The sequence below is a fragment of the Loxodonta africana genome, chromosome 9 (genome assembly GCF_030014295.1).
Source record: "Loxodonta africana isolate mLoxAfr1 chromosome 9, mLoxAfr1.hap2, whole genome shotgun sequence".
NCBI lineage: Eukaryota > Metazoa > Chordata > Mammalia > Proboscidea > Elephantidae > Loxodonta > Loxodonta africana.
Window position 1 is genome coordinate 53,360,872 of NC_087350.1, and position 72,089 is coordinate 53,432,960.

At 39.4% G+C, this 72,089-nt stretch overlaps 1 protein-coding gene and 1 pseudogene across 1 annotated transcript in view; both read right to left on the reverse strand.

Moving 5' to 3' along the window:
* LOC100668520 (olfactory receptor 1J21-like) overlaps positions 1 to 6,618 on the reverse strand; it is a 24,686-nt gene extending 18,068 nt beyond the window's left edge. Inside the window, exon 1 of the mRNA XM_003407471.3 lies at positions 4,608 to 6,618. Coding sequence (XP_003407519.3) covers positions 4,608 to 5,164 — 557 coding nt within the window. The 5' untranslated portion in view covers positions 5,165 to 6,618. The remainder of the gene's footprint in view (positions 1 to 4,607) is intronic.
* A 13,675-nt stretch (positions 6,619 to 20,293) lies between these two features.
* On the reverse strand, positions 20,294 to 47,764 carry LOC135232445 (olfactory receptor 1J21-like; annotated as a pseudogene).
* Between the last annotated feature and the right edge of the window lie 24,325 nt (positions 47,765 to 72,089).

The window sequence follows — 72,089 nt, forward strand, 5'->3', positions numbered from 1 at the left end:
AGATAGCCTTGAAGAAACTATTGGTGGAATTACGGACGTTAGACAATTCTGGTGTGGATTCAGAAGGAAACGAGAAGAGCTGTTACATAGGAGATGGCACAGATGGCAAGAGGCAGCAGCAGAGAAAAAGCAGTAGTGGAGAAAGGGCAGCAGGGAAGAAAGCACAGCAGTGGAGAAAGTGCAGCAGCAGAGAAACAGCAGCAGCAAAGAAAGGGCAGCAGCAGAGAAAGGGGCAACAACAGAGAAAAGGCAGCAGCAGGAAAATGGCAGCAGGAGAACCAGAAGACAGCACGAGACAGTACTGGGGCCAATCCACAGAGCAAGAAAGCTGAATGCCTTTGCACAGGAGACTTCAGGGAGGAATGGGGTGCCCTAGAGTACTTACTGGTGGAGCTAGGCTTGCCCATCCACAGGGCAAGAAAGCTGAGTGCCTTCCAGCCAAGATTTACTGGTTGAGTGGGGTGCCTCCAGGCACTTATTGGTGGAGCTAAAGAGCTTTGGAACATTTCCCCCAGCATGGCAGCCACACGTGGAAAGGCACAAGAGGCCAGGGAACCAGGAAACAGAAGCTGAAGAGACAAGGAACACAGGAAGTGAGCTGCCTCAGTCTCAAAGGGTAGGGCCATGAACTCTGGGGTCTCAAAGGGTGAAGTCACCACTGAGATGGACTAGGAGTATGGGGCCACCTAAAGCCAAGAGAGCAGAGTTTCTGTCCCAGTGGGCCTTGAAGGCAGAGTTGAAGCTCAGGGCTGAGGGTCCTCCACCCAAAATCCAGAGGGTGTGGCCAAAACCCAGATTCTGGAGGGCTGGGCCATTTCCCAGATGGTCTCAAAGAGCAGAAGATTATTTTCAAGCCTTGAGAGCTAATGTAATGTGTTCTACTGACTTGTTTGGTACCTGTTTCCAGTTTTCCCATTTATAATGGAAATGTCTAGCTTGTGCCTGTTCCACCATTGTACTTTGGAAGCAAAAAACTTACATTCTAGACTTCACAGATAAAGAGGAATTTTTGGATTTTGGACTTGGGTTGATTTAAGACTTTTATTATGATATGATGGGTGAATGTGTTTCACATGTGGCAAAGACATGAATTTTGGGGGGCCAAAGTGTGGAATGTCATGGATTGAACTATATCCCCCTAAAATATGTGTCAACTTAGCTAGTCTGTAATTCCCAGTATTGTGTGATTGTTCACCATTTTGTCATCTGATGTGATTTTCCTATGTGTTATAAATTCTACCTCTATGAAGTTAGTGAGGCAAGATTAGAGGCAGTTATGTTTATCGGCAGGACTCAATTTACAAGTTTAAGTTGCATCTTAAGTCAAACTCCTTTGAGATATAAAAGAGAAAAGCCAGCAGAGCGGCATGGGGACTTCATGCCGCCAAGAAAGCAGCACCAGGAGCAGAGCACCACTTTTGGACCTAGAGTCACTGTACCTAGACCAGGAGAAGATTTATAACAAGGACATTCCCCCAGAGCCAACAGAAATAGAAAGCCTTCCCTGGAGCTGGCACCCAGAATTTGGACTTCTAGCCAACTAGACTGTGAGAGAATAAATTTCTCTTTGTTAAAGCCATCCACTTATGGATTTATGTTATAGCAGCACTAGTTAACTAAGACAATAACACAAACAAATGCATGGTCACACACATACAACAATGTACACAAACTATTAAACAGATAATGTAAAACACACACACACGAAGGTACACACAGTTGAGTATGATATTCAGAATTCTCTGATCTCTGGAGTCTTCAGTGACCTCAGACACCGTCTTCCCAGTTGTTACCTAATTCTCCAGAAGACACCAGAAACAGAGATAGAAGGAAGATCTTATGACAAGAAGAACTTTGCAGCTATTCAGGTCTCATTAACTGCTCCAAAGCACAGTGGGCAAGGAAAAACAAATCAAGGACAGTACACAGAGAATTAGCCCAAATCACTTGATGAATCAAAGAGCCAACACAGGCTAATAGGCCAAGTTCCTGCTCACTCTGGGAGAGGAACCTGGGAAGGGGCCAGAGAAACTAAGCCATAGGAGTTACAGGGGAAGGTGTCTCTGATGTCAGTGATATTTTAGATTCCCCTCTGCTTAATCATGGTTCCAGTTGGCAAGCATGAGGGCCTATGGTCAACTCTAGCATCTAAGGTAAGACAGCACAGGGTTCAGCCCATTCCTATGCATAGAATGACTAGAAAGGGTCAACACTGTCTCCTGCAGGCACCCCACATTATCCTCACTGGAATCAAACAGAACACAAATTTCACTGCATCCTTACATTTTGCCTACCTCGCCACCACCATGGGAAGAACTGTGCCATGTTCAGGAGATAGTAGAGTGGAGAGATTGAGTCTGTAGACTGGATGAAGACATTGTTTTTACTGTTGTTAGTTGCCATCCAGTCAATTTTGAAAATATACATTAGAAATTATTACATACTTCTGTAGCAGTCCCCTCCCCATCCACAAAAATAGAAATAGCTGCCTGCTATGCTAATGTCATAGGTAAAGTCAACAAAAGGCAAAACATCATCAGCCCCCTTTTCCTCATGCATTAGAGTGGGGGGACAACTTCTCTGAGGCGTGGCCTGGATCACCAGTTATCTTACAAGAGATAAAAGTTGAGATAATCAAACAGAAAGAGAGGGACCTATTATCACCAAGTAGGAAGCACCAGGAGAGGAGAACGTCCTTTTGACCTGGGGTTCCAGCATTGAGAAACTCCTAGACCAAGGGGAGATTGATGACAAGGACCTTCTCCCAGAACCTACAGAGACAGAAACCATTCCTGTAGAGCTGGTGCTCTGAATTCATACTTCTAGCCTTCTAAACTGTGAGAGAATAAAATTCTGTTTGTTAAAGACATCCACTTGTGGTATTTCTGTTATAGCAACACTAGATAACAAAGACAAGTGGCTAGTGCAAGAATGCTAGCAATTTAAAATAATGTCTCTGTGTCAACAGGACTTAGCAAACAGCCCATGTCATGGCACATAACAGTGCCCCAAAATTCAAGAATTATGTCATTCTCTCTTTAAAACAGCAAACCAACTCGACAGACTTCATAAGATATGTTCCCATATCTTTCAAAGTGCTCTATTTATTGTATAAGGCTGTGCTTCCACTCCCACCAATACAGCAAACCAATTTTTCTCAAGTGAGAATCTTAGTAATTGTGATACTTCTGCACTCCATAGTTATCAACATCCCACCTAACACCAGCAATATGCTCCATTGCTCCTTGGACAAAAAGTGATCCTAAACCAGAATCCTATCCTGAGTGTCTTCTTAGGCCCATTTCTGTACTTACGGTCATAGGTTGGGTTCCCTGAGAAGATCCTGAGGAAAGTATTAGAATACAAGTAGTTTACTAGGAAGGCAATTCCAGGAAGAAACAGTAGGAGAGTGGGGATCTGAGACATGGAAAGGTAGGTAATCAATACAGTGCATGGTAAGAGTAAATTACCACTGAGGGAAATTGGGATTCAAAGCTCTGACAAACAATTCTCTTAGAACATGCCTCAGAGTTGTCTCACCCATTGTGTGAGATAACTGGTATTCATTTCCACCAGCTCCCACCTGTCTTTGACTAAGATATTCTTCTAGAGCCACTAAACCTTTATTCCATATGGCCTTTCTGAAAAAAAAAAAAAATTTTTTTTTTTTTTGCCCCTGTTCTCAGAGGAAGCCATATAGTTCTCAGGCAGAGTCACAGGTGTTCTTAGTGAGAAGTCATCACAACGGATAAAGATTGTGAATGCTGCAGGAATATGAGAAATGTATCAGTTAACTTTGTGAAAGAAATCAACCCAAAACATAGTGGCTTAAAACAATCGTTTCATTTGCCCACAATTCTATGGTTCAGGCCTGCAGTACTACGCCGAGATGAATTGTCTGGGGGTGGATTATCTAGAAAGTCTAACTAACACCTGAGGGCTTCTCTGAATGTGGCCAGGATAGTTAGGACACCTGGAGCCTCTCTTCCTAAGGTCTTTCATTCTTCATTAGATTAACGTATGTTTCCTCACATGAAGGTCTTAGGGCATCAATAGCAAGAAAGAGCAAGCCATCAGGCACAGTGCTTTTCAAGTCTCTATATTTATTTTTGCCAATATCTTACAGAACAAAACAAGTCACACACCAGCCTGGATTCAGTGTACATTATGGTGAAAACTTTTCTCTACTGAGTATCTTTCCTAGAGCTCCTTTCATGGCCTGATTTCTCAGGCTGTAGATAACAGGATTTAGCATGGGAGTGACCAAAGTGTAAAATACAGCCACAATGACATCCTTGCCGTTGGAATCACTGGATGAGGGGAAAATGTACAATCCAATAATTGCCCCATAGTACAGAGACACAACAGAGAGGTGGGAGCCACAAGTGGACAAGGCTTTGCAGATCCCCTTGGTGGAGGGAACTCTCAGGATTGTGGACCCAATGTGGCCATAAGAGACCAGGATGCATATGAATGGAAGGGTAATGAACACTGTCCCTACAGTAAGAATAACCAGCTCATTTGTTGTGGTGTCCGAGCTGGAAAGCTTAAGTAAGGTAGAGAGGTCACAGAAGAAGTGGAGGAGAATATTGTCTCCACAGAAGTACAAACGGGCCAGGAGCAAGGTGTGCAATAGAGCACTGGCAAAGGATAAGACCCAGGACACAAATACTAGCATGAAACACAGGCTCCGACTCATGATGGTGGTATAGTGGAGGGGGTGACAAATAGCCACATACCTGTCATAGGCCATTGAAGTGAGAAGGAAGCTGTCGATATCAAAAAAGAAGATGGAAAAATAGACCTGAGAAATGCACCCAGCATATGAGATAGATTGACTTTGTGTCTGCATGTTCAACAACATCTTTGGTGCTGTGACTGATGAGAAAGAGATGTCAGTGAGGGCCAAGTGGCTGAGGAAGAAGTACATGGGGGTGTGGAGGCAAGAGTCCAGTCTGATAAGCAGAACAATGAATAGGTTCCCCAACATGGTGGTGAGGTACATGACCAGGAACAGGACGAAGAACATGCCCTGCTGCTCCGGCCTGATGGGGAGCCCTAGGAGGAGGAATTCAGACACACTGCTCTGATTATCCCTCTTCATCCAGTTCTCTTCTGCTGTAGATGAAAAGACATGTGGAAATGTGAAAGAATAAGAAATCATTCTGATGTCAAATAATTAGAAGATATTTTTGAACTAATCAGTATGTGAAACTTTATCTAATATCTCATGCACTTTTCACAGGTAGCAGAGTAGTAATGAAGCCCTAGTGACACAGTGGTTAAGAGCTTGACTGCTAACTAAAAGGTTGGCAGTTTGAACCCACCAGCCCCTCCCTGGAAACCTTATGGGGCTGTTCTACTCTGTCCTACGGGGTCTCTATGAATCAGAATTGACTTGACAGCAATGGGTTTGGTTTTTACTTTTTGGTTTGGGGAGTAGAAATGGTCTGATCTCAGTTTATGATGTGTCCATCTAGAAAACAACAAAACCCTTTTGGGGGAACCATGAAATATCAGAATGATTTATTGGATCAGACCACATTTAAACTTGAGAAGTTCATCAGTTTATAACAGAAATCTGAGATTAAGAAACTAAGGTGCAAGGCTAGGTCAGTAATCAGTTTTTAGAAAGACTATTACAGGCCCTCCAATTGCTCTGTTGCTCTCTTGTGATCCTACCTACTCGTCTCACACAGTATTTGGCTAATGTTTGGATCCCGTGAGTTGAATCAAGATAAGAAACCAAGTGGGGTCTCTGAATTTCACAGAAATTAGAATTGGGATACTTGCTGAGAAACATCATAAGTAACTAGCCAAGGTAAGGTCATTAAGGACTGGAATCTAGCTCAATAACAAAAGATCTGGTGACATACCTTGTATGTCAGTCCTTCCTTCTACAAAATTCCTTCCCATTCCTCAATTTCAATCCACCATCATTGTCTCTAAAGGAGTTTTTGAAAGGAAAGAGTAAAGACCAGTTTTTCTCCCACGTTCTGGCCTGAATTATTTCCTCAATTCAAACCAGATCATTTTCATTCAAGTTTCACAGCATAAAAGATACTGATTTTTCCAGTCACATCCCTTAACTGTCCAAGAAGAAGCGCTTTGTAATTGCTTGTCTAAGTCAGTTTACCAATAGCACCTTCTCATTTTAAATTGATCATAACCTAGCTTTATGATACTGACACATACCTGATATTTTTCTCATTTAGAACTCGTGTTCAGATTAGTTAGTCTTAGTCCAGTCCTTATAAACACTGACACAATAATGAGAATAAAGAATTATGATGACTATGTCTACTGTGGAGCCCTGGTGGTGCAGCGGTTAAGTGTTTGGCTGCTCACCAAAAGGTCGGCAGTATGAACGCACCAGCCACTCTTGAAAACCCTGTGCGACCGTTCTCTTTCCTACAGGGTCGCTGTGAGTTGAAATCAACTTGAGAGCAATGGGTACAGGTGTCTACTACAAAACAGAACTCATGTAATATATAAAGACTCCTAATAGATATCAAGGTCTTTCACTTTGAGGGGCTGACGGGTGCCTCATTAAAGAACCCACCGTTCACGTTGGGTATTAACCAATGAATCCAGTAAATACAAATTCTCCTAGCTTGACTAAACCATAAAAACCAAACCAGGAGCTATCAAGCTGATTGTGACTCATTGTGGCCCCATGTGTTTCAGAGTAGAATTGCATGCCATAAAAGCTTCAATGACTATAATCTTTTGGAAGCAGATTGCCAGGCTTTGTTTTGTGGCACATATGGGTGGATTTGAACTGCCAATCTTTTGATTAATAGTCAAACTCTTAACCATTTGTGCCACTCACTGACTCTCCAACTTTACTACATGGTATCTAAAACCCCTGTGTTCTTCTGTCTGCTGAGTTTTTTAAATACTGTTAAGAAGACATTGTTACCTGAGAAAAATTATACATTCAGTTTTACTGAACATTACTATGTTAGTCATAATCATAAATATATCATTACAAGAGTGCTAATTAGCTATCTGATTGACATTTTGGTTGTTTGTAAAGTTTTTTATTCCAGCAATAAACAATAAATAACATGGCTCCTATGTCATTTTGCACATGAACAAATATATCAATCATTTCTTAAATGGAATTGTAAGGTATGTGTATTTATCATTTTAATAGATATTGTTAAACCAAAAGAAGCTAAGGTTGTGAGAAAGACTTTTGTGATGGGTTCTGTAAAATAAGTTCTACATAATAAGAAAGAGCGTGTCATATGAAAAAAAGATTCTAGAAAAAGGCAGTTTATGTAAGCATAAGAACTTGAAAGAGGAAAGAGCTAAGGCATTTGAGGAACAGAGAAAATGCAGGAGTATAGTGAGCAACGGAAGGATAGGAGGTTAGAGAATTATCTAGGAGGCAGGTTACGACGTCATGATTTAAAAATTTTAAATATCTTGCTGACTCTTAGGTGGAGAAGAGAGTATAGTAAGTCAAGAGTGTCACCAGAAATCTTACTAGAAGGCGATTGCAGTAGTTCAGTTACAAATTGATGGCTGTGTATACCTGGACTGTGGCAGGAATGATGAAGGTAATTGGGGAGATTTGGAATAAAATTTGAAGAAAAAAAAAAAACAGAACTCAATGGGGAATTAAAAGCAAATGAGAGGTGATACGTATTTACCCCATTTTCTAAAAATTTGGATAAATGATCAGTTCCAGATAATTACTCTATGTGGAGCTGTCTTTTTTTCTCTTGTGAGGAGGAATAGAATCATGATAGCAATCACAAGCACCGACTTAACACCCGCACATGTAAACACACACAAACGTAGATAATCATATGACTGAATAAATTCTACTCCTGCTCTTAGGTGATGAACACAGATACTTTTAGCTACAAGGCATGGGATGGTTCTTTCATTTCTCTCAAGAAGACCCAGAATCAGGTAAAACATGTGGAGCCTCTAAGAGTCTCAAAGACACATTGAGAAGAGTTATCCCTCCATAACCAAACAAGGTAGATGATTCAGACACTCTTGTTCACAGATCCTGAGCAATGGGCGTGGAATCTAACTTTATAAACCACGGAGAGGACCCCAGAGGGAAGGACCCTCAACCTCAAAATTAGAAACAAACAACAAATAATCACTAAAATTTCCCTTAGCTTCTTTTGGGGGAAGAACCATTTGTTGATTGCAGGTAATGAGATAGTTCACCCTGGGGAAATAACGATATAGCAACAAATATCTACTAGGAACTTAGTGATTCACAAAGCTTTTTGCCCTCTCAGTTTCCCCTGGGGAAATGTGATTAAAGGAGCCCATAATAAACCAAATTGGAGGTTGCAACCCAAGTCTCTTGCCTCTGAGCCCCATGTTATTTCAAAAACTCCACCTTTGTACCAACATTTGCCGTTGTCATTTTTTTTTTCATTTTTGCCATTATAGTGGGTTTGCAATGGTATCTCATTTGGTTTTACTGTATTTTGCATATCTGTGTTGACAAAGGGTACTGTGCACTTATTCATTTACTTATTGACCCTATCTTCTCTTGCAAAATGTTTATTCAAGTCTTTTGTTACTGAGTTGTTTACCTTTCCTATTATTGAGTTGTAGGAGATCTTCATACATTCTTGACACAAGTCCTTTGTTAGATATAGATATATGAAATATTTTCTGTGGCTTGCCTATTTATTTTCTTGAAGGTGTCATTTGATAGACATAGTTTTTAATTTTGATGAAGTCTAACTCTTCATTTTTTTCTTTTACGTCTCATGTTTTCTATGTTCTCACTAAGATATCTTTGCTTCTCCAGCATCTCAAAGATGTTCTTTTTTATTTTCTTCAAGTAGTTTTGCTGTTTTGGCTCTTACATTTCAATCAATCTGCACTTTTTTTATCTGGCTGCTTTTGCTCAATAAAAGGTTAGTGATATTTATCACTGTTGCTTAAGATAATTTCTAATTTTTCTTTTCATTTCTTCTTTAACCTGTAAGCTAAAGTTCTTTTATGTTGTTTTCAATTTTTTAGTTTATTTTCCAAAAATCCTTCTGTTATTGATTTCTAACTTAATTTCATTGTGGTCAGAACACATAGTAAGTATGATTGCAATACTTTTAAATTCACTGAGACTTGTTTTGTGGCCCAAAATATAGTCAGTCATGGTAAATATTAAAAACTCAGTTTTTTTCTAGGGGGAGGGGTTAAGAATAGTCTATAATATCAGTTAAGTTCATTCATTGGTTGTTGTTATTAGTTGCCATCCAGTTAGCTCCAAAGCATAGTGAGATTATGTATAGTATAATGAAACATTGCCTGGTCATTTCACAGGGTCTCTAACTCTTCAATGTCCTTATTGATTTTCTGCCCACTTCCTATATCAATTATGGGAAGAGGCTTGTGAAATGATTCAACTATAATTGTGGACTTGTCTTTTTCGCCTCTGTCCATTTTTATTTCACTTATTTTGAAGCAATTGTTATCAGGTATACAAAAATTTAGAATTCTTAGGTCCTCTGAATGTCTTGAACCTTTTATCATTAAGAATGACTTTATTCTGTGTAATATTATTTGCTCTGGAATCTACTTTTTCATATTAATATAGCCACTTCAGTTTGCTTTTAATTAGTGTTAGCATAGTACCTTGTTTCCAACCTCTTACTTTTAACCCGTTAGTTATAATTGTCTTAATGCCTTTATCTGCCCAAATTATCATCTGCATCATTTCTGGGTCAGTCTCCACTGACTGATTTTTCTCCTTATTCTGGGGTGTATTTTCCTGCCTTTTCCCACCCCTGGTAATATTTAACTGTGTGGTTGACATTGTGGATTTTAACTTGTTGATTGTTGGATATTTTTGTATTCCTACAAATAGTGTTAGCTTTGTTCTGAGATGCAGTTATGTTACTTGGCAAAGTTTAATCATTTCAGGTCTTGTTTCTAAGCTCTGTTAGGTGGGACCAGAGCTGCATTGAGTCAAGGCTCAATTTTACCCCACTACTGAGGCAAGGTATTTCTTAATGCTGTAGCCCATGCCTCCCAAATTCCAAAGATTTCCACTTTCACTGTTGAGAGAAAGCACTGTCCTGGCCACATGTGAGCCCTCAGAACCACTCATTTTATAATTCAAAATTTTTCATATTAACCTTTGTTTTATGATTTTGTGATGTTATCTTTGAAAGTGTTTCTTAATGCTCAAACAAGCTCACTCTGAAGTGGTTTAAATATAAACTTCATAGCAGATAAAGACAATCACTGTAGCACTCTGGCGGATTCATATTTTCCACTTTATGTACTAGGGTCTTAGAGGGTAAGAAGATTATAGTAAAAGGCAGTAAGATTGAACTCTTTTAATCTTAGGGTGACTAATCCAGCTAGCCAGGCAATATCTAAACAACATAAAGGGTAAAGTACATCCTCTGCTGCTCTTACCAGATGAGGAGTCCCAGGAGGAGGAATTTGGACATATCACTCTGATTCTTCCTTTTCATGCCTGTCTTTTGTGCTTTGGGTGAAGAGGATTGAAAATATAAGGCACCGAGAAATGGGAATTATCATTAACAGGTGTCTGTTGTAACCTTTATCCTGGGGAATGAGTGAATTTACAGAAAAACATCATTATTGTCCAGATATTTTTTCTTTTTGAATCTTCAGAATGTTTCAGTCTAGCAACAGAGAAACATAAGAGTCTAAGCACCGAACAGATCTTTTCCTGGGAAAGCTACTTATTCAACTGTGGGCCAGAGCTGAGCTACCACTGAGATATAGAAGTAAATGACAAATGGGAGGCAGAGTCAAGATGGAATAGACAGATGCTTCCAGCAAGCCCTCTTACAACAAAGCCCAGAAAAAAACAAGTGAAACGAGTATATGTAAGACAAGCTAGGAGCCATGAACATCAAATGCAAGCTTAGAAAACAAATTGAGGGGCAGGAAAAGGAAGAGATGGTTCAGAAGTGGAGAGGAGTTACCGAACCTGAATCACGGGAAGCCCTCAGGCACCACTCCTGGGAGCAGCAGCAGCAGGCTGGCACTGGAGTTTGGCCGCAGTTTCCTCAGGGAAAAGCAGCCAGTCACACAGCCTACTCACACCTTCAGAACCAGAGAAGAATGGTGCTCTCAGCAAAAGCTAAGTACTTGCGTATATTTTACCATGCCACCCCCTGCCCCCTGCTCCCAAGCCAGCTTCAGCGGCTGATTTCCCTGGGCCTGAGATAGGCCCTGTTGAGCACGTAGAGCCATCCTCTCAGCCTTGGAGAAGGAATAAATTTGCAATTGGGGGAAAAGATAATTTGCCAGCTCCACTAATGGGGAAGCTCAGGACAGAAGTGGGTCCTGTCCAGGCATAAACGGTCTGTGGACTTTGAGTACCTTTCCTCTCTGCATGGACCTGTGTGGACCTATTTCAGGAGAATAGGCCCTTGTTGGCAGACTCCAACCATTTCAGCTGTGCGGTGGAGAGATGGGTGTTTGATGTTTGACATTGCTTTGTGTGTTAAACAGGGTCCTCACCTACCCACATCAGGGGCCTTAGGAAGGTGGCTCCACTCAGGTCACACAGCTACCTGCGACAGGGGTCCAAGGATAACTGGTACCTCCCAGTCCTTATAACCAAAAACATTGGGTGACATGGTCCATCTGCAGAACCCACCCACCAGTAGGCTCTAGGGATCAGGGACACACTTTCCTCAGAGACACCTGGGGGACGATTCTCAGCCCTCTACCTTGTTCAGAGTGTGACCCCCTGCTGCAACCAGATACCAGTACCTATACCAATCACCCCTGTCCCTCTAAGACTGTAGGACAGAGCCTGTACCACACACTTGATAATCAGTTACCTGGACACCTGAGCTGAATTCATACAAGAAAAGTGAATAGACTCCTAAACTGATATACCCGATAACAGCTCTTGCCATCTGGGGACAGGATGTCAGAGCTCCAAAGGTGAAAATAATCAGACTAGCTCACTCAAGCAACCCATTTGGGCATATCAAAACAAAACAAAGCAAGAAGCTACAACACAGTAAGCAAACATTAAATAAACTAATACAATAACTTATAGACGGCTTGGAGACAACAGTCAATATCAAGTCACATAAAGAAACACACCGTGATCACCTCCACAAGTCCTCAAAACCAAGAATCAAGGGATCTTCTAGATGAAAGTGCCTTCCTGGAATTACCAGAGGCAGAATACGAAAGATTAATACACAGAACCCCTCAAGACATCAGGAAGGAAATGAAGCAATATGCAGAACAAGCCAAGAAACACACAGATAAAGCAATTGAAGAAATTAAAAAGATTATTCAGGAACATAATGAAAAATTTAATAAGCTGGAAAAATCCATAGACAGACAGCAATCAAAAATTCAGAAGATTAACAATAAAATTACAGAAGTAGACAAATCAAGAGAAAGTCAGAGGAGCAGATTTGAGCAAATGGAAAGCAGAATTTCTGAACTTGAAAATAAAGCCCTTGACACTAATGTATTTGAAGAAAAATCAAATAAAAGAAGGAAGAAACCTTAAGAATCATGTGGGACTCTATCAAGAGAAATAACCTACAGTGATTGGAGTGCCAGAACAGGGAGGGAAAACAGAAAATAGAGAGAATTGTTGAAGATTTGTTGGCAAAAAGCTTGCCTGATGTCATGAAAGATGAGAAGATATTGATCCAAGATCCTTATCAAACACCATATAAGGTAGATCTTAAAAGAAAGTCGGAAAGACATATTATAATCAAACTTGCCAAAACCAAAGATAAAGAGAGTTTTAAGAGCAGCTAGGAATAAATGAAAAGTCACCTACAAAGGAGAGCCAATAAGAATAAGCTCAGATTACTCATCAGAAACCATGCAGGCAAGAAGGCAATGAGATGACTTATATAAAAAATAGAAGGAAAAAAAATTGCCAGCCAAGAATCTTATATCCAGCAAAACTGTCTTTCAAATATGACGGTGAAATTAGAACATTTCCAGATAAACAGAAGTTAAAAACCAAGCCGAAACTACAAGAAATACTAAAGGCAGTTCATTGGTTAGAAAATCAAAAATATCAGGTATCAACCCAAGACCAGAACACTGGGCAGAGCAATCAGAAGTCAACCCAGACAGGGAAATCACAAAAATACATCAAGATAAAAAAAATGCTCAAAACAGGGAAGCAGTGATGTTGTTACGCAAAAGAAGATAACGTTAAAACAATAAAGAGGTAGTCATAGATTTTCCATATGGAGAGGAAGACAAGGCGATACAAAGAAATAAAAGTTAGGTTTAAATTTAGAAAAATAGGGGTAAATAATGAGGTAACCACAAAGGAGACAATCTATCCTATACATCAAAATAAAATACAAGAAAAAAAATAAAGACTCAGCAGAAACAAAATCAACAACAACAAATATGAAGAAAGGACAATGTAAAGATAATCTACTCAGCACATAAAGTTAAGTAGGAAAAAGAAACTGTCAACGACACAGAAAATAAGACATCAAAATGATAGCACTAAATTCATACCTATCCATAATTACACTGAATGTAAATGGACTAAATGCACCTATAAAGAGACAGAGAGTGGCAGAATGGATTTAAAAACACAATCCGTCTATATGCTGCCACACCTTAGGCTTAGAGACACAAACAAACTAAAACTCAAAGGATAGAAAAAATATATCAAGCAAACAACAATCAAAAAAGAGTAGGAGTGGCAATATTAATTTCTGATAAATAGACTTTAAAGTTAAATCCATCATAAAGGATAAGGAAGGACACTATATAATCATTAAAGGGACAATATACCAGGAAGATATAACCACATGAAATATTTATGCACCCAATGACAGGGCTGCAAGATACATAAAACGAACTCTATCAGCATTGAGAAGTGAGATAGACAGCTCCACAATTATACTAGGAAACTTCAATACACCCCTTTCGGTGAAGGACAGGACATCCACAAAGAAGCTCAATAAAGACACGGATGATCTAAATGCCACAATCAACCAGCTTGACTTTACAGACATATACAGAACACTCCACAAAACAGCTACAAGTATACTTTCTTTTCTAGTGCACATAGAACATTCTGTAGAATAGACCAAGCCTTAGCAGAATTCAAAACATCAAAATATTACAAAGCATCTTTTCTGACTATAAAGCCATAAAAGTGGAAATCAATAACAGGAAAAGCAGGGAAGCTTGGAAACTGAACAATACCCTGCTCAAAAAAGAATGGAGTATAGAAGATATTAAGGATGGAATAAAGAAATTCATTGAATCCAATGAGAATGAAAACACTTCCTATCAGAACCTTTGGGACACAGTGAAAGCAGTGCTCAGAGGTCAATTTGTATCAGTAAAAGCACTCATACAAAAAGAAGAAAAAGCCAAAATCAAAGAATTATCCCTACAACTTGAACAAATAGAAAGAGAACAACAAAAGAAACTCTCAGGCACCTGAAAAAAACAAATAATAAAAATTAGAGCAGAAGTAGTGAAATAGAAAACAGAAAAACAATTGAAAGAATTAACAAACCAAAAGCTGGTTCTTTGAAAAAATCTACAAAATTGGTAAACCATTGCCCAAATGGACAAAAGAAAAACAGGAGAGGAAGCAAATAATCCAAACAAGAAAAGAGATGGGTGATATTACAACAGACCCAACTGAAATTAAAAGAATCATATCAGATTAGTATGAAAAATTGTACTGCAAGAATTTGAAAACCTAGAAGAAATGGACAAATTTCTAGAAACACACTACCTACCTAAACTAACACAAACAGAGGTAGAACAACTAAATAGACCCATAACAAATGAAGAGATTGAAAAGGTAATCAAAAAACTCCAAACAAACAAACAAGCCCTGGCCTGGACAGCTTCACTGCAGAATTCTACCAAACTTTCAGAGAAGAGTTAACACCACTACTACTAAAGGTATTTTAGAGCATGGAAAAGGACAGAATACTCCCAAACTTATTCTATGAAGCCAGCGTATCCCTGATACCAAAACCGGGTAAAGACGCCACAAAAAAAGAAAATTACATACCTATATCCTTCATGAACACGGATACAAAAATCCTCAATAAAATTCTAGCCAATAGAATTCAACAACATATCAAAAAAAAAAAAATTCACCATGACCAAGTGGGATTCATACTAGGTATGCAGGGATGGTTCAACATTAGAAAAAAAAATTAATGTAATCCATCATATAAATAAAACAAAAGACAAGAATCACATGATTTTATCAATTGATCCAGAAAAGGCATTTGACAAAGTTCAACACCCATTCATGATAAAAACTCTCAGCAAAATAGGAATAGAAGGAAAATTCCTCAGCATAATAAAGGGCATTTATACAAAGCCAATAGCCAACATCATCATAAACGGAGAGCCTGAAAGCATTCCCACTGAGTTCGGGAACCAGGCAAGGATGCCCTTTATCACCACTCTTATTCAATATTGTGCTGGAAGTCCTAGCCATAGCAATTAGGCTAAATAAAGAAATAAAGGGCATCCAGATTAGCAAGGAAGAAGCAAAGTATCTCTGTTTGCAGATGACATGATCTTATACACAGAAAACCCTAAGGAATCCTCAAGAAAACTACTGAAACTAATAGAAGCATTCAGCAGACTATCAGGATATAAGATAAACATACAAAAATCAGTTGGATTCCTCTACACCAACAAAAAAGAACATTGAAGAGGAAATCACCAAATTAATACCATTTACTTTAAAGCCCCCAAGAAGATAACATACTTAGGAATAAACCTTACCAGAGGTATAAAAAACTTATACAAATAAAACCACAAAACACCTCTGCAAGAAACCAAAAGAGACCTACATAAGTGGAAAAACATAGCTTGCTCGTGGATAGGAAGACTTAACATTCCCAAAGCCAACTCTTCAGACAGGGATTGAACTGGACAATGGGATGGAGAGAGATGCTGATGAAGAGTGAGCTATTTGTATCAGGTGGACACTTGAGACTGTGTTGGCATCTCCTGTCTGGAGAGGGGATGGGAGGGTAGAGAGGGTTGGAAGCTGGCAAAATTGTCACAAAAAGAGAGACTGGAAGGGCTGACTCATTAGGGGGAGAGCAAGTGGGAGTATGGAGTAAGGTGTATATAAACTTATATGTGACAGACTGACTTGATTTGTAAACATTCACTTGAAGCTCAATAAAAATTAAAAAAAAAAAAGTCCATTCCACCAAAAGTGACCTATAGATTTAATGCAATTCTGATCCAAATCCCAATGACATTCTTTAATGAGATGGAGAAACGAATCATCAACTTCATATGGAAGGGAAAGAGGCCCCGGATAAATAAGGCATTACTGAAAAAGAAGAACAAAGCGGGAGGCCTTACTTTACCTGATTTTAGAAACTATTACACTGCCACAGTAGTCAAAACAGCCTGGTGCTGCTACAACAATGGATACGTAGACCAATGGAACAGAATTGAGAATCCAGACAGAAATCCATCCACATATGAGCAGTTGATATTTGACAAAGGCCCCAAAGCATTAAATGGGGAAAAGAGTTTTTTTAACAAATGGTCCTGGCATAACTGGGTATCCATCTGCAAAAAAATGAGACAAGACCCATACCTCACACCGCACACAAAAAATATAAAACCTAAAACGATAAAGATCATGAAAGAAAAAATAGAGACAACCTTAGGAGCCCTAATACATGGTACAAAGACTATACAGAACATTACTAACAATGCAGAAGAAAAAGTAGATAACTGGGAGCTCCTAAAAATCAAACACCTGTGCTCATCCAAAGACTTCACCAAAAGAATAAAAAGATTACCTACAGATTGGGAAACAGTTTTTAGCTATGACATTTCTGATCAGCACCTGATCTCTAAACTCTACATGATACTGGAAAAATTCAACTACAAAAAGACAAATAACCCAATTAAAAACTGGGCTAAAGATCTGAACAGACGCTTCACTAAAGAAGACATTCAGGTAGCTAACAGATACATGAGGAAATGCTCACGATTATTAGCCATTAGAGAAATGCAAGTGAAAACTACAGTGAGATTTCATCTCACTCCAACAAGGCTGGCATTAATCCAGAAAACACAAAACAAGAAATGTTGGAGACGCTGTGGAGAGATTGGAACACTTATACACTGTTGGCGGGAATGTAAAATGGTACAACCACTTTGGAAACTGTTTTGGCGCTTCCTTAAAAAGCTGGAAATAGAACTACCATACGATCCAGCAATCCCACTCCTTGGAATATATCCTAGAGAAATAAAAGCCTTTACACAAACAGACACATGCACACTGATGTTCATGCACCACTGTTGACAACAGCAAAAAGTTGGAAGCAACCAAGGTGTCCATCAATGAATGAATGGATAAATAAATTATGGTATAATCACACAATGGTATGCTATGCATAGATAAAGAACAGTGATGAATCTGTGAAACATTTCATAAGGTGGAGGATCTGGAAGGCATTATGCTGAGTGAAATTAGTCCGTTGCAAAAGGACTAATATTGCGTAAGGCCACTATTATAAGAACTGGAGAAATAGTTTAAACAGAGAAGAAAATATTCTTTCATGGTTATGAGAGGGGGGAGGGAGGCAGGGCTGGAGAGGAGTATTCACTACTTAGATAGTAGATAAGAACTACTTTAGGTGTTGGGAAAGACAACACACAATACAGTCGAGGCCAGCACAACTGGACTAAACCAAAAGCAAAGCAGCATCCTAAATAAACTGAATGCTTCGAAGGCCAGCATCACGGGGGCAGGGGTTTGGGGACCATGGTTTTAGAGGACATCTAAGTCAATTGGCATAATAAAACCTGTTAAGAAAACATTCTGCATCCCACTTTGGAGAGTGGTATCTGGGGTCTTAAACGCTAGCAAGTGGCCATCTAAGATGCATCAATTGGTTTCAACCCACATGGATCAAAGGAGAATGAAGAACACCAGGAACACAAGGTAATTATGAGCCCAAGAGACAGAAAGGGCCACATAAACCAGAGACTACATCAGCCTGAGACCAGAGGAACTAGATGGTGCCCGGCTACAACCCATGACTACCCTGACAGGGAACACAACAGAAAAGCCCTGACAAATCAGGAGAGCAGTGGGATGCAGACCCCAAATTCTCATAAAAAGACCAGACTTAATGGTCTGACTGAGACTGGGAGGATCCTGGTGGTCATGGCCCCCAGACCTTCTGTTGGCCCAGGACAGGAACCATTCCCAAAGCCAACTCTTCAGACAGGGATTGAACTGGACAATGGGATGGAGAGGGATGCTGGTGAGGAGCGAGCTTCTTGGATCAGGTGGACACTTGAGACTATGTTGGCATCTCCTGCCTGGAGAGGAGATGAGAGGGTGAAGGAGGTTAGAAGCTGGCAAAATGGACACGAAAAGAGAGAGTAGAGGGAGGGAGCGGGCTGTCTCATTAGAGGGAGAGCAATTGGGAGTATGTAGCAAGGTGTTTGTTTTTTTTTTTTTTTTAGCAAGGTGTACATAAGTTTTTGTGTGAGAGACTGACTTGATTTGTAAGAAAAAAAAAGAAGTAAATGAGAAATGAAATCATTCCCCTTGGAGTTCATGTATTAGTGAGAAGCCAATGCCTTAGAGATAAAGTGGAATTACAGTTTATTGCACAAAGTGGAATAATTTTGAAAGTAAAATGGGGAACTGATAAAAATGGCGGTGGAGTAGCAGACATATAATGATCTTTCCCTAGTCATCCAAGAAGGCATAGTCTTCTGCTTAAGCACTGTTTCTTTTTTTATGAGGTAAAATTCACATTACATAAAATTAACCATTTTAAAGTGTACAACTCGGTGGCGTTTAGTCCATTCAAAATGCTGTGCAACCATCACTGCGCTAATTCCAGTTCTCACCCAAAAAGAAAACCTCATCCACTAAGGGTTCACTTTCCATTTAAACCAATGTCTCTCTGACAACAGGAATTAAAAAACAACTCATATCCTGACAGATAACAGAGCTCCAGAATCCAAAAATTATCCCAGTCCTTCCTACTTATAGCTATGATATCCACACAGATGAATGAAACCCTGAGAAAAGATATTTAAGTGTAAGCAATTTAATTTGGAGGGTCCTAGGGGGATGGGGAGTAAGATATGGAAAGGAAGCAGAAGGTTGCTGCTGTGGGTAACTGGGGACCAATACCCCAAACATCTGTGGGAATCACTACGAAATACTCCTTAAATTGTTTCACCAAAGGGAGAGGAAACTGAGGTATATATCCATCAACTCCCATGCACCACTTACTGAGGAATTTTTCCAGGATTATTAACTCCTCAGCACTTTCTGCCAGCCCCAAGCATAGACCACACACATGTCCCTAGGCAGGAAGTTCCTCAGTCAGAAGGCTGTTGGTACTTAGAGTAAGAAGTCAAGGGCATATCCAGAAATAGTGAGTGCCCAGGAGTCTTGGCGGGACCTGTGATATTCTGCTACATTTCATTCCTCGGCCACTCACATTTTCTTTTTGCCACAAATTAAGTTCAATTTGTTATGTTATTGACAGGATATTTGCCAAACCCATATGATCAAATCTTATGTATCTATGATCATTAACAAAGGTCAATCAATTCCATGGGCTTTATAATTGCCAAGTGTTTGTATCTTTCAAAGAGCTCTATTTACTTTATAAGGCAGTGCTTCAACACCCACCAATACATCAACCCAATTTACATCAGGTGAGAATCTTAGTGGTTACAGTACTTCTGCACTTCAGAATTATCACCATTCCACTGAACACCATCATTGTGCTCTGCTGATCTTTGACCATCGAGTGATGCTAAGCCAGAATCCTATCCTGAGTGTCTTCATATGACCACTTCTGTACTTACTGTGTTAGCTTGAGTTCCCCCAGAGCAAGATCCTGAGGAAAGTATTTGAATATGAATAGTTTATTAGGAAGATAATTCCAGGAAGAACCAATAGGAGAGTGGGAACCTGAGACATGGAAGGCCAAGTAATCAATACAATGTATGCAAATAGTAAGTTACCACTGAGGGAATTGGATTTCAGAGCTCTGAGAAAATGGTCCACTTAGTACATGTCTCAGAGTTGACCTACCCAATGGGTAAGATAGCTGGGATTGCTTCCACCAGTTCTTACCTGTCCTTAACTAAGAGATTCTTTTGGGACCATTAAATCCCTATCTAATCTGGCCTGTCCGAGAGCACACAGGCTTTGTACGGTTCTCGAAGGAAGTGAAATAGTTCTCTGGAGAGAGTCATAGGTTTTCTCAGTAAGAAGTCATCAGCATAGGCAAAGATTATTAATGCCACAGGAATATGAGAAATGTATCAGTTGACTTTGTGAAAGAGACCAGCCCAAAACACAGTGGCTTAAAACAACAATCATTTTATTTGCTCGCAATTCTATGGGTCAGCTGAGCAGCACAAGACAGGGGTGAATTGTCTGTGGCTGGATGTTCTAGAAATTTTCCATAAAAACTGTAGGTCTCACTTGGTATGGCCAGGATGGTTGGGACAGCTGGAACATCTATTCCTGTGTTCTTTCATTCTCTATTAGACTAGCATGTGTTTCTTCACACAGCTGTATCTGGGTTCCCAAAGAAAAGCCACCATCCACAGCCTTTTTTGAAGACTCTTAACATGTTTGCTAACATCTTATTGAACAAAACAAGTCAAAACACCTATCTAAATTCAGCGCACACTATGGTGAAAATGCACACCTATTGGGTATATTTCCCAGAGCTCCTTTCATGTACCAATTTCTCAGACTATAGATAAAAGGATTTAGCATGGGTGTAACCAGAGTGTATAATATGGCCACATTTGTCATTGGAGTCTCTGGATGAGGGGGAAAAAGTACAATCCAATAATAGCCCCATAATATAGAGACACCACAGAGAGGTGGGAGCCACAGGTGGACAAGGCTTTGCAGACTCCCTTGGTTGAGGGGACTCTCAGGATAGTGGCTCCAATGTGACCATAAGAGACCAGGATGCATAAGAATGGAAGAGTAATGACCAGGACACCAACAGTGAGGATAACCAACTCATTAGTTGAGGTGTCTGAGCTGGACAGCTTAAGTAAGGCAGAGAGGTCACAGAAGAAGTGGGGGACAATGTTGTCTCCACAGAAAGAGAGATGGACTAGGAGCAGTGTGTGCAATAGAGCACTGGCAAAGGATAAGACCCAGGATACAATTACTAGCAGGAAACATAGGCTTTGACTCATGATAGTGGTATAGTGGAGGGGGTGACAAATGGCCACGTACCTGTCATAGGCCATTGAGGTGAGAAGGAAGCTGTCAATATCACCAAAAAATAAGAAAAAATACACCTAAGAAATGCACCCAGCATATGAGATGGATTGACTCTGTGTTTGCATGTTCATCAGCATCTTTGGTGCTGTGACTGATGAGAAAGAGATGTCAGTGAGGACCAAGTGGCTGAGGAAGAAGTACATGGAGGTGTGGAGGTGAGAGTCCAGCCTGATGAGCAGGATGATGAGTAGGTTCCCCAGCACCGTGGTGAGGTACATGCCCAGGAACAGGGCGTAGTATATGCCCTGATGCTCTGGCCAGATGGGGAGCCCTAGGAGGAGAAATTCAGACACATTGCTCTGATTATCCCTCCTCATCCTGTTCTTCTCTTTTGCTGTAGATCAAAAAAGAGATGGCAATAAAAAAGAATAAGAAATCATTATGATGGTCGTATAATGAGAACATGTATTTGAACTATTCAGTGTATTAATCTTGAATATCTCATGCTTTTTATTCCACTAACAAGAGTCAGTAACAGTCTGACCATGAGCTAAAAATCAACAAAAGCTATTTTGGAGGAAACTTGAAACATCAGAATGATTTATCTCATTACCAAGTTTCAAACTTAATATTAAGAAACAGGGGTACAAGGCTAGGTAACTAACCAGTTGTTACTAAACTATTAAAAAACACCGTTGCCATCTAGTGAATTCCAGCTCATGGAAACATCATGTGTTACAGAGTAGAACTGCACTCCACAGGGTTTTTGAGGCTGTGACATTTCAGAAGCTGAACACCAGTCCTTTCTTCTGAGACACTGCTGGCTGGGTTCCCACTGCCAACCTTTTAGTTAATAACTGGACAGAGACTTCAGAGAGAGGAAGAATCAAATTGGTCTGTCCTCCTCCTTTATCCTCTCTCTTCTTATTCTTCTCTCACACTCTTGGGTTAATGTTTCATTTCCACAGATTGCATAGGATGAGACAATCCAGGGGGCTGTGCTGCATCTCTCAGAAATTCGGATTTGCACACTTGGTGAGCAACATCATCTGTAACTAGCCAAGGCAAGGACTTTAAGGGTGGGAACCTATGTCAATAACATAAAGGATATAGCGGTATATCTTACAGTATAGCTATCAGTCTTTACTTAATGATTTTTTTTTTTCCTGCTTCTCAACGTTTTCAGTCCACTGTCACCCTTTCTCTGGAAATTTTCAAGGAATGTGGAGAAAAAAAAAATTTAACTTCTCTTACAAGTTCCTACCTTATTTCCCCCCTCAATTCAAATGAGAGCTCTCTTACTCAAGTCTTCAGGACACCAGGAAAGTCATTGGCTTTTCCGGCCTCATCCTGGAGTTGTCAGAGAAGAAGCCTTTTATAAATGTTGTCTAAGCCACTTTACCAAATCACACCTTATCATTTTCCCATGATCTTACCCTAGTTTTTACACCAGTGACTCATACCTGATATTTTTCTTATATTTGTAACACTTCTACTCTGCTAGTACCATCATTCCTTTCTCTTTCTGCTTGACGTCCATTAGTCTTAGATCTGCGTATATGAACCTTTACAAAATAATAAGAAATAAGAACATGATGGTTCTAGCTACTTAAAAACAGAACTTGTGTAATATATCAGGGCTACTAACCAATCTCAACGTCCTTCTCTGGTAGCTGAGGGATACCTCACTGTAGGAGTCATCAGTCACCTTGGTGTTAAGTAAAGATTCCTTTATCTACAAATTCTCTCAATTGACTGATATGATCTTTAAAATTCCTAGTTCTTCAGCCCTCTGCATTAAAAACCTTGCATGTAATTGATTTCATCTCAATGTACAAGTGAAAAATGTTGAATTGGCAAATGTTATACCTGTATTTTTTTCTCTCAAAAAGATCTAGAATCCAGTAAAACTGGTGGCGCCTCCAAGAGTCTCATAGGTACATTGAGAAGAGTTATCTGTTCAAAGCCAAACAAGGTAGATCTAGTCAGACACTCTTGTTCATAGCTCCTGAGCAATGGATGTGGGATCTAACTTTATAAACTATGGAGAGGACCCCAGAGGAAAAGATCCCTGACCTCCAAATTAGAGACAAACAGCAAATAATCACTAAATTTTCCTTTGGCTTCCCTTGGGGGAAGAAGTGTTTGTTGATAGCAGGCAATAGGAGAATTCAACCTTGGGGAATAATGCTAATAGCCACAAAGCATGTACTAGAATTTAGTATATTCAGAAAGTTTTTTGCCCTCACAGTTTACGCTGGAAAAATGTGATTAAAGGACACCATAATAAACCAAGTTGGAGGTTGTAACCTAGGTTTCTTGCCTCCGAACTCCATGTGATCTTAAGAACTCCACATTTGCACCAACATTTGGTGTTGTCAATTTTTTTTCTTTCATTTTTGCCATTATAGTGGGTTTGCAATCAGATCGTATATTGGCTTTAGTGTATTTTGCATTTCTACGTTGACTAAGGGGGCTGGGCACTTATTCATGTACTTACTGAATCTATTTTCTCTCGCAAAATGTTTATTCAAGTCTTTCGTTATTGAGTTGTTTACCTTTCATATTGCTGAGTTGTGGGAGATCTTTATATATTCTTGATACAAATCCTTTGTTTTATATATATGTGTGTATGTATGTGTGTGTGTGTGTGTGTGAAATACTTTTCTGTGCTTGCCTACTAATTTTCTTGAAAGTGTTACTTGGTAGACATAGTTTTTAATGATGATGAATTCTTTTTTGTTTGTATTTTTTTTGTGCTTTAAGTGAGTTTACAAGTCAAGTCAGTCTCTCATACAAAAATTTATATTCATCTTGCTGTGTACTCCTAGTTGGTCTCCGCCTAATGAGACAGCACACTTCTCCTCTCTACCCTGTATTCCCATGTCCATTCAGCCAGCTTCTGTCCCACTTTGCCTTCTCATCTCACCTCCAGGCAGGAGCTGCCCACATAGTCTCATGTGTCTACTTGAGCCAAGAAGCTCACTCCTCACCCATATCATTTTCTTATAGTCCAGTCCAATCCTTCTCTGAAGAGTTGGCTTTGGGAATGGTTCCAGTCTTGGGCCAACAGAAGGTCTCAGTCAGACCATTAAGCCTAGCCTTTTCACGAGAATTTGGGGTCTGCATCCCACTGTTTTCCTGCTCCGTCAGAGGTTCTCTGTTGTGTTCCCTGTCAGGATAGCCATCGGTTGTAGCCAGGCACCATCTAGTTCTTCTGGTCTCAGGCTAATGTAGTCTTTGTTTTATGTGGCCCTTGGTCTCATAATTACCTTGTGTCCTTGGTGTTCTTCATTCTCCTTTGGTCCAGGTGGGTTGAGACCAACTGATGCATCTTAGAGGGTCACTTGCTAGTGTTTAAGACCCCAGTCACCACTCTCCAAAGTAGGATGCAGAATATTTTCTTAACAGATTTTATTATGCCAATTGACCTAGATGCCCCCTGAAACCATGGTCCCCAAATCCCCACCCCTGCTACAAAGGCCTTCAAAGTGTTCGGTTTAGTCAGGACTACTTTGCTTTTGGTTTAGTCCACTTGTACTGACCTCTCCTGTATTGTGTGTTGTGTTTTCCTTCACCTAAAATAGTTCTCGTCTACTATCTAATTAGTGAATGCCCCTCTGCCTCCCTCCCTCCCTCCCTCCCTCCCCACTTTCTTAACCCTCAAGAATATTTTCTTCTCTGTTTAAACTATTTCTTGGGTTCTTATAATAGTGGTCTTATACAATATCTGCCCTTTTGCAACTGGCTAATTTCACTCAGCATAGTGCCTTCCAAATTGCTCCATGTGATGAAATGTTTCACAGATTCATCATTGTTCTTTATTGATGCATAGTGTTCCATTGGGTGAACATACCATAATTTATTTATCCGTTCATCCATTGATGGGCACCTTGGTTGCTTCCATCTTTTTGCTATTGTAAACATTGCTGCAATGAGCGTGGATGTGCATATACCTGTTTGTGTAAAGGCTCTTATTTCTCTAGGATATATTCCAGGGAGTGGGATTGCTGGATCGTATTTTATGGTGGTTCTATTTCTAGCTTTTTAAGGAAGCACCAAATCAATTTCCAAAGTGGTTGTACCATTTTACATTCCCACCAGCAGTGTATAAGTGTTCCAGTCTCTCCACAACCTCTCCAACATTTATTATTTTGTGTTTTTTGAATTAATGCCAGCCTTGTTGGAGTGAAATGCTATATCATCATGGTTTTGATTTGCATTTCTGTAATGGCTAATGATCGTGAGCTAATGTATCTGTTAGCTACCTGAATGACTTCTTTGGTGAAGTGCCTGTTCATATACTTTGCACACTTTTAATTGTATTTGTATTTTTGTTGTTAAGTTTTTGCAGTATCCTGTAGATTTTGGAGGTCAGACGCTGATCGAAAATGTCGTAGTTAAAAACTTTTTGCCAGTCTGTAGGCAGTCTTTTTACTCCTTTGGTGAAGCCTCTGGATGAGCATAGCTTTTGATTTATCTAGTTTCTCTTCTGGCGTTTGTGCAGTGTTAGTAAAGTTTGGTATACAGTTTATGCTGTGTATGAGGGCTCCTAGCATTGTCAGTATTTTTTCTTCCACGATCTTTATCATTTAAAATTTTATATTTCGGTATTTGATCCATTTTGAGTTGGTTTTTGTGCGTGGCGTGAGGTATGGGTCTTGTTTCATTTTTTTGCAGAGGGATATCCAGCTATGCCAGCACCATTTGTTAAGAGACTGTCTTTTCCCCCATTTAGCCGACTTTGGGCCTTTGTCAAATATCAGCTGCTCATATGTGGATGGATTTATGTCTCGATTCTCAATTCTGTTCCGCTGGTCTATGTATCTGTTGTTGTGCCAGTGCCAGGCTATTTTGACTACTGTGGCAGTATGATATTTTCTAAAATCAGCTAGTGTGAGGCCTCCACTTCGTTCTTCTTTTTCAGCAATGCTTTACTTATCCAGGGCCTCTTTCCCTCTCACATGAAGTTGGTGATTTGTTTCTCCATCTCATTAGAAAATGTCATTAGAATTTGGGCAGAATTGCATTGTATCTATAGATTGCTTTTGGTAGAAAAGACATTTTTACAATGTTGAGTCTTCCTATCCATGAGCAAGGTATGTTTTTCCACTTATGTAGGCCTCCTTTGGTTTCTTGCAGAAGTCTGTTGTGGTTTTCTTTGTATAGGTCTTTTGTGTCTCTGGTTACATTTATTCCTAAGTATTTTATCTTCTCAGTGGCAACTCTAAATGGTATTAATTTGGTGACTTCCTCTTCGACGTTCTAACTGTTGGTGTAATCTAACTGATTTTTGTATGTTTATCTTGTATCCTGATACTCTGCTGAACTCTTCTATTAGTTTCAGTAGTTTTCTTGAGGGTTCTTTAGGGTTTTCTGTGTACAAGATCATGTCATCTGCACATAGAGATACTTTTACTTCTTCTTTACCAATCTGGATACACTTTACTTCTTTTTCTAGCTTAATTGCTCTATCTAGGACCTCCAGCACAATGTTGAATAAGAGTGGTGATAAAGGGCATCCTTGTCTGGTTCCTGTTCTCAGGGGGAATGCTTTCAGACTCTCCATTTAGGATGATGTTGGCTATTGGCTTTATATAAATGCCCCTTATTATGTTGAGGAATTTTCCTTCTATTCCTATTTTGCTGAGAGTTTTTATCATGAGTGGGTGTTGGACTCTGTCAAATGCCTTTTCTGCCTCAATTGATAAAATTATGTGATTCTTGTTTTTTGTTTTATTTATATGATGGATTACATTAATTGTTTTTCTAATGTTGGACCATCCCTGCATACCTGGTATGAATCCCACTTGGTCATGGTGAATTATTTTTTTGATGTGTTGTTGAATTCTATTGGCTAGAGTTTTGTTGAGGCTTTTTGCATCTAAGTTCATGAGGTATAGGTCTATAGTTTTCTTTTTTTGTCGTGTCTTTACCTGGTTTTGGTATTAAGCGTATGCTGGCTTCATAGAATGAGTTTGGGAGTATTCCATCCTTTTCTTTGGTCTGAAATTCCTTTAGTATTAGTGGTGTTAATGCTTCTCTGAAAGCTGGGTAGAAGTATCCAGTGAAGCCGTCCAGGCCAGGGCTTTTTTTGTTGGGAGTTTTTTGATTACCTTTTCAACCTCTTCTTTTGTTATAGGTTTATTTAGTTGTTCTACCTCTGCTTGTGTTAGTTTAGATAGGTAGTGTGTTTCTAGAAATTCATCCATTTCTTCTGTGTTTTCAAATTTGTTAGAGTACAGCTTTTCTTAGTAATCTGATACGATTCTTTTAATTTCAGTTGAGTCTATTGTGATGCCGCCCATATCATTTCTAATTTGGGCTATTTGCCTCCTCTCCTGTTTTCTTTTGTCAGTTTGTCCAATGGTTTTACAATTTTGTTAATTTTTTCAGAGAACCATCTTTCTGTCTTGTTAACTCTTTCAATTGTTTTTCTGTTCTCTATTTTATTTAATTCTGCTCTAATTTTTATTATTTGCTTTCTTCTGGTGCCTGAGGGTTTCTTTTGTTGCTCTCTTTCTATTTGTTCAAGTTGTAGGGATAATTCTTTGATTTGGGCCCTTTCTCCTTTTTGGATGCATGCATTTATTGCTGTCAAATAATCTCTGAGCACCGCTTTGGCTGTGTCCCCAAGGTTCTGATAGGAACTCTTTTCATTCTTATTCAATTTTATGAATTTCTTTATTCCTTTCTTAATTTCTTCTATAACCCAGTCATTTTTGAGAAGGATATTGTATAGTTTCCAAGAGCTTGATTTCTTTTCCATGCTTTTTCTCTTATTGACTTCTACTTTTATGACCTTATGGTCAAAGAAGATGCTTTGTGATATTTAGATGTTTTGGATTATTTTAAGGCTTACTTTATGATCTAATATGTGATCTATTCTAGAGAATGTTCCATGTGCACCAGAAAAGAAAATATACTTGGCTGCTGTTGGGTGGAGTGTTCTGTACATGTCTATGAGGTCAAGTTGGCTGGTTGATTGTGGCATTTAGATCTTCCATGTCTTTATTGAGCTTCTTTCTGGATGTTTAGTCCTTCACTGAAAGTGGTGTGTTGAAGTCTCCTAGTATAATTGTGAAGCTGTCTATCTCCCTTTTCAATGCTGTTAGAGTTTGTTTTATGTATCTTGAAGTCTGTCATTGCATGCATAAATATTTAATATGGTTATATCCTCCTGATATATTGTCCCTTTGATCATTATATGGTGTCCTTCCTTATTTTTTGTGATGGATTTAACTTTAAATTCTATTTTGTCAGAAATTAATACTGCCACTCCTGCTTTTTTTGACAGTTGTTTGCTTGATATTTTTTTTCCATCCTCTGAGTTATAGTTTGTTTGTGTCTTTAAGTCTAAGGTGTGTCTCTTATAGGCAGCATATAGATAGATTGTGGGTTTTTTTTTATCCATTCTGCCACTCTGTCTCTTAATTCGTGCGTTTAGTCCATTTACATTCAGGATAATTATGGATAGGTATGGGATTAGTGCTGTCATTTTGCTGTCTGTTTTTGTGTGTTGTTGACAGGTCCTTTTTTCCACTTAATTTTTTGTGCTGAGCAGTTTATATATTGTCTTTTACTCTTATTCGTCATTGTTGATTTTGTTTTTACTGAGTCTTCATTTTTTTCTTGTATTTTATTTTGATGAGTAGAATTGTTAGTCTACTTTGTGATTACCTCAACATATACCCCTATTTTTCTAAGTTTAAACATAACATTTATTTCTTCCTCTATGTAAGAAAGATCTATGACTACATTTTTTTAGTCCCTCTTTATTGTTTTAATGTTGTCTTCTTTTACATAATGACATCACTGTTTCCCTGTTTTGAGAGTTTTTTTAATCTTGTTTTATTTTCGTGATTTCCCTGTCTGGGTTGAACTTTGATTGCTCTGTCTTGTGTTCTAGTCTTTGGTTGATATCTGATATTATTGATTTTCTAACCAGTGAGCTCCCATTAGTATTTCTTGTAGTTCTGGTTTGGTTTTTACAAATTCATTAAACTTCTGTTTATCTGGAAATGTGCCAATTTTACCTTCATATTTAACAGGCCGTTTTGCTGGATATGTGATCCTTGGTGGCAATTTTTTTCCTTCAATTCTTTATATAAGTCATCCCATTGCCTTCTTGCCTGCATGATTTCTGCCGAGTTGTCCAAGCTTATTCTTATTGACTCTCCTTTGTAGGTGACTTGTCGTTTATCCCTAGCAGCTCTTAAAATTTTCTCTTTATCTTTGGTTTTGGCAAGTTTGATTATAATATGTCTTGGTGATTTTCTTTTTTTAAAAGCTACCTTATATGGAGTTCGATGAGCATCTTGGATAGATATCTTCTCATCTTTCACAATATCAGGGAAGTTTTCTGCCAACAAACCTTCAACAATTCTCTGTATTTTCTGTTTTTCCTCCCTGTTCTGGTACTCCAATCACTCCTAGGTTATTTCTCTTGATAGAGTCCCACATGATTCTTAGGGTTTCTTCATTTTTTAAAATTCTTTACCTGATTTTTCTTTTGAATATACTGGTATCAAGTGTTTTGTCTTCAATCTCACTAATTCTTACTTCCATTTCCTCATTTCTGCTCCTCTGACTTTCTATTGAGTTTAATTCTGTAATTTTGTTGTTGATCGTCTGAGTTTCTGGTTGCTGTCTATTAATCTTTTTTATTCTACATCTGGTAATTCCAGGGATACACCTTCATCTGCAAGATTCCTAGAATTCCTTTCTTTGAGAGTTTGTTGAAGTGATCATGGTCTGCTCTTTTATGTGATTTGATATTGACTGTTGTCTCCGAGCCATCTGTAAGTTATTGTACTAATTTATTTTATGTTTTCTTACTGTATCCCTGCTTCTTGCTTTGTTTTGTTTTGCCCAAATAGGCTGCTTTTGTGAGCCAGCATGATTATTTGCACGTTTGAAGCTCTAACATCCTGTCACCAGATGTCTAGAGCTGTTACCAGGTATACGAGCCTAGGAGTCCATTCGCTTTTCTTGTATGGATTTTACTCAGGTGTCCAGGTAGTTGATCATCAAGTGTGTGGGACAGACTCTGTCCTACAGTCTTAGAGGAACAGGGGTGATTGGTATAGGTACATGTATCTGGTTGCAGCAGGTGGTTATATTCTGAACAAGACAGGGGGCTGACAACTGTCCCTGAGTGTCTGTGAGGAAAGTGCATCCCTGTTCCCTAGAGAGCACAATTGGGTGGGTTGTGCAGGCAGACCATGGGCACCCAATGCTTTTGGCTGTAAGGACTGGGAGGTACCACACTTATCCATGGACCCCTATTGTCATTGGCTAGGTGACGTTGTTGGAGCCACCAGTCCTAAGGCCCCTGATGTGGGTAGTTGAGGACCCTGTTTCATAGGCAAAGTGATGTCAAACATCAAAAACCCACCTCTCCACCACACGGCTGAAACAGTTGCAGTCTACCAACAAGGGCCTATTCTCCTGAATGGGACCACACAGGTCCATGCAGGGGTGAAAAGCATCTAAAGTCCATGGACAGTTTGTGCCTGGACAGGGGCCGCTTCTGTCCTGAGCTCCCCAGCTTAGTGGAGCTGACAGATTATCTTTTCCCCCAATTGTTAATTTATTCCTTCTCCAAGGCTGGGAGAATGGCTCGGAGCATGCAGCAGAACTTATCTCAGGCCCAGGGAAATTGAGAGCCACTGAAGCTGGTTTTGGGGCTGCAGGCACAGTAAAATAAACACAAGTACTTAGCTTTTGCCGAGAGCGCCGTTTTCTGGTTCCAGAGGGTGTGAGTAGGCTATGCAGCTCACTGTCTCTCCCTGAGGAAACCGCATCTGGAACACTACCACCAGCCCCGCCGCAGTCGCAGCACGGGATCATGTCTAAGGGTTCCCACCACCAAATCAGGTCCGGCAACTCCTCACAGCTTCTGAACCATGACTCCCTCCCCCTGCCGCTCAGTCAATTTTCTAACTTTGCCTTTGATGCTCAGGGCTCCTAGCTTGTTGTATATATAATTGTTTCACTTGTTTTTTTGTGTCTTTGTTTTGAGAGGGGTCACTGGAAGTGTCTGACTACTCCATCACCTTGGCACCACCTCCTCAATTAATTCTAATTTATCATTTTTTCTTTTACATTTCATGTTTTCTGTGTTCTCACTAAGAAATCTTTGCTTTTCCAACATCACAAAGACTTTCTTTTATTTTTTTTTTTCTTCTAGTAGTTTTATTGTTTTGGTTTTTACATTTAAGTCAGTCTGTACTCTTTTGTACCTGGCTGCTTTTGATCAATAAAAGGTTACTGATATTCACCAATGTTGTTTAAAATAACTTCTAATTTTCCTTTTATTTTGATCTGTAACCTGGAAGCTAGTTAAAATTCTTTTATATTGTTTTAAATTATTTAGATTATTTTCCAGAAATCTTTCACTTACTGATTTTCTAACTTAGTTTCATTGTGGTCAGAACATTTAGTAGGTATCCTAGTTATGTAATGCTGCTATCACAGAAATACCACAGTGGACAGTTTTAAAAAGAGAAATGTATTCTTTCACAGTTTAGGAGGATAGAAGTCCAAATTTAGGGTGCCAGCTCTAGGGGAAGGTTTTCTCTCTTTGCCGGTTCTGCAGGAAGGTCTTTGTCATCAATCTTCCCCTGGTCTAGGAGTTTCTCAGAGCAGGAATCTCTTGTCCAAAGGATGTGCCCTGTTCCCAGTGTTGCTTTTTTGATAGTATGAGGTCCCCCCTTTTTAAAAATTTTACTGTTTTTTAGGTGAAAATTTACACCACAAATTAGTTTCTCATTTAAAAATTTAAACACAGATTGTTTTGTGACATTCGTTGCAATGTGTCAGCACTTTCCCACTTCCCCTTTAACCCTGGGTTTCCCGTGTCCATTCGTCCACATTTCCTGTGCCTTCCTGCCTTCTCATCTTGGCTTGTGGGAAGGTGTTGCCTATTTGGTCTCCTATATGTGATTGAAATAAGACACAACTTCCTCATGTGTATATTTTTTGTTTTATAGGCCTGTCTAATCTTTGGCTGTTCTTCCTTGTAGGCATATGAGAATTATCCAATCACAGAAAGCATTGTACTTCAGGATAGATCTTGAAATGTTCTTTATTTTATTTTATACATTTTTAACAGATTTTTATTTGCTGTTTAATACATGGATGAGTTTTAAAAAATCAAGTAATGCTAAAATCTAACAACAAAGCCAATAATGTGCCACTTCCCTCACTCCCACACTACATCCTGGTGCTATATGTGACCAATTCCAATAGTTTTAGCTATTGAAATATTCTTTTTGATGGTGACCTTCAAGTTGTTATTCAGGGCATAGTAGACCATATGATTGTCTGATTCCAAATGGCCAATATCAGTCCATTTCAGCTCATTAATGCCTAGGATACCGATGTTTAAGCATTCCATTTCACTTTTGACAATTTCCATTCCATGTTTCAATTATTAATGGATGTTTGCAGACGTTTCTTTTCATTTTGAGTTGTGCAACATCAACAAATGAAGGTCTCAAAAGCTTGACTCCATCCACGTCATTAGTGTTGACTCTACTTTGAGGAGGCAGCTCTTCTCTAGTCACCTTTCTGAGTGCCTTCTAACCTGAAGGGCTCATCTTCTGGTACTATATCAAAGTTTCACTGCTACACATAAGGTTTTCACTGGCTAATTCTTTTCAGAAGTAAATCACCAGGTCCTTCTTCCTAGTCTGTCTTAGCCTGGAAGCTCAGCTGAAACCTGTATACCATAGATGGCCCTGATGGTATTTCAATACTGGTGGCATAGCTTCCAGCATCATGGCAACACTCATGCCATCACAGTACAACCAACTGATAGTTAATACTACCACTATTCAAATTTATGCACCAACCACTAAAGCAAAGGTGAAAAAATTGAAGAATTTTTATCAACTTCTGTAGTCTGAAATTGATCAAACATACAGCCAGGATGCATTGATAATTACTGGTGATTTGAATTTGAAAGCTGTAAACAAAGAGAAAGATTGGTACTCAGAAAATATGGCCTTGGTGGACAACTAATAAGGAAGACAGAAGAAGAATTGAATTATGGTGTTGCCGAAGAATATTGAATAGACCATGCACTGCCAAAAGAATGAACAGATCTCTCATGGAAAAAGTACATCCAGAATGCTCTTTAGAAGCAAGGATGGTGAGACTACATCTCACATGCTTAGGACATGTTATCTGGAGGGAACAATCCCTGGAGAAGGACATCATGCTTGGTAGAGTAAAGCATCAGGGAAAAAGAAGAAGGTGCTCAATGAGATGGATTGACACAGTGGCTGTAACAATGGGCTCAAGCATACCAACAATTGTGAGGATGATGCAGGCCCGTGGAGTGTTTGGGTCTGTTGTACATGGGGTCACCTTGAGTCAGAACCAACTCAACTGCACCGAACAGCAACAACAACAATCTTTGGCTGAAAGGTGAAATTTGGGAATGGCTTTGGTTCTAAGTTAGCAGAGTATCTGGGGGTCATAATCTGGAGGGGTCCTCCAGTCTCTGTCAGACCAGTAAGTCTGGTCTTTTGTTGTGAATTTGAATTTTGTTCTAAATATTTCTCCTGCTCTGTCCAGAGCCTATTGTGATGCCTGTCAGAGCAGTTGGTGTTGGTAACAGGGCATCATCTAGCACTGGGCTCTGGCTGATGGGGGTTCTGGTTTATGTAGTCCCTTAGAACTTTGGACTGCTATTTTCCTTGTGTCTTTGGTTTTCTTCATTCCTTTTTGCTCCAAAAGTGATGAGACCAATAGATGTATTTTATATTTTTGTTATGGAATGGTATTTTGTGTATGGTATGTTGCAAAACCATACACAACCTACCATTGGCCCATTCATCCCTTTTTTATATGCGGTTTATTGGCATCGGTTACAACAGTCATGCTGTGTAAACTTCACCCATATTTCCTATTTATATAAACAAAAAGTGACTATTACCTAGAATGTATCTCTCCCTCTCCCCCCACCCCAGAACCACTAATGAACATTAGTTTTTGTATATTTACCTATTCGTGTCATTTCATAAAAGTGAGAACATACAAAAAATATGTAGGATTCTTTTTTTGTGATTGACTTTTTTTGTTCACCATAATGTCTTCCAGGTTTGTCCATATCATAAGATGTTTTAGGAACTCATTTTACTTCATCACGGAGAAGTATCGCATTATAGATATGTACCCACATTTTACTCATCCATTCATTTGTTGATGGGCACTTGGGTTGTTTCCATCTTTTTACTGTTGTGAATAGTGCTGCAATGATCACAGGTGTGCATATGCCTCTTTGTGACACTTCTGTTAGAACCCTAGGGCATACACTTAGAAGTGGAGTTGCTGGATCATTATTAGTAGTATTTTAAATAAACTGTCTTAGGCTGAGTTCTCGAGAAAAGCAAAATCAGTAAAGAATATAAATGTTTATATAGAAAGATTTATATCAAGAAAATGGTTCAGGCAATTGTAAAGGCTGGAACTTAGTAAGCCCATGGGTCAGGATAGAGGCCTTTCCTGATTCAAGTAGCAACAGAGCCTGGCAAACCCAAGATCGGTATGTCAGACAGCAGGGCCCTTGCTCACAGGCAGGAGGATCACCAAGTTCCAAGATCAGCAGGCAGGGTGGCAGGTAACCTGCTAGCTCAAGTCCCAAAAGCCAGAGGTCAGGTGAACAGGAGCCAGCTACAGGATCCACTGAGCCTTACCAGAAAATCCACTTATATTCCATGCAGGCCATACCCCCCAAGGAAATGCCCTTTCAACTGATTAGCTACTCACAGCAGATCCCATCATGGAGGTGATCACATTATATTAAATCTCATTATGGAAGTTATTCCATCATCATATGACTGCCAAACTATATCATAACTGCCAAAACACTGAGAATCATGGCCCAGCCAATTTGACACACAAGCTTAATGATCACAGTCTGGCTGGAATACTTTTAAATTTACTGAGACTTTTTTTATGGCCCAAAATATACTTTGTCTTGGTAAATATTAAAAACTGTATACTAAGGTTTTTTTCTGGGGGGAGAGGTTAAGAATACCCTATAAATTTCAATTAAATTGGTTCATTTGTTGCTGTTGTTAGTCGCCATTCAGTGAGTTTCAATTTATGATGACTTTGTATGTAATATAAGGAAACATTGCCTGGTCAGTTCATAGGATTGTTCAAAACTTCTATTTTCTTGATTTTCTGTCCACTTTCTATATCAGTTATGGAAAGAGGCTTGTGGAATGATTCAACTATAATTGTGAATTTGTCTTTTTCTCCTCTATCAGTTTTTATTTCATGTACTTTGAAGTAATTATTATTAGATACTCTAAAGTTTAGAATTCTTAGCTCCTTTGAATGTCTCAGCCCGTTTTTCATTAAGAATGGCTATCTTTATTCTGGATAATATTACTTGCTCTGGAATCTACTTTTTTATATTAATATAGCCAGACTAGCTTGCCTTTAATTATTAGTATAGCTCATTCTTTGGAACCTTTTATATTTAACCCATTAGTCATAATAATTGTTGTAACGCCCTTATCTGCTCAAATTATCATCTGCATTGTTTCTGGGTCAGTCTCCATTGAATGATTTTTTTTCCTCATTCTGGGTTGTATTTCCCTGCCTTTTCCCACCCCTGGTAATATTTGACTGGGTGGTAGACGTTGTGGATTTTACTTTGTTGATAGTTGGGTATTTTTGTATGCCTGCAAATAGTGTTAGCTTTGTTCTGAGATGCAGTTTTGTTACTTGGAAAAAATTTAATCATTTCAGGTCTTGTTTTTAAGCTCTGTTAGGTGGGACGAGAGCTGCACTTAGTCAAGGGTCAATTTTTCCCCACTACTGAGGCAAGGTATTTTTTAATGCTCTAGCTGATGCCTCCCAAATTCTAAGGTTTTCAACTTTCACCGTTGGGTAAAAAGCACTATTCCTAGCCACATGCAGGCCCTCAGAACTATTCATTTTATATTTCATCATAATTTTTCATATTAACAATTGTTCCATGATTTTGTGATATTATCTTTGAAAATGTTTCCTAATGCTTAAATGAGCTCACACTAAAGTGGTTTAAATATATACTGCATAGCAAATAAAGACAATCACTAAAGCACTCTGGTGAGTTCATATTTTCTTCACATAATATACTATGGTCTTAGGGAGTAAAATGATAATGCCGTTGTTGTTGTTAGGTGCAGTCGAGTCGATTCCAACTCATAGCGACCCTATGTACCACAGAATGAAACACTGCGCAGTCCTGCACCATGCTCACAATCGTTGTTATGCTTGAGCCCATTGCTTTAGCCACTGTTAATCTATCTCATTCAGGGTCTTCCTCTTTTCCGCTAACCCTGTACTTCACCAAGCATGATGTCCTCCTCCAGAACAAAATGATAATAGCAAAAGGCAAAAAGATTGAAGTCTTTTAATCTTGGCATAACTAATCAAGCTAGCCAGGCAATATCTAAACAACATAATGGACAAAGTACATCCTCTGCTGCTCTGACTAGATAAAGAACCACAAGAGGAGGAATTTGGACATACCACTCTGATTCTTTCTTTTCATATCTGTCTTTTCTACTGTGGATGAAGAGCATTGAAAATATCAGATACTGATAAAGAGGGATTATCAATAACTGGTGTTCATTGTAACCTTTATCCTAGGGAATGAGTGAGTTTACACAAAAACATCAGCCCATTGTGCAGATAATTTTCTGATTGAATTTTCAGAATTTCTCCGTCTAGCAACAGAGAGACATAACACTCCAAGCACCAAACAGAATTTATTCTGGGAAAGCCACTTATTTATCTATGGGCCAGAGTTGAGCTACCACTGGGATATAGAAGTAAATGACAGACGAAATCACTCTCCTTGGAGTTTAGGTATTATTGACAAATCTATGCCTTAGAGATAAATTGATCTTATACTTTATTGCCCAGAGTGGGATGCTATTGAAAGTAAGATGGGCAACTGATAATTATGGCACTAGAGCAGCAGACACAAAATGATCTTCCCTAGTCATCCAAGAAGGTATAGTCATCTGCTTAAGCAGGGTTTCTTTTTTTATGAGGTAAAATTCACATGACATAAAATTAACCATTTTAAAGTGTACAACCCAGTGGCATTTAGTCCACCCAAAATGCTGTGCAACCATCACTGTTCTAACTCCAGTTCTCACCCAAAAAGAAAACCTCATGCCCATTAAGTGCTCACTTTCCATTTAAACAAATATCTCTCTGACAATAGGAATTAGCAAATAACTCACATCCTGACACATAACGGTGCTCCAGAATCCAAAAAATATTCCATTCCTTCCCACAAATAGCTAAGATATCCACAGAGATTAATGAAATCCTGAGAAAAAGGATTTGAGGGAAAGTAATTTACTTTGGGGGGTCCTAGGATGCCACTTATGGAAATGGGGAGTAAGACAGGAAAGGAAGGTAAAAGGTTGCTTACATGGGTAACTGGGGACCAATCCCCCAAAATCTGTAATTGTTTCACCAAAGGGAGAGGAAACTGAGGTATATATCAACTTCCATTCACCATTTACTGAGGAATTTTTCCAGGGTTAGTAAAGCCTCAGTACTTCCAGCCAGCCCCACACATAGGCCAAACGCATGTCTTGAGACAGGAAATTCTTCAGTCAGAAGGATGTTGGTACTTAGAAGAAGAAGTCATTGGCATATTCAGAAACAGTGAGTACACAAGGATCTTGGCAGGACCTGTGATACTCTGCTACATTTCATTTCCCAGCCACTCACCTTCTTTTTTTTTTTTTTTTGCCACAAGTTAGCTCAATTTGTTATGTTATTGACAGGATATTTGCCAACCTCATGATCAAATCTTGGGTCGTCTTTTCTGCACTGTCTGCCTTCCAAAAAAGAAATGAGCTTTCTGACTTTCACAACTGTCTTGAATTGTTAGGAGACTGACCTGAGACTGTTATTTTTCCACACTTTTGCATCTAAGGCCAATCAACTCCATGGATCTTATAATTCCAAGCTGTCATGTCTTCAAAGAGCTCTATTAATTTTTTTTTTTCTCCAGTGTCCACATGATTTAATTAGCTCACTCTTCATCAGCATCTCTCTCCCCCCCACTGACCAGTACTTTTCATGCCTGATGAGTTGTCTTCGGGAATGGTTCCTGTCCTGTGCCATCAGAAGGTCTGGGGAGCATTGTCTCTGCGATTCCTCTAGTCGCAGTCATACCATTAGGTATGGTCTTTTTATGAGAATTTGGGGTCTGTATCCCATTGGTCTCCTGCTCCCTCAGGAGTTGTCTGTTGCGCTCCCTGACAGGGCAGACATCGATTGTGGCCAGGCACCAACCAGTTCCTCTGGTCTCAGGATAATGTAGGTCTCTGGTTCATGTGGCCCTTTCTGTCTCTTGGGTTCTTAGTTGTCGTGTGACCTTGGTGTTCTTCCTTTGCCTTTGCTCCAGGTGGGTTGAGACCAATTGATGTATCTTAGATGGCCGCTTGTTGGTGTTTAGGACCCCAGGCGCCACAATTCAAAGTGGGATGCAGAATGTTTTCATAATAGAATTATTTCGCCCATTGACTTAGAAGTCCCCTCAAACCAAGTTCCCCAGACCCCAGCCCCTGCTCCGCTGACCTCTGAAGCTTTCATTTTATCCCGGAACCCTCTTTGCTTTTAGTCCAGTCCAATTAGGCTGACCTTCCTTGTATTGAGTGTTGTCTTTCCCTTCACCCAAAGCAGTTCTTAACTACAGATTGATCAATAAAAAGCCCTCTCTCTCCCTCCCTCCCCTCTTTGTAACCACAAAAGTATGTGTTCTTCTCCGTTTTTTCTATTTCTCAAGATCTTATAATAGTGGTCTTATACAATATTTGTCCTTTTGCCTCTGACTCATTTCGCTCAGCATAATGCCTTCCAGATTCCTCCATGTTATGAAATGTGTCACAGATTCGTCACTGTTCTTTATCGATGCGTAGTATTCCATTGTGTGAATATACCACAATTTATTTACCCATTCATCCGTTGATGGACACCTTGGTTGCTTCCAACTTTTTGCTATTGTAAACAGAGCTGCAATAAACATGGGTGTGCATATATCTGTTTGTGTGAAGGCTCTTGTATCTCTAGGGTATATTCCGAGGAGTGGGATTTCTGGGTTGTATGGTAGTTCTATTTCTAACTGTTTAAGATAACGCCAGATAGATTTCCAAAGTGGTTGTACCATTTTACAATCCCACCAGCAGTGTATGAGAGTCCCAATCTCTCCGCAGCCTCTCCAACATTTATTATTTTGTGTTTTTTTGGATTAATGCCAGTCTAGTTGGTGTGAGATGGAATCTCAGCGTAGTTTTAATTTGCATTTTTTTTTTTTAATGGCTAAAGATCGAGAGCATTTTCTCATGTATCTGTTGGCTGCCTGAATATCTTCTTTAGTGAAGTGTGTGTTCATATCCATTGCCCACTTCTTGATTGGGTTGTTTGTCTTTTTGTGGTTGAGTTTTGACAGAATCATGTAGATTTTAGAGATCAGGTGCTGGTCTGAGATGTCATAGCTGAATATTCTTTCCCAGTCTGTAGGTGGTCTTTTTACTCTTTTGGAGAAGTCTTTAGATGAGCAGAGGTGTTTGATTTTTAGGAGCTCCCAGTTATCGGGTTTCTCTTCATCATTTTTGGTAATGTTTTGTATTCTGTTTATGCCTTGTATTAGGGCTTCTAGGGTTGTCCCTATTTTTTCTTCCATGATCTTTATCGTTTTAGTCTTTATGTTTAGGTCTTTGATCCACTTGGAGTTAGTTTTTGTGCATGGTGTGAGGTATGGGTCCTGTTTCATTTTTTTGCAAATGGATATCCAGTTATGCCAGCACCATTTGTTAAAAACACTATCATTTCCCCAATTAACTGACACTGGTCTTTTGTCAAATATCAGCTGCTCATACGTGGATGGATTTATATCTGGGTTCTCAATTCTGTTCCATTGGTCTATGTGCCTGTTGTTGTACCAGTACCAGGTTGTTTTGACTACTGTGGCTGTATAATAGGTTCTGAAATCAGGTAGAGTGAGGCCTCCCACTTTCTTCTTCTTTTTCAGTAGTGCTTTGCTTATCCGGGGGTTCTTTCCCTTCCATATGAAATTAGTGATTTGTTTCTCTATCCCCTTAAAATATGACATTGGTATTTGGATTGGAAGTGCGTTATATGTAGAGATGGCTTTTGGTAGAATAGACATTTTTACTATGTTAAGTCTTCCTATCCATGAGCAGGGTATGTTTTTCCACTTAAGTATGTCCTTTTGAATTTCTTGTAGCAGAGTTTTATAGTTTTCTTTGTATAGGTCTTTTACATCCTTGGTAAGATTTATTCCTAAGTATTTTATCTTCTTGGGGGCTACTGTGAATGGTATTGATTTGGTTATTTCCTCTACGGTGTTCTTTTTGTTGATGTAGAGGAATCCAAGTGATTTTTGTATGTTTATTTTATAACCTGAGACTCTACCAAACTCTTCTATTAGTTTCAGTAGTTTTCTGGAGGATTCCTTAGGATTTTCCATGTATACGATCATGTCATCTGCAAATAGGGATAGCTTTACTTCCTCCTTGCCAATCTGGATGCTCTTTATTTCTTTGTCTAGCCTAATTGCCCTGGCTAGGACTTCAAGTACGATGTTGAATAAGAGCGGTGATAAAGGGCATCCTTGTCTGGTTCCCGTTCTCAAGGGAAATGCTTTCAGGTTCTCTCCATTTAGAGTGATATTGGCTGTTGGCTTTGCATAGATGCCCTTTATTATGTTGAGGAATTTTCCTTCAATTCCTATTTTGGTAAGAGTTTTTATCATAAATGGGTGTTGGAGTTCGTGAAATGCCTTTTCTGCATCTATTGATAAGATCATGTGGTTTTTATCTTTTGTTTTATTTATGTGATGGATTACATTAATGGTTTTTCTGATATTAAACCAGCCTTGCATACCTGGTATAAATCCCACTTGATCAGGGTGAATTACTTTTTTGATGTGTTGTTGGATTCTATTGGCTAGAATTTTGTTGAGGATTTTTGCATCTATGTTCATGAGGGATATAGGTCTAAAATTTTCTTTTTTTGTAATGTCTTTACCTGGTTTTGGTATCAGGGAGATGGTAGCGTCATAGAATGAGTTGGGTAGTATTCCGTCTTTTGCTATGCTTTGAAATACCTTCAGTAGTAATGGTGTTAAGTCTTCTCTGAAGGTTTGGTAGAACTCTGCAGTGAAGCCGTCTGGGCCAGGACTTTTTTTTGTTGGGAGTTTTTTGATTACAGTTTCAATCTCTTTTTTTGTTATGGGTCTATTTAGTTGGTCTACTCCTGAATGTGTTAGTTTAGGTAGGTAGTAATTTTCCAAGAATTTATCTATTTCTTCCAGGTTTTCAAATTTGTTAGAGTACAATTTTACGTAGTAATCTGAAATGATTCTTTTAATTTCATTTGGCTCTGTTGTGATGTGGTCCTTCTCGTTTCTTATTCGGGTTATTTGTTTCCTTTCCTGTTTTTCTTTAGTCAGTTTAGCCAATGGTTTATCAAGTTTGTTAATTTTTTCAAAGAACCAGCTTTTGGCTTTGTGAATTCTTTCAGTTGTTTTTCTGTTCTCTAACTCATTTAGTTCAGCTCTAATTTTTATGATTTGTTTTCTTCTGGTGCCTGATGGATTCTTTTGTTGCTCACTTTCTATTTGTTCAAGTTGTTGGGACAGTTTTCTGATTTTGGCTGTTTCTTCTTTTTGTATGTGTGCATTTATCGATATAAATTGGCCTCTGAGCACTGCTTTTGCTCTGTCCCAGAGGTTTTGATAGGAAGTATTTTCATTCTCGTTGCATTCTATGAATTTCCTTATTCCCTCCTTGATGTCTTCTATAACCCAGTCTTTTTTGAGCAGGGTATTGTTCATTTTCCAAGTATTTGATTTCTTTTCCCTAGTTTTTCTGTTATTGATTTCTAGCTTCATTGCCTTGTGGTCTGAGAAGATGCTTTGTAATATTTTGATGTTTTGGATTCTGCAAAGATTTGTTTTATGACCTAATATGTGGTCTATTCTAGAGAATGTTCCATGTGCACTAGAAAAAAAAGTATATTTTGCAGCAGTTGGGTGGAGAGTTCTGTATAAGTCAATGAGGTCAAGTTGGTTGATTGTTGTAATTAGATCTTCCGTGTCTCTATTGAGCTTCTTACTGGATGTCCTGTCCTTCTCTAAAAGTGGTGTGTTGAATTCTCCTACTATAAATGTGGAGGTGTCTATCTCACTTTTCAGTTCTATTCAAATTTGATTTATGTATCTTGCAGCCCTGTCATTGGGTGCATAAATATTTAATATGGTTATATCTTCCTGATCAATTGTCCCTTTTATCATTATATAGTGTCCTTCTTTATCCTTTGTGGCGGATTTAAGTCTAAAGTCTATTTTGTCAGAAATTAATATTGCTACTCCTCTTCTTTTTTGCTTATTGTTTGCTTGATATACTTTTTTCCATCCTTTGAGTTTTAGTTTGTGTCTCTAAGTCTAAGGTGTGTCTCTTGTAGGCAGCATATAGATGGATCGTGTTTCTTTATCCAGTCTGTGACTCTCTGTCTCTTTATTGGTGCATTTAGTCCATTTACATTCAGAGTAATTATAGATAAATAAGTTTTTAGTGCTGTCATTTTGATGCCTTTTCATGTGTGTTGTTGGCCATTTCATTTTTCCACATGCTTTTTTGTGCTGAGCCGTTTTTCTTAGTAGCTTGTGAGATCTTCATTTTCATAATGTTTAACTTTATGTTTGTTGAGTCGTTACATTTTTCTTGAGTTATGAAATTGATATTCCTTTTTGTGGTTACCTTATTATTTACCCCTATTTCTCTAAGTAAAAACCTAACTTGTACCGTTCTATATCGCCTTGTATCACTCTCCTTCTGGCAGTTCAATGCCTCCTATATTTAGTCCCTCTTTTTGATTATTGTGATCATGTATCTATTGATTTCCATGATTTCCTGTTATGTGAATTATTTTGTTTATTTATTTATTTTTTAGAATTAATCATAATTTGTTTGTTTTTGTGCTTTCCCTATTTGAGTTGCGTTGATATCAGGACGGTCTGTTTTGTGACCTTGTATTGTGCTGGTACCTGATATTTTTGGTCATCAGGCCAAACAATCTCCTTTAGCATTTCTTGCAGTCTTGGTTGAGTTTTTGCAAATTCTCTAAACTTGTGTTTATCTGTAAATATCTTAATTTCTCCTTCATATTTCAGAGAGAGTTTTGCTGGATATATGATCCTTGGTTGGCAGTTTTTCTCGTTCAGTGCTCTGTATACGTCGTCCCATTCCCTTCTTGCCTGCATGGTTTCTGCTGAGTAGTCTGAACTTATTCTTATTGATTCTGCCTTGAAGGAAAACTTTCTTTTCTCCCTGGCTGCTTTTAAAATTTTCTGTTTGTCTTTGGTTTTGGTGAGTTTGATGATAATATGTCTTGGTGTTTTTCTTTTTGGATCAATCTTAAATGGGGTTCGATGAGCGTCTTGGATAGGTATCCTTTGTGTTTCATGAAGTCAGGGAAGTTTTGTGTCAGGAGTTCTTCAACTATTTTCTCTGTGTTTTCTGTCCCCCCTCCCTGTTCTGGGACTCCAATCACTCGCAAGTTATTCTTCTTGATAGAGTCCCACATAATTCTTAGGGTTTCTTCATTTTTTTTAATTCTTTTATCTGATTTTTTTTCAGCTATGTTGGTGTTGATTCCCTGGTCCTCCAGAAGTCCCAGTCTGCATTCTAATTGCTCGAGTCTGCTCCTCTGACTTCCTATTGTGTTGTCTAATTCTGTAATTTTATTGTTAATCTTTTGGATTTCTACATGCTGTCTCTCTACGGCTTCTTGGAACATTAATTTTTCCACTATGTTCTTGAATAATCTTTTTGAGTTCTTCAACAGTTTTATCAGTGTGTTCCTTGACTTTTTCTGCAGTTATCCTAATTTTATTTGTGATATCTTTAAGCATTCTGTAAATTAGTTTTTTATATTCTGTATCTGATAATTCCAGGATTGTATCTTCATTTGGGAAAGATTTTGATTCTTTTGTTTGGGGGTTTGGAGAAGCTGTCATGGTCTGTTTCTTTAAGTGGTTTGATAGGGATTGTTGTCTCCGAGCCATCACTGGGAAACTAGATTTTCCGGGTAATCAGCTAAAAAAATGCAGTCAGATCCCTATCTGAATTCTCCCTCTGGCTCAGGGTATTCAGATGTTAATGGAGCCTCCTGGGGAGGGTGGGGGAGGGATCAGAGAGCTAGGAGTGTAGCACCACAGAATATAGAGCTCATCCCCGCTTTCACGCTCCGCCCCCGTCCGCCAAAATCCCGGTGGGACTGCTCCCCGGCTGGGACACTACTCTCCCCGCTCCGAGACCAGTCACTTCCTCCTGGGGACTTCTCCCTCCAGTGAGCTGCACCGCTCGCAAGAACTGGGTGGGTGTCTCCCGCTCGAACGGGTGGGCCCGCCCCCAGCGTCTATTCAGGGGTATATAACTGATCCCCGCGCTCACACCCTGCCCACTTTCACCAAAATCCCAGCGGGACGGCTCCCCGGCTGGGACGTTGCTCTCCCCGTTCCAAGACCAGTCACTTCCTCCCTGGGACTTCTCCCTCCGGTGCGCTGCGCCTCAAGCTCGAACTGGGTGGGCGTCCCCCACATGAACGTGTGGACCCCGCCCTGGGGTTGCTTTAGGGAAATATAGCTGATCCCCCCCGCTTGCACCACGCCCGCTTCCCGCAAACTCCCGGCGGGATGGCTCCCCGGCTGGGACGCTGCTCTCCCCGCTCCAAGATCAGTCACTGCCTCCCGGGTGCTTCTCCCTCCGGCTGCGCCACTACACCGCCCACACCAACCAGCTAGACTCCCTCCCGGGATGGGTTCGGGGGGTAGGGCTGGGCCCCTTGTCTGTGCCGTCTGCCCCCCTGGGCTCTGCCCCGGCCTGGGCTCCGAAGGTCACCTGCCTGGTACGCTGGCTCCTAGTTCTGAAAACGGTCGCTGTCTGCCAGTATTTGTTCATTTTCCATCTCTAAGTCTGTGTTTGTTGTTCAGAGTTCGTAGATTGTTATGTCTGTGATCGATTCACTTGTTTCTCCAAGTCTTTGTTGCAAGAGGGATCTGCGGTAGCGTCCACCTAGTCCGCCATCTTGGCCCCGCCTCTCTATTAATTTTATAAGGCAGTGCTTCCCCTCCCACCAATACATCAACCCAATTTACATCAGGTGAGAATCTTAGTAGTTACAATATTTCTGCACTCCAGAGTTATCGCCATCCCACTGAACACCAGCAATGTGCTCCATTGCTCTGTGACCATCAAGGGATCCTAAGCCAGAATCCTGTTCTGAGTTTTTTCATAAGATCATTTCTGTACTTCTTGTGTCAGCTTGAGTTTCCCCAGGGTAAGATCCTGAGGAAAGTATTTAAATATGAGTAGTTTATTGGGAAGGTAATTCCAGCAAGAACCAATAGGAGAGTGGGGATTTGAGACCTGGAAAGGCAGGTAGTCAGTACAGTATATGGCCATAATAAGTTACCACTGAGTGAATTTTGTTTCAGACCTCGGAGAAAATGGTCCTCTTAGCACATGCCTCAGAGTTGTCCACTCAGTGCATAAGATAGCTGGGATTTGTTTCCTCCTGTCCTTGACTAAGAGATTCATCTAGGGTCATTAAATCCCTATCCTATCTGGCCTGTCCAAGAGTAGACAGAGTTTGCACCTGTTCTCAAAGGAAGTAAAATAGTTCTCTGGAAAGAGTAATAGGTATTCTCAGTAAGAAGTCATCAGCATGGACAGGCTGGGAATGCCACAGGAATATAAGAAGTGTATCAGTTAACTTTGTGGGGAAAACAAAACAAACCACAGTGGCTTAAAACAACAATCATTTTATTTGCTCACAATTCTATGGGTCAGCTGAGCAGCACAAGACAGAGGTGAATTGACTGTGACTGGATGTTCTAGAAATTTTCCGTAACAACTGTAGGTCTCACTTGGTACGACCAGGATGGTTGGGACAGCTGAAGCGTCCATCCCTGTGGTCTTTCATTCTCTATTAGACTAGCATGTGTTTCTTCACACAGCAATCTCTGGGTTCCCCCTTCTCCAAAAAAAGGCACCACGCACAGCTCTTTTCAAGACTCTTAGCATGTTTGCCAGCATCTTATTAAACAAAACAAGTTACAATCCCTATCTAAATTCGGTACACACTGTGGTGAAAATGCTCTTCTTTTGAGTATATTTCCCAAAGCTCCTTTCATGTCCCGATTCCTCAGACTATAGATAAAAGGATTTAGCATGGGAGTGACCACAGTGTATAATATAGCCACAATGACATCTTTGTCATTAGAGTTCCTGAATGAGGGAAAAAAGTACAACCCAATAATAGCCCCATAGTATAGAGACACCACAGAGAGGTGGGAGCCACAGGTGGACAAGGCTTTGCAGATTCCCTTGGTTGAGGGAACTCTCAGGATAGTGGACCCAATGCAGCCATAAGAGACCAGGATGCATATGAATGGAAGAGTAATGACCATGACCCCCCCAGTGAGTATTGCCAGCTTATTTGTTGAGGTGTCTGAGCTGGACAGTTTAAGTAAGGCAGAGAGGTCACAGAAGAAGTGGGGAATAGTGTTGTCTCCACAGAAAGAGAGACAAGCCAACAGCAGTGTGTGCAATAGTGCACTGGCAAAGGATAAGACCCAGGACATAATTACTAGCAGGAAACACAGGCTCCGACTCATGATAGTGGTATAGTGGAGGGGGTGACAAATGGCCACGTACCTGTCATAGGCCATTGAGGTGAGAAGGAAGCTGTCAATACCACCAAAAAATAAGAAAAAATACACCTGAGAAATGCACCCAGCATATGAGATGGATTGATTCTGCATTTGCATGTTCATCAGCATCTTTGGTGCTGTGACTGATGAGAAAGAGATGTCAGTGAGGGCCAAGTGGCTGAGGAAGAAGTACATGGGGGTGTGGAGGCGAGAGTCCAGCCTGATGAGCAGGATGATGAACAGGTTCTCCAGAACGGTGGTGAGGTAGATGCCCAGGAACAGAGCATAGTATATGCCCTGCTGCTCTGGACAGATGGGGAGCCCCAGAAGGAGGAATTCTGACAGACTGCTCTGATTATCCCTCTTCATCCCGTCTTCTCTTTTGCTGTAGATCAAGAGAGAGAGGGCAATGTGAAAGAATAAGAAATCATTGTGATGGTCATACAATAAGAACATGTATTTGGACTTCTCAGTGTATGTATCTGGAATATTTCATACCTCATGCTCCACAAATGAGAGTCAGTAACAGTTTGACTACAGGCTATTATCGGTCCATCTAGAAATCAGCAAAAGCCTCTTTTGGAGGAACAATGACACAACAGAATGATTTATCTGATCAGACCAGGTTCAAACTTGAGGTAAAAAACCAGTGTGCAAGGGTAAATAACTAACTGGTTGTTAGAAAAACCATTTTTAAAAAATATTAAAACTTGGAGGCGGAGCCAAGATGGCAGACTAGGCAGACGCTACCTCGGATCCCTCTTACAACAAAGACACAGAAAAACAAGTGAATCGATCACATACATAACAATCTACAAACCCTGAACAACAAACACAGATTTAGAGACGGAGAACGAATGAATACGGGGAAGCAACGATTGTTTCCAGAGCCTGGAACCAGCGTACCAGTCAGATACGGCACAAGCACAGACAGCTGCTCCACCCCCCTGAACTAAACCCGGGAGGGAGACCAGCCTGTTCCGCAGGCGGCGTGGGGCGAGGCCGGTAGGAGAAGTCCCCGGGAGGCAGTGACTGGTCTTGGAGCAGGAAGAGCAGCGTCCCAGCCGGGGAACCATCTCGCCCGGATTTGGACTGGATGCAGGTACGGCATAAACACGGAGAGCTGCTCCACCCCCCTGAACTAACCCCGGGAAGGGGCCCAGCTGGGTCGCGCGGGCGGCGTGGGACGCAGCCGGTAGGAGAAGTCCCCGGGAAGCAGCGACTGGTATTGGAGCAGGGAGAACAGTGTCCCAGCCGGGACACTCGGTCACGGCACAAGCACGGGGAGCTGCTCCACCCATCTGAACTAACCCCGGGAGGGGGGGTACCTGGTTGGCGGGGGCGGCACGGCCACTCGGCTGGAGGGATGAGAAGTCCCCGGGAGGCAGCGACTGATTTTGGAGTCGAGAGTGCACCGTCCCAGTAGGGGAGCCTTGACGTTGGGCGTGGGGCTGGAAGCGGAGGATCTGACCGTGACTCCAGCGGGCCAGACCCCCCGGGGGCAATCTCCACACAGCCAGCACACATAGGCGATGCACCCGCAGGAATCTCAGATATAATAGTCATTCCAAGCAAGACAAGCAACTCTGGCTATATTCTGAGGTGCTACTCTCCTATCTCTCTATTCCCTCCCCCACCCTCCCCAGGCGGCTTCATTAACATCCGAATAGCCTGAGCCAGAGGGAGAACTCTGATAGGGGTCTGACTGCATTTTTTTTTAAGCGGATTTTCTGGAAAAACTAGTTTCCCAGTGATGGCTCGGAGACAACAATCCCTATCAAACCACTTAAAGAAGCAGACCATGACAGCTTCTCCAACCCCCCAAATAAAAGAATCAAAATCTTTCCCAAATGAAGATACAATCCTGGAATTATCAGATACAGAATATAAAAAACTAATTTACAGAATGCTTAAAGATATCACAAATAAAATTAGGATAACTGCAGAAAAAGTCAAGGAACACACTGATAAAACTGTTGAAGAACTCAAAAAAATTATTCAAGAACATAGTGGAAAAATTAATCAGTTGCAAGAATCCATAGAGAGACAACATGTAGAAATCCAAAAGAGAGTTTTTTTTATTGATTAATCAGTAGATAAGAACTGCTTTAGGTGAAGGGAAAGACAACACTCAATACATGGAAGGTCAGCTCAATTGGACTGGACCAAAAGCAAAGAAGTTTCCAGGATAAAATGAATGCTTCAAAGGTCAGCGGAGCAAGTGCGGGGGTCTGGGGAACATGGTTTGCGGGGACTTCTAAGTCAATTGGAAAATAATTCTATTATGAAATCATTCTGCATCCCACTTTGAAATGTGGCGTCTGGGGTCTTAAATGCTAATAAGCGGCCATCTAAGATACATCAATTGGTCTCAACCCACCTGGAGCAAAGGAAAATGAAGAACACCAAGGCCACACGACAACTAAGAGGCCAAGAGACAGAAAGGGCCACATGAATCAGAGATCTACATTATCCTGAGACCAGAAGAGCTAGTTAGTGCCCGGCCACAATCAATGACTGCCCTGACAGGGAGCACAGCAGAGGACCCCTGAGGGAGCAGGAGATCTGTGGGATACAGACCCCAAATTCTCATAAAAAGACCAAACTTAATGGTCTGACTGAGACTGGAGGAATCCCGGCGGCCATGCTCCCCAGACCTTCTGTTGGCATAGGACAGGAACCATCCCCGAAGACAACTCATCAGACATGAAAGGGACTGGTCAGCGGGTGGGAGAGAGACGCTGATGAAGAGTGAGCTAATTATATCAGGTGGACACTTGAGATTGTGTTGGCAACTCTTATCTGGAGAGGGGATGGGAGGATAGAGAGAGAGGGAAGCTGGCAAAATTGTCAAGAAAGGAGAGACTGAAAGGGCTGACTCAAGAGGGGGAGAGCAAGTGGGAGTAGGGAGTGAGATGTATGTAAACTTATATGTGACAGACTGATTGGATTTGTAAACGTTCACTTGAAGCTTAATAAAAGTTATTAAAAAAATATTAAAACTTGCCATTGAGTTGATTCCAACTCATGGCAATCTCATGTGTTACAGAGTAGAACTGCACTCCATGGGGTTTTCAAGGCTGTGACCTTTCAGAAGCAGATCACCACTCCTTTCTTCTGAGACACTGCTGGATGGGTTCACACTGCCAACTTTTCAGTTAATAACTGAACACAGACTACGAGAGAGTGAGAATCTAATTGGTCTGTCGTCCTCCTTTAACCTCTCTCTCCCTATTCTTCTCTCAGACTCTTTGGTTGATGTTTCATTTCCACAGATTGCATAGGATACGACAATTTACTGGGCTGCACTGCATCTCCCAGAAATCCAGATTTGCACACTTGGTGAGAAACATTATATGTAACTAGCCAAGGCAAGGACTTTAAGGATGGGAACCTATGTCAATAACATAAAGAAATAAGTGGCATATCTTACAGTATAGCTATCAGTCTTTCCTTAACGAAATTTTTTCCCACTCCTCAACATTTTCAGTCTACTCTCAGCCTTTCTCTGGAATTTTCAAAGAATGGGGAGAAAAGAAATCTAACTTCTCTTCCAAGTTCCTACCTTATTTTCTCCCTCAATTCACACCAGAGTTCTCTTTTTGAAGTCCTCAGAACACCAGGAAAGTCATTGGCTTTGCCAGTTCCATCCTAGAATTGTCAAAGAAGAGGCACATTATAAGTGTTTGTCTAACCTACTTTACCAAATAACGCCTTATCATTTTCCCATGATCTTACCCTAGCTTTTATACCCGTGACTCATACCTGATATTTTTCTTATAATATTTGTAACACTTCTATTCTGCTATCATCTGCTATCATTCCTTTCTCTTTCTGCTTCATGTCCATTAGTCTTGGACTTGCATATATGAACCTTTACAAAATAATAAGAAATAAGGATATGATGGTTCTAGTTACTAAAAAAAGAACTAGCATAATATGTAAGGGCTCCTAACCAATCTCAGGGTCCTTCTCTGCTGGCTGAGAGGTACCTCGCTGTACGAGTCATCAGTCGTTTGGGGTTAAGTAAAGATTCCTTTTTCTACAAATTCTCTCAACTGACTGACATGACCTTTAAAATCCCTAGGTCTTCAGTCCTCTACATTAAAAATCCTGTCAGTAATTGCTTTCACTGCACTGTACAAAGTGAAAAACGTTAAATTGGCAAACGTTATATCTGTGTTTTTTTCTCTCAAGAAGATCTAGAATCCAGGAAAACTGGTGGAGCCTCTAAGAGTCTCAAAGATACATTGAGAAGAGTTATCTGATCACAGCCAAACAAGGTTGATCTATTCAGACACTTTTGTTCACAGCTCCTGAGCAGTGGGTATGGGATCTAACTTTAAAAGCATGGAGAGAACCCCAGAGGAAAAGACCCCAAACCTCCAAATTAGAGAAAAACAACAAATAATGACTAAATTTTCCCTTGGCTTCCCTTGTGGGAAGAACTGTTTGTTGATAGCAGGCAATAGGCAAGTTAACCCTTGGGGAATAATGATAATAACCACAAAATATGTACTAGGAACTTAATGATTCACCAAACTTTTTGCCCTCTCAGTTTACACCAGGGAAAATGTGATTAAAGGAGCCCATAATAAGCCAAGTTGGAGGATGTACCCCGAGTTTCTTGCCTCTGAGCCCCACATCATTTCAAGAATTCCTCCTTTGCACCAACATTAGGTCTTGTCAATTTTTGTTTTTTTCATTTTTGCCTTTATACTGGGTTTGCAATCAGACCTTATTTTGGTTTTACTGCACTTTGCATTTCTATGTTGACGAAGGGGGCTGGGCACTTATTCATGTGCTTATTGAATCTATTTTCCCTTGCAAAATGTTTGTTCAAGTCTTTCGTATTTGAGTTGTTTACCTTTCTTATTATTGAGCTGCAGAAGATCTTTATATATTCTTGATACAACTCCTTAGTTTTATATTTGTGTGTGTGTGTGTGTGTAATATTTTCTGTGGGTTGCCTACTTATCTTCTTGAAAGTGTCTTTTGATAGTCATACTTTTTGATTTTGATGAATTCTAATTGATCATTTTTTCTTTAGTATCTAGTTTTCTGTGTTCTCCCTAAGAAATCTTTCCTTCTCCAACATCACAAAGATGTTCTTTTTTCTTTTCTTCTAGAAGTTTTGTTGTTTTGGCTTTTACATTTAAGTCAGTCTGTACTCTTGTGTCTGGCTGCTTTTGATCGACAAACATTTTCTGATTTCCTCAATGTTGCTTAAAATAATTTCTAATTTTTCTTTTAATTTCTTCTTTGACTTGGAAGCTAGTTAATTTTTTTTTATGCTGTTGTAAATTATTTAGTTTATTTTCCATAAATCCTTCTCTTATTGATTTCTAACTTAGTTTCATAGTGGTCAGAACACATAGTAAGTGTCTTAGTTATGTGATGCTGCTATAACAGACATACCACAAGCAGATGGCTTTCAAAAGAGAAATTTATTCTCTCACTGTTTAGGAGGCTAGAAGTCCAAATTAATAGTGCCAACCCCAGGGGAAGTCCTTCTGTCTTTGTCAATTCTGGAGGAAGGTCCTTGTCCTCAATCTTCCACTGGTCTAGGAGCTTCTCAGCACAGCAACCCTGTGTCAAAAGGACATGCTCCACTCCCGGTCTTGCTTTCTTGGTGGTACGAATTCCCCCTTTTTAAAATTTTGTTGTGTTTTAGGTGAAAGTTTACAGGACAAATTAGTTTCTCATTCAAACTCTTATACACAGACCATTTTATGACATTGGTTGCAATGTGTCAGCACTCTCCCCCTTTTCCTTTAGCCCTGGGTTTCCCATGTCCATTCGTACAGGTTTCCTGTACCTTCCTGCCTTCTTGACTTGGCTTTTGGGCAGGTGTTTCCCATTTGCTCTCCTATATTTGATTGAACTAAGGAATAACTTCCCCATGTGTGTTCTGGTTTGTTTTATAGGCCTGTCTAATCTTTGGCTGCTCTTCCTTGTAGTCATATAGATATTAGCCTATCACGGAAAGCATTGTCTTTCAGGATAGATCTTTAAATGTCCTTTTTTTATTATATTTTATTTTAAAAGATTTTTATTTGCTGTTTAATTTAACACATGGATGTGGCAAAAAAAATCAAATTATGCTAAAGGTTAATAATAAAGCCAATAATGCCCCACTTCACTCACTCCCACACTACACCCTGGTACCATATGTGACCTATTCCAATGCTTTCAGGTATGGAAGTATTCTTTTTGGCGATGAATGCAATGCCATTCCTCTTCAAGTTGTTCTTCGGGGCTTAGGAGACCATATGACTGTTCAGTTCAAAATTGCCATTGCCAGTCCATTTCAGCTCACTAATGCCTAGCTTAAGCATTCCATTTCATTTTTAATGAGTTCCAATTTTCCTAGATTTATGCTTCTTACATTCTTCATTCTGATTATTAATGGATGTTTGCGGCTGTTTCTTCTTGTTTTGAGTCATGCCACATCAGCAAATGAAAACCCTGAAAGCTTGACTCTATCCATGTCATTAATGACAACTCTAGTCTGAGGAGGCAGCTCTTCCCCGGTCGTCTTTTGAGTGCCTTCCAACCTGAGGGGCTCATCTTCTGGCACTATATCAGACAAAGTTTCACTGCTATTCGTAAGGTTTTCACTGCCTAATTATTTTCAGAAGTAGACTGTCAGGTCCTTCTTCCTAGTCTGTCCTAGTCTGGAAGCTCGGCTGAAACCTATCCACCATGAGTGACCCTGCTGCTATTTGAATACCAATGGCATAGCTTCCATCATCACAGCAATAAGAAAGCCCTCACAGTAATACAAACTGACAGTTAATACAGCCATTACTCAAATTTACGCACCAACCACCAAGGCCAAAGGTGAAGAAATAGAAGTTTTTTTTTTTTACCAACTTCTGGAGTCTGAACTTGATCAAATATGCAATCTGGATGCATTGATAATTACTGGCGATTGGAATGGGAAAGTTGGTAACAATGAGGAAGGATCGGTAGTTGGAAAATATGGCCTTGGTGACAGAAATTACCCCTGAGAATACATGATGGAATTTTGCAAGATGAATGACTTCTTCATTGCAAATACCTTTTTTCAACAACATAAATGGTGACTATGCACGTGGACCTTGCCAGTTGAAATACGCAGGAATCAAATCAAGTATGTCTGTGGAAAAGCATGATGGAAAAGCTAAATATCACCAGTCACAAGAAGGCCAGAGCTGACTGTGGACAATCAATTGCTCATATTCAAGTTGAAGTTGAAGCTGAAGAAAATTAGAACAAGTCCATGAGAGCCAAAGTACCACACTGAGTATATCCCACCTGAATTTAGAACCCATCTCAAGAATAGATTTGATGCCTTGAACACTAATGGCTGAAGACCAGACAAGTTGTGAAATGACATCAAGGACATCATACATGAAGAAAGCAAGGGGTAATTCAAAAGAAAGGGTAGGAATGAAAGACCAAAATGAATGTCAGAAGAGACTCTGAAACTTGCTCCTGAAACTCAAGTGGCTAAAGAGAGAGGAAGAAATGATAAAGTAACAGAGTTGAACAGAAAATTTCAAAGGGTGACTCCAGAAGACAAAGTAAAGTATTATAATGACATATGCAAAGATCAGGAGTTAAAAAACAAAAGGGAAGAATATGCTCGTCATTCTCCAGCTGAAAGAACCTAAGAAAACATTCAAGCCTCAAGTTGCAATATTGAAAGATTCTCCAGGGAAAATGTTAAATGGTGCAGAAAGCATTGAAAGAAGATGTAAGGAATACGCAGAGTCATCATATCAAAAATAATTCTTCCATGTTCAGCCATTTGAGGAGGTAACACATGATTAGGAACTGATGGTAATGAAAGAAGAGGTCTGAGCTGCACAGAAGGCACTGGCAAAAAACAAGGATCTAGCAATTCATGGAATACCAGTTGAGATGTTTCAACAAACAGATGTAGCACTGGAAGTGCTCACTGATCTATGCCAAGAAATTTGGAAGATAGCTACCTGGACAACGTACAGGAAGAGATCCATATTTATGCCTACCCCACAGAATGGTGATCCAACTGAATACAGAAATCATCCAACGATAGCATTAATATCGCACACAAGTAAAAGTTTGCTGAAGATCATTCAAAAGCAGCTGCAGCAGTACACTGACAAGGAGCTGCCCAAAATTCAAGCCAGGTTCAGAAAAAATCATGGAGTGAGGGATATCATTGCTGATGTCAGAAGGATCTCAGCTGAAAGCAGAGAATACCAGAAAGATGTTTACCTGTGTTTTATTGACTATGCAAAGACATTCCACTGTGTGGGTCATAAAAAATTATGGATAATATTGTGAAGAATGGGAGTTCCAGAACACTTAATTGTGCTCATGAGGAATCTGTACAGAGACCAAGAGGTAGTCCTTCAAACAGAACAAGGGGATACTGCCTGGTTTAAAGTCAGGAAAGATGTGTGTCGGGGTTGTATCCTTTCAACTTACTTATTCAATCTGCGTGCTGAGTAAAGAATCTGAGAAGCTGGACTATATGAAGAATGGGACATCAGCATTGGTGGAAGGCTCATTAACAACTTGGGTTATGCAGATGACACAACCTTGCTTGCTGAAAGTGAAGAGAACTTGAAGTACTTGTAGATCAGACTACAGCCTTCAGTATGGATTACACCTCAACATAAATAAAACAAAAATCCTCACAGCTCGACTAATAAGCAACATCATGATAAATGAAGAAAATATTGAAGTTACCAAAGATTTCGTTTTACTTGGATCTACAATCAATACCAGTAGAAGCAGCAGTCAAGAAATCAAATGACGTATTGAGTTGGACACATCTGCTGCAAAAGACCTCTTGAAAGTGTTAAAAACCAAAGATGTCACCGCGAGGACTAAGGTGAGCCTCACCCAGATCATGGTGTTTTCAATCGCCTCATATGCATGCAAAAGCTGGACAATGAATAAGGAAGGCAGCTGGTGATAGTGGCAGGGCATCACCTAGTACTGGGCTCAGGCTGGTGGAGGCTCTGGTTCACATGGTCCATTATACCTTTGGAGTAATATTTTCCTTGCGTCTTTTGTTTTCTTCATTCTTCTTTGCTCTGAATGTGATGGGACCAATAAGTGTATTTTAGATTTTGTTGTTGTTGTTGCAAACCATACACAACCTAGCATTGGCCCATTCATCCCTTTTCTGTATGTACAGCTTATTGACATCAGTTACATCAGTCATGCTGTATAAGCTTCACCCATATTTCCCATTTATATAAACAAAAAGTGACTATTACCTAGAATGTACTTCTCCCTTTCTCCCCCCTCACCCCTGTAACCACTAATGAACAAATGAACATTAGTTTCCGTATAATTACCTATTCATGTCATTTCATAAAAGTAAGAATATACAAAAAATATGTAGGATTTGCTTTTTTGTGATTGACTTATTTTGTTCAACATAAAGTCTTCCAGATTTGTCCATATTGTAAGATGTTTCAGTAACTCATTTTACTTCATCACAGAGTAGTATTGCACTATATGTATGTATGCACATTTTACTCATCCATTCATTCATTGATGGGCACTTGGATTGTTTCTATCTTTTTGCTGTTATTAATTAGTGCTTCAGTGAACATAGGTGTGCATATGTCTGTTCATGTCATTTCTATTAAATCCCTAGGGCATATACTTAGCAGTGGAATTGCTGGATCATTATTAGTAGTATTTTAAATAAACTGTCTTAGGCTGGGTTCTCTAGAGAAGCAAAATGAGTAAAGAGTATAGATGTTTATATAGAGAGATTTTTATTTAAAAAATGGCTCCGGCAATTGTAGAGGCTGAAACTTAGCAAGTCCATGGGTCAGGTTAGAAGCCTCTCCTGATAAAAAAATAGAGCCTGGCAAACCCAGGATTAGTAGGTCAGACAGCAGGGCTCTTCTTCACAGGTGTGAAGATCACTAAGTTCCAAGATCAGCAGGCAAGATGGCTGGTAAGCTGCTAGCTCAAGTCCCAAGAAGCAGAGGTCAGAAGAACAGGAGTCAGCTGCAGGATCCAGAGCTAGCAATATCTCTGAGCCTTGCCAGAAAATTCACTTATATTCCGTGCAGGTCAAACCCCCAAGGAAACTCCCTTTCAACTGATTAAACACACACAGCTGATCCCATCATGGAGGTGATCACATTATATCAAATCTCATCATGGAAGTTATACCATCATCACATGACTGCCAAACTACATCATAACTGCCAAAACACTGAGAATCATGGCCCAGCCAATTTGACACACAAGCTTAATGATCACAGTATGACTGGAATACTTTTAAATTTACTGAGACTTTTTTAATGGCCCAAAATACACTCTGTCTTGGTTAATATTAAAAACTATATAATCAGGTTTTTTCTGGGGGGAGGGGTTAAGAATATCCTGTAAATATCAATTAAATTGATTCATTTGTTGTTGCTGTTAGCTGTCATCCAGTCAATTTCAACTCATGGTGACCTAATACTTAATATAACGAAACATTGATCAGTTCATAGGATTGTTCAAATCTTCTATATCTTTATTGATTTTCTGTCCACCTACTATATCGATTATGGAAAGAGGCTTCTGGAATGATTCAGCTGTAATTGTGAATTTGTCTTTTTCTCCTCTATTGGTTTTTAATTCACTTATTTTTAAAATTTTTATTGTGCTTTAAGTGAAAGTTGACAAATCAAGTCAGACTGTCATACAAAATTGCTGTTCCTCTAATGAGACAGCACACTCCTTCCTTCCACTCTCTCTTTTTGTGTCCATTCAACCAGCTTCTGACCCCCTCTATCCTCTCATCTTCCCTTCAGACAGGCGATACCGACATAATCTCATGTGTCTACTTGATCCAAGAAGCTGATTCTCCACCAGTATCATTGTCTATCACGTAGTGCATTCCAATTCCTGTCTGAAGAGTTGGCTTTGGGAATGGGTCCTGTCGTGGACTAACAGAAGGTCTGGGGACCATGACCTCTGTGGTCATTCTAATCTCAGTCTGACCATTAAGTCTGGTCTTTTTATGAGAATTTGGGGTCTGCATCCCACTGCTCTCCTGCTCCCTCAGGGGTTCTCTGTTGTGTTCCCTGTCAGGACAGTCATCAGTTGCAGCTGGGCACCATCTAGTTCTTCTGGTCTCAGGCTAAGGGAGTCTATGCTTTATGTGACCCTTTCTGCCTCTTGGGCTCATAATTACCTTGTGTCTTTGGTGTTCTTCATTTTCCTTCTGTCCAGGTGGGTTGAGACCAATTGATGCATCTTATATGGGCGCTTGCTAGAATTTAAGACCCCGGACGCCACTCTCCGAAGTGGGATGCAGAATGTTTTCTTAATAGATTTTATTATGCCAATTGACTTAGATGTCCCCTGAAACCATGGTCCCCAAACCCCCGTCCCTGCTACGATGGCCTTCGAAGAGTTCAGTTTATTCAGGAAACTTTTAGTCCCAATGTGCTGACCTCTCCTGTATTGTGTGTTGTCTTTCCTTTCACCTAAAATAGTTCTTATCTACTATCTAATTAGTGAAAACCCCTTTCCCTCCCTTCTTCCCTCCATCCCCTTTCTCGTAACCACCAAAGAATATTCTCTGTTTAAAATATTTCTTGAGTTCTTATAATAGTGGTCTTAGACAATATTTGTCCTTTTGCAACTGTCTAATTTCACTCAGCATGATGCCTTCCTGACTCCTCCATGTTATGAAATGTTTCACGAATTCATCATTATTCTTTATCAATGCATAATATCCCATTGTGTGAATATACCATAATTTCTTTATCCATTCATCTGTTGATGGGCGCCTTGGTTGCTTTCATCTTTTTGCTATTGTAAACAGTGCTGTAATGAACATGGGTGTGCATATATCTGTTCGTGTAAAGGCTCTTATTTCTCTAGGGTATATTCCAAAGAGTGGGATTGCTGGATCGTATGGTAGCTCTATTTCTAGCTTTTTAAGGCAGTGCCAAATCAATTTCCAAAGTGGTTGTACCATTTTACATTCCCACCAGCAGTGTATAAGTGTTCCAATCTCTCCACAACCTCTCCAACATTTATTATTTTATGTTTTTTGGATTAATGCCAGCCTTGTTGGCATGAGATAGAATCCCATAGTAGTTTTCATTTGCATTTCTCTAATGGCTAATAATCGTGAGCATTTCCTTATGTATCTGTTAGCTACCTGCATGTCTTCTTTAGTGAAGTGTCTGTTCATATCCTTTGCACATTTTTTAATTGGGTTCTTTGTCTTTTTGTAGTTGAGTATTTGCAGTATCCTGTAGAGTTTAGAGATTAGGCACTGATCTGAAATGCCATTGCTAAAAACTTTTTCCCAGTCTGTAAATAATCTTTTTACTCTTTTGGCAAAGTTTTTGGATGAGCATAGGTGTTTGATTTTTAGGAGCTCTCAGTTATCTAGTTTCTCTTCTGCATTGGTGGTAATGTTTTGTTACTGTTTATGCCATGTATTAGGGGTCCTAGCATTGTTCCTATTTTTTCTTCTACGATCTTTATTGTTTTAGATTTTATATTTAGGTCTTCAATCCATTTTGAGTTAGTTTTTGTGCATGGAGTGAGGTATGGGTCTTGTTTCATTTTTTTGCAGATGGATATCCAGTTAATGCAGCACCATTTGTTAAAGAGACTGTCTTTTCCACATTTAACTGACTGGGCTTTTGCCAAATATCAGCTGCTCGAATGTGGATGGGTTTATGTCTGGATTCTCAATTCTGTTCCATTTGTCTATGTATCTGTTTTAGCACCAGTACCAGGCTGTTTTGACTACTATGGTGGTATAATAGGTTTTAAAATCAGGTAGAGTGAGGCCTCCCAATTTGTTCTTCTTTTTCAGTAATGCTTTACTTATCTAGGGCCTCTTTCCCTTTCTTATGCATTTGGTGATTTGTTTCTCCATCTCATTAAAAAATGTCATTGGAATTTGGATTGGAATTGCATTGTATCTATAGATCTTTTTTGGTAGGTTAGACATTTTTACACAGTCTTTCTATCCATGAGCAAGGTAAGTTTTTCCATTTGTGTAGGTCTCTTTGGTTTCTTGCAGTAGTGTCTTGTAGTTTTCTATCTGTAGGTCTTTTACATCTCTGGTAAGATTTATTCCTAAATATTTTATCTTCTTGGGGGCTACCACAAATGGTTTTGATTTGGTTGTTTCCTCTTCAATGTTCTTTTTGTTGGTGTAGAAGAATCCAACTGATTTTCGTATGTTTATCTTGTATCCTGATACTTTGCTGAGCTCTTCTCTTAGTTTCAGTAGTTTTCTTCAGGATTCTTTAGGGTTTTCTGGGTATAAGATCAGGTCATCTGCAAGGAGGGATATTTTTACTTCTTCCTTACCAATCTGGATGCCCTTTATTTCTTTATTTAGCCTAATTGCTATGGCTAGGACGTCCAGCACAATGTTGAATAAGAGTGGTGATAAAGGGCATCCTTGTCTGGTTCCCAGTCTCAAAGGGAATGCTTTCAGACTCTCTCTGTTTAGGATGAGGTTGGCTGTTGGCTTTGTATAAACGCCCTTTATTATGTTGAGGAATTTTCCTTCTAGTCCTATTTTGCTGAGAGTTTTTATTATGAATGTGTGTTGAACTTTGTCAAATGCCTTTTCTGCATCAATTGATAAAAATCATGTGGTACTTTTATTTTGTTTATGTGATGGATTACATTTATTGTTTTTCTCATGTTGAACCATCGCTGCATACCTGGTATAAATTTCACTTGGTCATGGTGAATTAGTTTTTTGATATGTTGCTCAATTCTATTGGCTAGAATTTTGTTGAAGATTTTTGCATCTAAGTTCATAAGGGATACCAATGTGTCTGCAATTTTCTTTTTTTGTGGTGTCTTTACCTGTTTTTGGTGTCAGGGATATGCTGGCTTCATAGGATGAGTTTGGAAGTATTCCGTCCTTTTCTACGTCCTGAAATACCTTTAGTAGTAGTAGTAGTGGTGTAAATTCTTCTCTGAAAGTTTGGTAGAACTCTGCAGAGAAGACGTCCGGGCCAGGGCTTTTGTTGTTTTTGTTGAGAGATTTATTATTATTATTTTTTCAATCTCTTCTTTTGTTATAGGTGTACTTAGTTGTTCTACCTCTGTGTTAGTTTAAGTAGTTAGTGTGTTTCTAGGAATTCATCCATTTCTTTTAGGTTTTCAAATTTGTTAGAGTACAATTTTTCATAGTAATCTGATGTGATTCATTTAATTTCAGATAGGCCTGTTAAATATCCCCGGTATCATTTTTTATTCAGGTTATTTTCTTCCTCTCCTGTTTTTCTTTTGTCAGTTTGGGCAATGGTTTATCAATTTTGTTGATTTTTTTCAAAGAACCAGCTTTTGGTCTTGTTAATTCTTTCAATTCTTTTTCTGGTTTCTGTTTTATTTAGGTCTGCTCTAATTTTTATTATTTGTTTTCTTCTGGTGGCTGAGGGTTTCTTTTGTTGCTCGCTTTCTATTTGTTCAAGTTGTAGGGATAATTCTTTGATTTGGGCCTTTTTTTCTTTTTGTATGCATGCATTTATTGATACAAATTGACCTCTGAGCACTGCTTTTGCTGTGTCTCAAAGGTTCTGTTAGGCAGTTTCTCATTCTCATTGGATTCTCTGAATTTCTTTATTCCATCCTTAATGTCTTCTATAACCCAGTCTTTTTTGAGCAGGGTACTGTTCAGTTTCCAAGTGTTTGATTTCTTTTCCCTGCTTTTTCTGTTATTGATTTCTACTTCAATGGCCTTGTGGTCACAGAAAATGCTTTGTAATATTCAGATGATTGGGATTCTGCTAACCCTTGCTTTATGACCTAATATATGGTCTATTCTAGAGAATGTTCTATGTGCACTAGAAAAGAAAGTATACTTGGCTGTTGCTGGGTAGAGTATTCTGTGTATGTCTATAAGGTCGATTTCATTGAGAGTGGCATTTAGATCTTCCATGTCTTTATTGAGCTTCTTTCTGGATGTACTGTCCTTCACCGAAAGTGGTGTGTTGAAGTCTCCTAGTATAGTTGTGGAGCTGTCTATCTCACTTCTCAAAGCTGTTAGAGTTTGTTTTATGTATCTTGCGTTCCTGTCATTGAGTGCATAAATATTTTAATATGGTTACACCCTCCTGGTATATTGCCCCTTTAATCATTATATAGTGTCCTTCTTTATCCTTTGTGGTGGATTTAACTTTAAAGTCTGTCTTGTCAGAAATTGATATTGCCACTCTTACTCTTTTTTGATTGTTGTTTGCTTGATATATTTTTTTCCATCCTTTGAGTTTTAGTTTGCTTGTGTCTCTAAGTCTAGGTGTGTCTCTTTTAGGCAGCATATGGGTGTTTTGTGTGTTTTTTTTTTTTATGCTTTCTGCAACTTTGTCTGTTTATCGGTGCATTTAGTCCATTAACATTCAGAGTAATTATGGATGGGTATGAGTTTCGTGTTGTCATTTTGATGTCTTTTTTTGTGTGTTGTTGACAGTTTCTTTTTCCCACTTAATTTTTTATGCTGAGTAGTTTATCCTTATCTATTGTCTTTTCCTCTTTTTGTTCTTGATTTTGTTTCTGCTGAGTCTCTACTTTTTTCTTGTATTTTATTTTGATGAGTAGGGTAGTTAAGCTCATTTGTGGTTACCTTAATATTTACCTCTATTTTTCTAAGTTTGAACCTAGCTTTTATTTCTTTATATTGCCTTTTCTTCCTCTCCATATGAAAGATCTATGACTACATTTCTTATTCCATCTTTATTATTTTAATGTTGTCTTCTTTTACATAATGACATTGATGTTTCCCTGTTTTGAGCTTTTTTTATCTTGATTTATTTTTGTGATTTCTGTGTCTGGGTTAACATCTGACTGCTCTGTCCCCTGTTCTAGTCTTGGGTTGATACCTGATGTTATTGATTTTCTAACCAAAGAACTCCCTATAGTATTTCTTGTAGGTTTGGTTTGATTTTTATGAATTCCCTAAACTTCTGTTATCTGGAAGTGTCCTACTTTCACCTTCATATTTGAGGGACAGTTTTGCTGGGTATATGATTCTTGGCTGGCAATTTTTTTTCCTTCAATTCTTTATATAAGCCATCGCATTGCCTTCTTGCCTGCATGGTTTCTGCCAAGTAATTGAGCTTATTCTTATTGACTGCCCTCTGTAGGTGACTTTTCATTTATTCCTAGCTGCTCTTAAAATTCTCAATTTATCATTGGTTTTGGCAAGTTTGATTATAATGTGTCCTGGTGACTTTCTTTTAACATTTACCTTATGTGGAATTCAATGAGCATCTTGGATTGATATCTTCTCATCTTTCACAATACCAGGGAAGTTTTCTGTCAACAAATCTTCAACAATTCTGTCTGTATTTCCTGTTATCCCTCCCTGTTCTGGTACTCCGATCACTCATAGGTTATTTCTATTGATAAAGTCCCACATCATTCTTCATTTTTTTAAGTTCTTTTATCTGATTTTTATTCAAATATATTGGTGCCAAGTTCTTTATTTTCAATCTCACCAATTCTGCCTTCTCAGACTGGATAAAGAAACATGATCCATCTATATGCTGCCTACAAGAGACACATCTTAGACTTTGAGACACAAACAAACTAAAATTCAAAGGATGGAAAAAATATTTCAAGCAAACAACAAGCAAAAAAGAGCAGGAGTAGCAATATTAATTGCTGACAAAATAGACTTTAAAGTTAAATCCACCACAAAGGATAAAGAAGGACACTGCATAATGATTAAAGGGACAATTGACCAGGAAGATATAACCATGCTCAATATTGATGCACCCAATGACAGGGCTGCAAGATACATAAAACAAACTTTAACAGAACTGAAAAGTGAGATAGACACCTCCACAATTATAGTAGGAGACTTCAACACACCACTTTCGAAGGACAGAACCTTGAGTAAGAAGCTCAACAGAGACACGGAAGACCTAATTGCTACAATCAACCAACTTGACCTCATAGACTTATACAGAACACTCCACCCAACTGCTGCAAAGTATACTTTATTTTCTAGCACACATGGAACATTCTCTAGAATAGATCACATATTAGGTCATAAAACAAACCTTTGAGAATCCAAACATCGAAATATTACAAAGCATCTTCTTAGACCATGAGGCCATAAAAGTGGAGATCAATAACAGAAAAATTAGGGAAAAGAAATCGAATACTTGGAAACTGAAAAATACCCTGCTGAAAAAAGACTGGGTCGTAGAAGACATTAAGGATGGAATAAAGAAATTCGTAGAATGCAACGATAATGAAAACACTTCCTGTCAAAACCTCTGGGACATAGCAAAAGTAGTGCTCAGAGGTCAATTTATATCGATAAATTCACACATACAAAGGGAGAGCCAAATCAGAGAACTCTCCCTACAACTTGAAGAAATAGAAAGTGAGCAACAAAAGAATCCATCAGGCACCAGAAGAAATCAAATAATAAAAATTAGAGCTGAACTAAATGAATTAGAGAACGGAAAAACAATTGAAAGAATTAACAAAGTCAAAAGCTAGTTCTTTGAAAAAATTAACAAAATTGATAAACCATTGGCCAGACTGACTAAAGAAACACAGGAAAGGAAAACAATAACCCGAATAAGAAACGAGATGGGCCACATCACAACAGACCCAACTGAAATTAAAAGAATCATATCAGATTATTATGAAAAATTGTACTTTAACAAATTTGCAAACCTAAAACAAAGGGATGAATTCCTAGAAAAACACTACCTACCTAAACTAACACAATCAGAAGTAGAACAACTAAATAGACCCATAACAAAAAAAGAGATTGAAAACGTAATCAAAAAACTCCCAACAAAAAAAAGCCCTGGCCCGGATGGCTTTACTGGAGAGTTCTACCAAACTTTCAGAGAAGAGTTAACACCACTACTATTAAAGGTATTTCAAAGCATAGGGAATAACGGAATACTACCTAACTCATTCTATGAAGCCACCATATCCCTGATACCAAAGCCAGGTAAACACATCACAAAAACGGAAAATTACAGACCTATATGCCTCATGAACATAGATGCAAAAATCCTCAACAAAATTCTAGCCAATAGAATTGAACAACATATCAAAAAAGTAATCCACCACGACCAAGTGGGATTTATACCAGGTACGCAAGGCTGGTTTAATATTAGAAAAACCATTAATGTAATCCATCATATAAATAAAACAAAAGACAAAAACCACATGATCTTATCAATTGATGCAGAAAAGGCATTTGACAAAGTCCAATACCCATTTATGATAAAAACTCTCAGCAAAATAGGAATTGAAGGAAAATTCCTCAACATAATAAAGGGCATCTATACAAAGCCAACAGCCAACATCACTCTAAATGGAGAGAGCCTGAAAGCATTTCCCTTGAGAACGGGAACCATACAAGGATGCCCTTTATCACTGCTCTTATTCAACATTGTGCTAGAGGTCCTAGCCAGAGCAATTGGGCTAGACAAAGAAATAAAGGGCATCCGGATTGGCAAGGAGGAAGTAAAATTATCTCTATTTGCAGATGATATGATCTTAAACACAGAAAACCCTAAGGAATCCTTCAGAAAACTACTGAAACTAATAGAAGAGTTTGGCAGAGTCTCAGGTTATAAGATAAACATACAAAAATCACTTGGATTCCTCTACATCAACAAAAAGAACACCGTAGAGGAAATCACCAAATCAATACCATTCACAGTAGCCCCCAAGATGATAAAATACTTAGGAATAAATCTTACCAAAGATGTAAAAGACCTATGCAAAGAAAACTACAAAGTACTACTGCAAGAAACTAAAAAGGACCTACATAAGTGGAAAGACATACCTTACTCATGGATAGGAAGACTTAACATAGTAGAAATGTCTATTCTACTAAAAGCCATCTATACATACAATGCACTTCTGATCCAAATTCCAATGACACGTTTTAAAGTGATGGAGAAACGAATCACCAACTTCATATGGAAGGGAAAGAAGCCCTGGATAAGTAAAGCATTACTGAAAAAGAAGAAGAAAGTGGGAGGCCTCACTCCACCTGATTTTAGAACCTATTATACAGCCACAGTAGTCAAAACAGCCTGTTACTGGTACAACAACAGACACATAGACCAATGGAACAGAATTGAGAACCCAGATATAAATCCATCCACATATGAGCAGCTGATATTTGACAAAGGCCCAGTGCCAGTTAATTGGGGAAAAGATAATCTTTTTAACAAATGGTGCTGGCATAACTGGATATCCATTTGCAAAAAAATGAAACAGGACCCATACCTCACACCAAGCACAAAAACTAACTCCAAATGGATCAAAGACCTAAACATAAAGACTAAAACTATAAAAATCGTGGAAGAAAAAATAGGGACAATTTTAGCAGCCCTAATACAAGGCATAAACAGAATACAAAACATTACCAAAAATGATGAAGAGGAACCCGATAACTGGGAGCTCCTAAAAATCAAACACCTATGCTCATCTAAAGACTTCTCCAAAAGAGTAAAAAGACCACCTACAGATTGGGAAAGAATTTTCAGCTATGACATCTCAGACCAGTGCCTGATCTCTAAAATCTACATGATTCTGTCAAAATTTAACCACAAAAAGACAAACAACCCAATCAAGAAGTGGGCAAAGGATATGAACACACACGTCACTAAAGAAGATATTCAGGCAGCCAACAGATACATGAGAAAATGCTCTTGATCATTAGCCATTAGAGAAATGCAAATTAAAACTACAATGAGATTCCATCTAGGCTGGCATTACTCCAAAAAACACAAAATAATAAATGTTGGAGAGGCTGCGGAGAGATTGGAACTCTTATACACTGCTGGTGGGAATTTAAAATGGTACAACCACTTTGGAAGTCTATCTGGCATTTTCTTAAAAAGTTAGAAATAGAACTACCATACAACCCAGAAATCCCACTCCTCGGAATATACCCTAGAGAAATAAGAGCCTTCACACAAACAGATATATGCACACCCATGTTTATTGCAGCTCTGTTTACAATAGCAAAAAGCTGGAAGCAACCAAGGTGTCCATCAATGGATGAATGGTTAAATAAATTGTGGTATATTTACACAATGGAATACTACACATCGATAAAGAACAGTGACGAATCTGTGAAACATTTCATAACATGGAGGAACCTGGAAGGCATTATGCTGAGTGAAATTAGAGGCAAAAGGACAAATATTGTATAAGACCACTACTATAAGATCTTGAGAAATAGTATAAACTGAGAAGAACACATACTTTTGTGGTTACAAGGCGGGGAGGGACGGAGAGTGGGAGAGGGTTTTTTACTGATTAGTTAATAGATAAGAACTGCTTTAGGTGAAGGGAAGGACAATACTCAATACAGGGAAGGTCAGCTCAACTGGACTGGACCAAAAACAAAGAAGTTTCTGGGATAAACTGAACGCTTCAAAGGTCAGCGGAGCAAGGGCAGCGGTTTGGGGACTATGGCTTAAGGGGACTTCTAAGTCAATTGGCAAAATAATTCTATTATGAAAACATTCTGCATCCCACTTTGAAATGTGGCATCTGGGGTCTTAAATGCTAACAAGCGGCCATCTAAGATGCATCAATTGGTCTCAACCCACCTGGATCAAAGGAGAATGAAGAACACCAAGGTCATACGATAACTATGAGCCCAAGAGACAGAAAGGGCCACATGAACCAGAGACTTACATCATCCTGAGACCAGAAGAACTAGATGGTGCCTGGCCACAACCGATGACTGCTCTGACAGGGAGCACAACAGAGAATCCCTGAGGGAGCAGGAGATCAGTGGGATACAGACCCCAAATTCTCATAAAAAGACCAGACTTAATGGTCTGACTGAGACTAGAGGAATCCCGGTGGTCATGGTCCCCAAACCTTCTGTTGGCCCAGGACAGGAACCATTCCCGAAGACAACTCATCAGACATGGAAGGGACTGGACAATGGGTTGGAGAGAGATGCTGATGAAGATTGAGCTACTTGTATCAGGTGGACACTTGAGACTGTGTTGGCATCTCCTATCTGGAGGGGAGATAGGAGGGTAGAGAGGGTTAGAAACTGGCAAAATTGTCAGGAAAGGAGAGACTGGAAGGGCTGACTCATTAGGGGGAGAGTAAGTGGGAGTATGGAGTAAGGTGTATATAAGCTTATATGTGACAGACTGACTTGATTTGTAAACGTTCACTTAAAGCTCAATAAAAATTATTAAAAAAAAACAGAATATCTTTCAAATAGGGTAAATTTTGCTCTCTAAGATATTGATATGTTCTTTTATTTCTATGAAATTCATAAGTATAATCTCAACAGTGATTCACCAATACATAAAATTACCAACCAATGATAATTCTCTTAATAATTTATTGACTTTTTAAGGCCCTATGAGACATCCTAGATCCCTTAAATTTTGTTCAAAACTTCCTTTGTTCACAACTGTCCATAAAAAACTTCAAATGCATTATTTCCAATTGTATGGGGTTGTTTTTGCCACTTTTGTCTAATGTTGGGTCCTTGAAAACAGTCTGTCTATGTTAACAGGTAACAGGTCCACTTAATAGTATTTGGTGAGCATTGTCAAAATATATTTGGCATAATTCTCAGAAGTTGAGAAGGTAAAAGATTTGAATACCTAGCTAACTGATTATTTTGCCAATTCTTTACTTCCAGTAAGATCGAAGAATAACTTAATCAAGTTGTTGATTAATAGATCATTTAAAATGATTTTGTTGTTAGATAATAATTTTTTGACTTATAATTCAAAAGAAGGTCAAACAATCTTGTAGTGGCACAGTGGTTAAGAGCTCAGCTGCTAACCAAAAGGGCAGCAGTTGGACTCTACCAGCCACTCCTGGGAAGCCCTATGGGGCAGCTCTACTCTGTCCTGTAGGGTCGCTATGAGTCGGAATCAACTCCAGGGCAACGGGTTTGGCCTTTCTATTGCTAAAATAAGATTTCTTCCTTTTGTCTACTTAATTGTGTTGCCAAAGCTCTGTGTTTTTACCTAAGGAATTAAAAACAGGAAATGAACTGGTAAAAAAAAAAAAATGAGGAATAACTTACAGAGCTAATTCCTATGTAATAGGTAGGGAAATTAGGCTACTATTTCAGTAGAAGCATTTATCACTAATCATAAAAGAGGCTATAAACCACCTCTTATCCTACAAAGGAAACCCTGGTGGTGTAGTGGTTAAGTGCTATGCTTGCTAACCAGAAGGTTGGCAGTTCGAATCCACCAGGCACTCTTTGGAAACTCTATGGGGCAGTTCTGCTCTGTCCTATAGGGTCACTATGAGTTGGAATCAACTCGATGGCAATGGGTTTTCTCCTACAAAATCTGAATATCTATCTCTCTATGGATAAGAAAATCGGAGTGTTAGAGAGGATTTTTACTCATCAAAAAGGCTTCTAGCAAAGATCCAAAATTCAGGAGAAGACAAGTTAACGGCAGGTTTAAATTTTCTGATTTTTAATCTAACTGTATACACCTCCTATGAAATCCTCAGTGGTATCCTTGGTCTAATGTATGTATTGAGATTGGTCAATAAACACACTGTTTTAAAAGCGCTGGCTCAAACTTCTTCCTTTTCCTAGTGATACCCAAAAAGTGGGGCATTCCCAACTCTCTCTCTTCAGTGGCAGTGCGAGACTACAGGCAAAAAGCCAAAGGTTTTGGCAGAAGATAGTCTTCGCTCACAATCATAATCTGATTATGGCATTTTTGTCTCATAGCAGGTTTCTTAACCTTTGTAAATTTCAAAAAGCTGAGGATCTTTAGTTATACCCCTTATAATTATTATAAAGAAGAAATAAGGTGACACAAGTAGAGTCCATAATACCTTTTCTTATATATAGACTAGTGCCAATAAATGTTTATCCCTCTTCTGTGACAATTAAAGACAAAATACAAATCTATCCAGAGAAGGAGCAGAGGAACTTACATTATTTTACACTCAGGGGAAAATGAATCATATCAGTTCCTTTGCTGGACTCTGGGTTTTGATATTTTGGACAAGGTGTGGAATTGGGATTAGAAATCGCTGGCAAACATCAGGATGGCAAACCATAAGCAACAAAATAGGAAACATATAAACGCTGAGGAAAAAAAAATCCATCATTCTACCAAAAGGGTAATCATTCAGGCAGGCACCAGACAGAAGGGTCCTCTTTACTATGGAAGTAAACTAAACAGGCAATTCAGGAGAGAAGCTTGTTCTCACAGAAGTAGCTTATATTCTGACACCCAGGAGCTGAAGGCCATGTGGGGAAGAGCTGGATGACTTACGGGGTAGTCAAGTGCCGGCCCATCCACAGCCAACCAGAACTCCAAGCCAAAGTCCAGAGGGTAACTGGCAGTGGCCTTTTTGAGTAATAAAGTCCTACTTTCATGACAACGGGATCAGGGGGTATATTCAGCAAGATGTGAAAAATTGCCTTTTTTTTACACTAATCCCAGCCCCCTACATCTTCCTCCCTTCATTGATTCATCTTCACTCCACCTTTCTTCTCAATTTCCAGTGTCCTCATATGGCTTCAGAGGTAGGAGTAAGTCTGGGCACTTCCTACACACTCAGATATTTGGAGAAATAGATGAAATTTGTCCTTAGAAAGCACATACATTAATTCAGCAACTGGACTCTTGAAACCTACCACCAGTACAGAACTATGGTAGAGTGTTGTCCTACTGAACAGAGAGGAAAAACACTTATCATCAGGGGAAAAAAATGTCTAATGTTGGCATTTGGGGCATTTTTTTTGTAGTGAGCGGGAGTGTGGGGGGCCTTCCTGAAACCGTTAAATTAAACACCTGAAAGGCTTTGGAATACTTGAATTCTGCACTGTTCAAATCTGGTTTTCTAAGTTAGGATCCACGGCAAGAGTAGATTCCTGCTGACAGACTCTGCTTCCCTGTATCTCTGTCTTTATCTCTTGGTACTTACCTCTATTTCTTCCTCTTTCTCTCTTCCTGTCTATCCCTTCACATTGTCTTTCTTTATTTTCTTCTTCCTTCCCTCTCAGTCCTCACTTTCTGCCGCTGTATCTTTGTTCTTCTGTCACATCTTTCTGCTCTCTCTCTCACTCTTTCTCTGTTTTCTTTAAATTTTCTCTTGCGTCTCTCCTATGCCAAACTCTGTGTCCAGATTCTTCCGCTTGTACATGCATATATAAACTCAGGTACTGCTGAGAAAAAGTACTCATTCCATCCCAATACTGACCTTGCCTGCATTTAGGATGCAGTGTTCTGGTGGGTGAATGTGTCTTGAGGTTCTCTTTAGAGGACATGAAGACTGGCTTCCAAGGTCTTAGACATTTGGGGAATATCAAGAAGAAATGCTACAAGCTCAGGCTCTTAATTCTGTTTACCAGCTCCAGACCTATGAATGGAATAGTATAACTGGTCAAAGAGAGAACCCTAGGGAGTAAGAACCAGAACTTGTAACTTCCAGTTAAAGACACCCATTAAACCTGGATTAATTTCCTAGTTTCCTTCTTTATTCCTCTAGGAAAGATGTCCTGTGGGAAGTAAGTTTGTGCTGGAACCTTAGAGGATGAGTCCACAGAGAAAGGATCTCAAGGCATACTCTGTCTCCATTTTCCCAGGTTTCATCAGACTCTAAAACCAAAAACCAAACCCATTATCATCACACTCTAGCATGGAATAAATTCCAGAGAGGTAAAAAATAAATAAATACAAGGTCCGAACAGAAATCTAAACGACTGCCATCCTCTAGGAATTTAGGTAAAACTATACCCCACTCAAAGGGACTTTATTGGGCCCCACCCACCAGGTAACCCAATGGAAGTGACTGTGTTTCTGGTGATAGTTACAAAATGTAAAGTGAGAAGAAGCAGGGATAATGACCCGGTTTTGGAGGTTTTATTGCTTTCTTGAAAATTTTAGGTTTGTTTACTTCGAAGAAATACAGAATCCTCTTGTAAAAAAATTTTTTAAGAAAGTAGACTGGTTACCATCTTGAAGAATCAGTAATAGGACTTGAGAGGATCTGAATGGTACAAGAAGTAAATGTAGCAGTCGCTATCAATTTCCCACTCATAATTCTTTTCTTCTTACCACATCAGTGTACTCTGGTCTG